At 39.4% G+C, this 65,633-nt stretch overlaps 2 protein-coding genes across 2 annotated transcripts; both read right to left on the minus strand.

The window, feature by feature from the left end:
• Nucleotides 1-8,743: 8,743 nt before the first annotated feature.
• Nucleotides 8,744-58,962, minus strand: LOC139710956 (epidermal growth factor receptor-like). The gene is made up of 29 exons (XM_071622877.1): nucleotides 58,830-58,962; nucleotides 56,996-57,133; nucleotides 56,447-56,512; nucleotides 54,834-54,952; nucleotides 54,144-54,285; nucleotides 52,588-52,689; nucleotides 51,823-51,934; nucleotides 50,694-50,858; nucleotides 47,924-48,132; nucleotides 36,453-36,585; nucleotides 35,807-35,894; nucleotides 34,646-34,809; nucleotides 33,150-33,231; nucleotides 32,332-32,427; nucleotides 31,379-31,516; nucleotides 30,055-30,156; nucleotides 28,536-28,822; nucleotides 25,137-25,272; nucleotides 24,624-24,662; nucleotides 23,438-23,647; nucleotides 22,516-22,701; nucleotides 20,457-20,612; nucleotides 19,057-19,132; nucleotides 17,286-17,432; nucleotides 16,538-16,635; nucleotides 16,048-16,227; nucleotides 14,628-14,754; nucleotides 12,082-12,147; nucleotides 8,744-11,621 (listed from the first exon to the last, which is right to left on the minus strand). Exons 2-29 carry the CDS (start codon nucleotides 57,057-57,059, stop codon nucleotides 11,092-11,094), a joined length of 4,020 nt encoding a protein of 1,339 aa, XP_071478978.1. The 5' UTR covers nucleotides 57,060-57,133; nucleotides 58,830-58,962; the 3' UTR covers nucleotides 8,744-11,091.
• On the minus strand, nucleotides 58,771-59,192 carry LOC139710962 (receptor tyrosine-protein kinase erbB-4-like; the record flags this gene model as incomplete). The annotated part of the gene is made up of 1 exon (XM_071622881.1): nucleotides 58,771-59,192. A coding segment is annotated over one exon (422 nt), but the record flags the coding sequence as incomplete, so codon positions are not given.
• Between the last annotated feature and the right edge of the window lie 6,441 nt (nucleotides 59,193-65,633).

The following is a 65,633-nucleotide window of genomic DNA, read 5'->3' on the forward strand; positions in this document are numbered from 1 at the left end:
AAGTTTTTTTAGCTTTAAAGAACATCTTATTGGTTTATTTCTTGATTCAAGTAATCGAAGTTTTGATACGTTAGATCGTTCAATTTTGTTCAGTCGGCCTAAATGATATGATTATGGAATACGCGGGAATATCATGGTATCTGTTTGAGAATAATTTGTATGTATTGTAATTGGCACTACAGGCGGTCACTGTTCTTGATACAAACATTGGTTGCGAAATTCCTCAAGGTTCAATATTGTTGGACCTTTATACGGTATCGATTTATATCGACAGCATTTGTAATTCATCTCAGTTCTTAAGTTTTATACTTTTTATTTGATGACACCAGTGTGTTTACGTCAAATAGTGATATAGCAATCTTAATTCATTCCTGTAATTAGGAATTGAGAAACTTAAAAAAAAAAAATGGATAGTCAATGACAGACTAGTTTTGAATAGTAAACAAAGATTGAAAAATAAAAACACCAACAACACCGAAATATATAATATTCACAGAATGAATGTAATATATTGATTGTATCAAATACCCGTCAGTTTCAATAATCATGATTTATCATAATTATGTTGCTTATAGTTTTTAGGTGAATACCATACTGTACAGTATATGTCCCCAAAAAATTACAATCAGATTTTCGCATTGATAACACCCAATATGATTAAACTGACTAAATGCTACTTCAAGGTCTAAAAATATAACATCTTAGCTCTATTTTGCAGAAAACCCCATTCAATTTGGTTAAGCGGTCACAAAGCAAAGAAATGTGGATTGTTGTAAAGCATGTCATGAGTCTGATTCTTCCAACTTTAGCACTTCGATGCTCTTGTGTGTGAATACAATCGACGAAACTTGGAGGGAAGAGATTCTTGACATCCTCTACAAAATTCCTCATTTCTCTTTGACCACTGAAGCAAATCGAATGGGGTTTTCTGTAAGATGTGGGCAATGAGCTATAGTTTCATACTCTGAATTTGTACTTAGATTGATTCCCTATTTTTAAAGATATCATTGCGGAGCTCCCGTTGTATTTTTTTTAATTTTTTTAATTTTTTTTTTTTTTTTTTGGGGGGGGGGGGGGGACATACGGTATATATTGGTCATACATGGCGTGAACACAGTGGGGCCGTTTGCAACCGTGTAGCCAAAATGTGTTGGTATGCTGTAAACTCCCCAATAAACATTATTTTTCAAAATGAGAAATATTTTGATTATGATATATTATGCTTTGATATTTTCTCATATCAATAACGGCGACGTTGCTTGGTCTAATCGTTCCGATTGTTTATGAAAAGGTTATAAACTACTTATATTACAGAAAAAAAATGCAGTTCGATTATAATTTTGAATGCCCTTTTTAATGCCCATCATCACATTGCCAATTTTTCGTGAATTACAGTTATCAAATGTAGGCCGACACGAAAACAATCTGTTGGTCACAACCATTTTTATGTATTGTGTTCCACATGTTTACTGCTGTGGATACACTAAAGAAACTTTGAGTTAGATAATGGTATTCATGATTATCAAGTATCATACACAAAATTCTTGTCATTTTCACCTTCATTTGGTCTAAACAAATGCTATAATTATAGAAACTCTAGGCCTATAAACTATTTGAAAGGTCCTATCCATTGGAATAATTTACCACTCGGTCTTCAAAATATCCCATTCCCTAATAATTCAAAACGTGAATATAAAGTTCATCTTATGAGTTTGTTTTCTTCCTGTTTCTGACTTTGATAAAGTATATGAATAATACTTTTGTTAATCTACTTTTTTATGATTGTAGGGCTGTGCTTGTTTTTTTTTTTGTCCTTAATATATTTTTATACTTTAAAGTTGTTTGTTGGTCCCCATTCACATGTTCTTCATGTTTGTCATAGTTGCATGTGTCTGTGCATTTTGATGTATTTTCATGATGAACGAAGTAAGCTGAACTGAACTAATCAGAGCTGAACTGAACTGAACACCCATCTTCAGAAGTTTCCATCACTGACAATGTTACAATCTCCTGTATATTTTGCTCTACACTTAAAATCTACTTCTGACATGTCTACCTCTGCCATTTTACGCCCCTACGTTTGCTCTAGATGCTATTAATTACCTCTGACATTTTTTGCCTTTCACATTTTTCACACCTACACTTTCACTCTTGACATTTATCACGTGACATTTCTACCCCGGACATATTTCTTCCGACCTTTGTCCCCCTGACATAGTTTATTCACTGCTGACATTTTTACATCGGACATTTTGACATCAATGCGATAATAAACACACAAATGTAAGCACACACACACATACACACACACGCAAACAGACAAGTACTAGTAATAAAAAAAAATCAATATGCATGGTGTCCAATTTTGTATACTTCTATCCTACCGTCAAGTTAAATCTGTAGTTTGTGGAGAATTTGACCATGCATTTTCAAAAAGAACAAAATGTGACAATTTGGCCCCTGATTCAGCCCCAGCCCCAATGGGGTAAACCCCTGGATTTGCCATGAACAACATTGGAGATATATACTCACAAATTCATGTATTTTTTGTTTCATGGAAGCTTGTTTGCTAGTATGTTTGTTTTTGGGGTTGTTGTTTTTTTATGTTGTTAGATTCTGAATTTGGGGCTTTTACTTCCCCTGGGAGTCCCTATCAGGGGGGTTGGAGCATGGTGCCCATTTCTACAAATGTATTATATTCTGTCACCTTATACGGTACTGGTATAATGCCTGTCAAGTTGGTGAAAATCTGATTATGTGTTTTCAAGAAGATGAAAGTGTGAAAATTGGGCCCCAGTTTGTTTCCCTCAGGAACATCCCCCGTCAGATCTGCCATGAATAAACTTGAAACTACAGTCACCAATCTACTGACTCACAGCACTATTTAACTGAGCTTATCACCTCTGGTTCTACTAGAGAAGAAAAATTTGTGAAGATTCCTTAATTTGGGCTCTTAAAAGAGAGATACATAATATGATTGATTGGTTACACAACGATACAAACACATACACCACACATTATGATGCCACTCTCTACTAGTTTTCCATCTCCAAATGACAACACTATTACCAAATGTCTGCAAATGATCAAGAACTGTATATTTATTCATCAGTCCCTGCATCGAATGATGTACATGATATAATAACACAGTTGTAAGATATTATAGATATATACACGCTATCATAGCATAAAAAGTTAAACATTTCTTGTTATTCTTATCTCTGAATTTCTTTTTTCTGTATGTATTGTTTTATACATGCAGTCATGTCACACCATCACGTATCATTCGTTCATAATCACATGTTGATAATTTAGAGTAGTACCGTTAATGATCTAGTACAAGTAATATCTATGAAGTTCAACCTTCTTTGTAGCTTGAAATGAGCCAACGAGAGCTCGAAGTACAACATGCACATTTGGGCTTGCCCGTGCAATACATGTTTATCAGAAGCAAAGGCTATGAAAGCTCAGAAGACCTCAACTCGTAATCATAGAACTGACCACCAAAACCATGAAGATGATAACACACTTTTTTTTTAGTACTAAAACATTAGTCTCTTCTACACAATATCTATCAGATTTCTGCAAAGAAACGTTGCAATGATCAGCATTACTGTAGACACAACATATTGCATGAGAAAATCAAATTCCTGAAGTCACATCCTTCATTAATCAAGAGACAACAGTACCATTTCCAGTCAAATTTACACGGAATGCCTTCATTCCGCTTGTGACTCCTGCGACCGAAATCACATGCAATGAACACGGGACAACTTTTATTTCTAGCTAACTGAATACCAATTTCCTTTTAGAGTCGTCTGTTTTGATTTCCTAAGGCAGAAATAGAAACTTCTTGAAACTATTATAGAGAACCTGGTAAAATGGCCTTTTGTGTTTTGATGTTCTATTGTTGACTTTATTTGGCATTGATAGGTTTGACTTTATGGTAGAAAACTTCCTTCCTCTTAAAAACAACAACAACACACTTTTCATATAACCAAATGAATATGCACATAAAACATCCGCTGAACAGAGCTAACACTTACAACTTTGCAACAACTTTAATACAGATACATCATACACATTGTCATTTTTCTTTTCCCTACTTCTAGCACTACGACTTAATAAAAGGAAAGAGGTTTTCATTTTCACAAGAGCAAGAGTATCAAAATATAATTTACACTTTTAGATTGCACCAACCATAACCTTTAAGTTATTCTTAAAAAAAGATACATGAACTCCTCCTCCATATACTTTTTTTTTTTTGGCCACTTCGTCTATAGAAGATATCGATAGATATCTCTCAAAAAACAGTACTTTCTAATTGCATTCCACAACTGAAAAGATTAAAATTCCTTTCTTTCTGTGACACATTTTTGTGTACAATTAATCTGCAGCAGGCAGTTATCTGTATATAGTAACTCTGGTAGTGACTTTGTGTCTAAAAATTTTTTGAAAAAGTTTCCCCTCATAAGACTGTGGAAATATTTGCAGATAAAAAAAAAAATCAACATCAAACTTGTATGTACTTACAGATTTTGTACTGTAAACTTCAGATTGACTGCTTCCACTGACTCGCTACTGAATGACTTTATCCAACTGAGTTTGAGATCCGAGAAGCGACCGACTCTAGTACTGGCTGGTGCAAACGTATGAGACTCTGCTCTTGAAGGCAGCAAAGATGTTACTGCTTGCGATAAAAATTTCGAGTACAATGAGAACGGATCACTGCTCCCGAGCTTGCAGGTTTCGATTCCTCCACGTGGACAGGTGAACAATGCTAACTGCATGCATGCAGTGATCATTATCTCTCAACATCTATTAACCCGTTGAGGACGAGCTGATTTCGCTATAACATATATTTCCAATAGACACCTGCCCGAATATACATGGGACTAGTATTCAACAGGTTAATAGGCTTCGCTGATCTGGTGTGCAGCTCCATTATATGAATAGAGTTATCGTCTGGTAATCATGAAAAAAAAAATGAAATTGGTCATAATTTGTGTATCATTCCTTCTAAATATGAGCCTGATTTGGTACAGTGTCTTTTTTGTGTATGTTGTTATGCACTTATCATCAAAGAAACCCTTCATTTATATAGAAAGAATCCCTTTGTCAAAGCCTGGCAAACGACCTCTCTTTGAACAATGCGCAAAGTTTTCGCAGAAGGATCGTTTGTGCGCAGCTTCAAGTTTTTGCAAGATCAAAGCAAACCCCCTTCACCATTCCTACAAATGCCATCCTTACAGCACCATAATACTATTTGAATGAAATAACGCTAACCAGTTACACCAACCGCATCACATGTTCAAATTACTTGGAAGCGACATTGTGGGATAAAAGAAAAACAGATAATATTACCATACACATAGTACCATATTGTCACCTTACACCGTAATACAGTTTAACATTTGTTCGAGAGAGAATGAGATGAAGAAAGAGAGAACCCTAAATATACACAAATTATATCAAAAGATATAGATATAATACACTGACATTGTTCAGTACGGAACACAATCATCTGAAACTCCACAGCTCACAGCACATTTAAACCTCAAAACAAAACTATTTCAACACAAGATACAAAAAGTACTACAAACAAAAATGAGGCTAATACATCTGGAAAACAAAGACAGGGAAATAAAAACACCAAACTCTGAGAGAGAGAGATACTTAAAAGATTACTTCCACAATTAGAAGATGAGCCATGAAAGACAGTGATAGGTCATGAATTGTGAAGATGTCGCTTTCGTTGCATAATTGGCAGGAACTTTCTAGCACCACTTAACCCGTTCCATACTGAATTCTAAAACCCCCATAGACTTAATACACAGGCCACCAGGTTCCCATATGGAACGGGTTAAAAAAAACACCAAGAGACAGGAACTGCCCAATTGAACCCCAACTGAAAAAGATTCAACTCTGAATCATACTATGAAGATGAAAAGTGTCAAAGTCACAAATTCCCTCAAAAATCTTCCTATTCTTTTTTATTTTGGGTGTGTGTGTATGTCTTTTTGCCAGTTGCTTTTAATTAATGGTATAGAAAGGGGTGAATTTGTCTGAGAGATATAGCCCTGTAAATATCTTTGCAGAGTTTACACACAGGTTGTGAAGTGTCGGACACCCTTGACTGCAGAAAGTTCATAAACTGATGACATAGTTGCTTACTATAGTACTGTGGCATAAATGATAGTTGTACCCCTTAAGAATGAGGGTTTTGGGATTCAAATCTTAACAATTCATGCTAGGTTGAATAAAGTGGTGGACGCACAAAAATTGAGAGGCACACAGTCAGGATCATACAGTACAGTACATGGCTCTGTAAGAAAATGAAAGGGAAATGGTGAGAGAGAGATGATGAGAGAGAGGGAGGGAGAGATAGATAGATGGAGAGATTTAGAAATACATGGATGAATAGAAAGATATTACAGAGGCACATTGATAGATGTGGAGAGATAGATGAGTAGATGGACAGAAAGAGAGAGATATATACGAAAGAGAGAGACAAAGACACAGAGAGATATACAGAGGTATATGGATAGTGGGGAGAGATAGATGAGTAGATAGACAGAAAGAGAGAGGAATGAAAGAGAGATAGAGACACATAGAGATATACAGAAGTATATGGATGGTGGAGAGATGAGTAGATGGACAGAAAGAGAGACAGAGACAGAGACACAGGGAGATAAACAGAGGTATATATATATATATATATATATATATATATATATATATATATATATGGATAGATGATGTGGAGAGATAGATGAGTAGATGGACAGAAAGAGAGAGAAGCAGACAGAGAGAACGAGACATATAGAGTTATATGGATAGATGAATAGATGGATAGAGAGAGAGAGAGGGAGAGATACAGAGGCATATAAACAGATGTAGAGAGATGGATGAGTAGATGAACACAGAGAAGGAGAGAGAGAGATAGAGAAGGGGAGTCTGCAAGAGAGAGAGAGAGAAGGAGATTACAATGTACTTCTCTTCATATGTACAGTATCATTTAACAGTTTCAATATTACGTTACTGCAGCATGCTTGACTTGCAGTTGGCAGTGATGTTAAGGTTATATACATACAGTAACATTTGTAGGTAGTGAGTCATCCTTTTCCCACACATAAAAACATCACGGTACCTAGAGACCTAAAAATAATTGCATATAACGTATATATCTAAACCTTGGTATAATAGGTCTATTTTCGTCCACTGGACAATGTCCACAACACAAACACATGGACTCATCATTATAAACGAGGGAGAATCGCCAAGCTAAATGCATATTCCAGATGCCTCAAACGTATACAGTGTTAGTAAGATGAGTACATGAACTGTCCATTAGAATAAAAATTCTTTGCAGGTCTGAGGAAATGATTTCTACAGATACACATAGTTTAACAATGCAAAAGGTACAGTATAAAAACTTTTTAACACATCTTTAAAAAAAGAATTAATCTAGGAAGATTGTGAGCCTGACAAACTTTGCTGTCAAAAAGGTCGTAAACTCTGCACCTGAAGTTAATTACCTTCTGCTGCTCCTCTTGAAACTTGGGTTCTTTTTTTTTTCTTTCTTTCTCTTTGTTTCCCATGGGGGGGGGGGGGGGGGGGGGGGGGGGGGGGTCTCTACCACCTTAAAACACATACATGTACCACACCAGCATAGATTGCTGACACACTAGTTTGTCAAATTTCTTGCTCAATCTCCATGCACAGCTTCACGCATTAAAAAAAAAATGCTCTGTTGGCCATTTAAAGGAGCGTACTGCTGGAAAAAGTACCACATAGACAAAAAGGAAGTCGCATTGAACACAGCAGTCAGCAACAGGCAGAAGATCATAATATGATCTCTGAAGGGTGAACACTGTTCTCTGTCTAATTGATTAAAGTATTGTATGAGGACAGCCTTCTCCAATTTCTCTCTCATTTCCTTTTTGTTATTGGGGGGGGGGGGGGGGACCCAGGGAGAAATATATCTGGAACCAGAGAATTACAAACATCTCTGAAGATACCACCCTTCACTTGCATGACAACTACGTTGTTGTACGAGGGCATTTAATCCCGATGATAGAAACGCGGGGAAGGTAATAAATAGAGAACTGGGGCATATGATGAGAAGATTGGTCGTAGATTATTACAAAATGATATAATACAGAGTCATTGCATCATATGTATTCAGTGAGCAGGATCTCTTTTAAACCTCCAATTCGGGGAATTGACGGATCATGCGCTATGAGGGAAATGATGCATCATGTATTACGAGGAAAAAAATGAACACACAACAGGATATTAAGTAATCGCAGCAAGTTCAGTCAACTACATACCAAGGTTACATATGAGCCCAAATTTCGATGACATTTTGTCTTTGATACTTTGACACCTCAAAAAGAAATTGAGTTTTATAAATGTGAAGCAACTACATTGGAAGGCTGAAAATCTTCATTAGGGGTTAGAACAACAAATCAAAATATCTCTAGAAAGCTCGACAAGAAAGTATTCCTGTCTTTACTCGTCTTACCCCTCCCCCTCTCTCTACTCTGATCACTCCAACCTTGTAACACATGACCCCTTACATGTACCTATATAGGGCTTGATTGTCAGTATCAACCCTTGAATTCTTGACCTTTGACCTGTTCAACAGAACACTCACATAAGTGTACATGGCCTCTGATACCCCGTTGTGTGCTCTCAATGATATATATCTCACCACCTATTTAAAAAAAACAACAACACTACATTTTCATTTGTGATACACTTTTCAGAAGTCAATACTTTTTGATGAACACCAACACATTTCATATCCATCATTTCACAGAAAGAAAGAAGGAAAAAAGGTAGATATAAAGTATACCCAGGAACTTAATACAACTTGCTACACTTATAAACAAGTACTTGAGACTGTTAAGTACTCCGTATCCTGATTCCTGTGGTTGAAGACATATGTGCCACACCATACTCCATGTTTCTGACTGCTTCCTACTCAAATGTGATGCACAAAATGGCAAAGAAATTAGACATACTTGGCTGCCTCTTTTTTTTTTCTGGTAACCCACAAGGTTCAGTATGTACAATGACCTGGCCATAACTAAGCTATGCTTTTTTATTGGTGTCACTGGAGTTGTTGCTCTTGTAGACATCCTAAAAACTGGCAACAATATGCCTCTCCTAAAACAAATTCATTAAAAAAAAATAGATTCCTATAAAGTGTGTGATCACTCCTAGGTTTGCCCAATCACAGTTTTACTACCCCAACTGAGCTGTGGTCCAATCTCTTTGTAGAGAAGACATATTACATAGTGTGATATGTCGAGTGATATTACAAACAATGGCAACATACCCATTGATTACACAAGTAAATCAAAACAGAAAAGAAGTTACATTACATCATCTACTATTACACAACCAAACCAATTTCCTGACCAAAATCTTGGTGCAAAAGAATTCTTATTATGTCTAGTGGGTCAACTGCTGAATATCATCTGATTCATTAAAGTATTGACTCCAGACTCTATGACAGCTTCAGATATAAAAAGAATATCAAAATGACTGTTGTCCAGGTTTAGATCATTAGAGTTAAATCAATGTGGAGGAAATATTAACAATTTGCCAAACAGTGGTCTGATGATCTCATCACTTTTACATTCAGATGCAGCTATATTTCAGACCATTCTTGTAGTACAGTTTGACGACTCTTTCCAACCTTTGATTTGAGAGCTCAAAGTATTCCCTGTATTATTGCCAACTCAAATATCCATGACAGAATAAAAGCAACTTGAATGTCATTAGTTAAAATGCGCATAGGAGAATCACTTTCCTTTTCTACAATACCAGCCTGATTATATGAAAAAAAAAGAAGAATTAGACGAGACATACGGAACAGCAGACACATATGAAAATATTTCCCGCGACACATCGCATGTGCCGGGATAGTACCATGAAAGACATTCATACAGTCATACGCATGCACGCTTGTGGCCAAACGCGGCCGCGGTCAAATCTATTTTAAGTACTGTGCGACATTGAGAGGTGATAGGAGTCCGCATGATGTTCTTGTCGTGCGATGGCCGCACAAAGCTTTCGTCCACAGGCTTGTACGAATCTCTAGGAGTTGGGCATCACATATTTTGGGAGGAATTCGGAATAAAGGGGGGAAGAAATCACAAAACCACACTGGATTACAGAGTCGTACGTCAAAAGAAGACTGGATTTTTGTTTTCCTTCTTATTCTTGATAATGATGAAACACGTGTGTCAATCGACGGTGCTGCTAGCCCAGGAGGACAACTTGATTTACAGCTTTGGATGGAATAGTATCATCATGTCTTGAATGGGGGGACGAGGATGCGTTTCCTAGGCAACGAGGAGACTGGATGCGGAGAACTGGATCGCCATGCACATCCACAAACATGCCCATTTCTGGAAGATGATCTTACGGTGGAACAATTATCAACATATTCACATACGTGTACGTAGATTTGGCTTATTACGATAGGAATGACATCTCTAAATGATAAAAGGCCAAACATTTTCATAACCAAACATTTAAAAACATCATGCAAACAAAGTCCACTGAAGGTGTTCATCGAGGAGATTGATGGGAACCCCTAAATTTTAATTTCTTCTTGTCACATGTCATCTGCGCTATCAACAGACTCTATCCTGCTTTGCTCCTGAGGATTCCTGTGAGGTGTCAAAAAGTCGCTAGTTCTCTTCTCACCTCCAAATGAACCCTCTTTTTGATTTACCCCCTTATTGATACAGAGTTACACGCAACAGCGTCTTCTCCGGAAGAATGTCGGGCAATTAGTGTGTCAAATTTCTTTGCAGACGAACAATCTCTCCAAGAATGCTGCAACATGCCTCTTTTGCCCATTTCCAGCTGCACTGGGCAGAAGATGAATATGTGGGATGGGTTTTTGCGTATGCATCCACGTAAGTACTATGCCATAAGATTTTTCCTGCTCTTTGCTGTATTGATTATTCATCCCAATAAAAGGTCCCATCTTTAAAAAAAGAGAAGGAAAAAAGATACAGAAGTCAGTCATTGCTTTCAGAGTTGCATGGAGTTTCTTTTTCGCGAGCGTCACACTGTCGACTCGCCGCGGTCAGTGACCACATCAGAGTTCACATAGTCATTCTCCGGAGTGTCTCCGTTTGACCGCCTCCCAAGACTTCCTGAGCTGGAGGAAGGGAGCTGGGATCGGTAAGCCCCCTGCTTGGCCCCACTCTGTCCATTGGCCACCCCTGGCGGGGACATGGCCCGCGGCACCGGCCCCTCGAACGAGACGTCGCTCAGCAGCGGGGTGCTGTAGCTGACGTTGGGGCTGGGGTAGTTGGGCGTGGTCGGGGTGCGGGGCTGGGAGGAGTTGCTGTGCTGGCGGGTCATGAGGTGCGGGTGCTGCGCCACCATGGGGGTCCAGGGGTCGCCCGTGTGGATCGTCGGCGACTTGGCCGTCGGCGCCGCTTTGCTCATGATGGCGTGGTACTCCATGTTGTCCATCATCCCGCCAGCAGAGGGCGTGCTCGGCTGGGAGCCGGTTCCGTCATTGAGGGGGAGGTATACGTCACCCAGGTTGGCTGGTCTTCTGGGATCGTTCTGGTAGTCGTGCTCTTCTGCAATGAGACAAAAGCAAAGGGATGGGAGATTAAAAGATAAGAAAAAATTCTGATGTACAGTTACTGGACTCTATTATCACACCTCTACAAAATCTTTTGCTCATACTAAACTTGAAGGTGATGGCATGCATTTTCAAAATCTTAGACTGACCAATAAACCACAACAGATGACCACCTCTGTCATCAGGAACACACGAAATGTTCAGACCTCAAGAGTTTGATTTGCAGTTTAGGGGAGAGGTTATAATATCCTGAGACAAAATTAAGGGACTAAGAACCTTCCTTTACAGCATTTCAAAACCTCTGGTCAGAAAATTGAGCTACATCCCACCCCCATCCACCAATGAATGCCAGTCATCATGATCTAATAAAGATGCAGGCCAAAGTGAAACTGCCACCTCCATCGAAACCTCCTAAGCAACCACCAAAAAACAAGTGTGACAAGACGTGAGCTCACCCTCCAGAAGGGGCTGTGCATTCTCCAATTTGTCGTTGGGTATCAAGTAGTCATCATTCATTTGTTCTGAAAACAGACAGACAAACAAACAGAAATGATTAATAGATATGGTGCAAGCTCCAATTTGTCATTGGGTATCAGGTAGTCGCCATTCATTTGTTCTGAAAACAGACAGACAGACAAATGGAACTGATTAACAGACATGGTGCGAAAACACGTCACATCCGTCAAAGACTATAATATCCGATACAACTGACAATTACTTTTTAAAATCAGGTTGTTAACTCAACTCATTTTTTTTTTTGCTGTTGCTGTTAAGAGAGAGCACCAGGTTTCCAGTCATAGCAGATCTCTGTGTCATTAACATTGAGTTATTTTTTCTCCTCCACCCTCATCAGTTTCAATCACTTTCATTTTGAGCAGGGAGGACCACTTACTAGTAGTTTAAAGCTAAGGGGAGGGAGGGTAGAAAAACGGGAAGGGAGAAGGGGGAAGGGGCAGAGGGGGAGAGGGGGTGGGGAGAGGGGGTGGGGAGAGAGGGTGGGGAGAGGGGGTGGGGAGAGGGGGTGGGGAGAGAGGGTGGGGAGAGAGGGTGGGGAGAGGGGGTGGGGAGAGGGGGTGGGGAGAGGGGGTGGGGAGAGGGGGTGGAGAGAGGGGGTGGGGAGAGGGCTAGGGTGTTAATTAACACATAGGGGTGGGCACACTCTGTGTGTGGATCACTCTTGTATTCGCTCTTCCCCCTTCCCCTAGGAAAAATTTCAGAGATAGAGATAAGGGTCCTATGGAGGTTGAACAATTATGTGATTGTGAACAAGGCTAAGCAATGAAAACATACAGTTTGTTCAAAGAAAATGAATGAAAGACTTGATTCTCTCTCTCTGTTGCCACCCATTGTAAATGTACTAATTTGAAGGTGATTTTTTTTCCCTTTTATCTTTGCTTCATTTGTTTGTTTGTTTTCCCTTTGGCCGTATTTTTAATCATTTATGCATTTTGGGGGTGGGTGGGAGGGAGGATCCTTCATGTACATGGCAAAATCTACCTTCAGTTATTACTGAAGTTTTTCAGTCTTTGTACGCAAAACACCATTTCACAGCATAAAACTGGTTGCTAACTGTGAACTCTCATGAACATAATACTGTGTGCATGCTTTCAAAAGCCCTGCAAGACACTCATGGTGGTTCTTGCAATTCTTCTATTCAGAAATGCAAAAAAAAAAAAAAAGGAAAAAAAAAAGACTACTGATTAATGATGTACAATGTAACATTAAATGCTACTGGCAACCATGGTTTGACAATGTGATGTTCCAATGAATGATGTTGCATTACTTTCAATTTCTTTCGAACAAAGGTTTTCAAAATGACCTCCTACTGACTGAGGCCGAAACACTTACACAAACACCACTGGAAATTCCCCACGACAACAAAAAAATAAGAAAGCGTTTCCTCGAAAGTGACATTCACTTTTGATCTTTGGATGCGGTCTTTTTTTTTTTTTTGAGTAGATTCAATGAGAAATTAAAACCTGGCTCACGATACCGACTAAAAAGACAAACAAAATGATAGAGAGTTTGTCACACTTTTCAGTTTTGTATGCTCCGATGGCAATCAAAACCACGAGGGCTCTGTGAGACACTTGAGACATTTTTACCTCAAATGGAAGTAATTGCTGTGACTCACGCTTGCGAAACATAAACCCCTAATGTGCTTTGTTTGCTAATTCTCACGTCCACAAGAGTACTTTCATTGCCGATTGGGACATATGTCTGGGTACTTACTGCCAGTGAATAGAGATTACCCAATCCCCTGAATCACTATTGCTTTTAGTATGACCTTCCAGCTGAACTGAGGCATATTGCTACACCCAAGTTTGCAGGCTAACCTATAATTTGGTCAAATTTGGATGATTTAACCAAGTGCTGGTGGAAAAGGACAGCAATTAACATTTAAGTGCTTGGACACACACACAGGGTAATAGGGAAAGTTTATCATCATTTTGTTGTTTTATATGAAAACAGAAAAATGAGAGAAGTAGATCGGCAAAAAATTTTCGACTTCAATTATGAACAAAATGCAACTTTAATGTACAAATTACTTAGGCCCTGTGCATAACAAGCTAAATTCTTATGAAGAAATTTGTGGCTAGAAAAAAGGTGTGGCATTTTTGTGTTCTTATGCATTTCTTCATTTCTAATATCTTTTAATATGTATTTAATAGTTTTGAAGAGTAGTTCTGCATTCATAACATAAATGCTAATAATATTATGATAGTAATAAAAAAAATGTATTGATTATTTGGAGTAAGTTTCTTTTTCTTACATGCTAATACAGCTAATACACAGGGGAATAGAAAATTTTGATCATTTTGCTTGACTTGTATTACCAGTAATTGAAGTTATGAAATTTGAATGCAAAAAAATTTAGCCATCGTGAGGCAGCGTACAGACTTGGGGGGGGGGGGGGGCTCCCAGCACCCCCTCCCCCAAACTTTCTAGAGCTCTTGGAAGACATTAATCTCCAGGGACTGGGGCCTCTACAACAACTCACCCTGAGCGCTGCTCTGTCTGTCAAAGTTTGCCCGGACGGTTGGGTCCTGGCAGTACCGGAGGAGGCTGCTGTCTTTCCTCGACGGCATCCCCGCCTTCTCAGTGGGAGACTTCGGTGTGGAACCGTTCTGCTTGGGGAACAAGCAAAAATATTAATGTAATGTGTCAAGGACATTGTTACTTTATCCAATCTTCATCAAACCATCATACACTGTCATGGCATAACATATGTCTGTAGTGTGAAGTGGGTTAAGAGTAGACGATAGTCATCAACTTCTCTGTTACTCTATCGTCGCTGGGGTGACAAGACCTTGTATCTCAAATTTTGGTGAAAATGGCTTTCTTTGATTAATGGCAAGATAATCAGTTCAGTGATGTCCTGTCCAAATCCTAGCTGTCCAACCCCCAAAATGAAGCCACTTCAGCATGTCAAATAAAAAGGCTATCCCATTTGATATAGTGCTTTGGCTGCCATGTTTTTTTGCTCTCCTGAACATTTTATATTTTGTAGATACAAGGTCTTGTCGCCCCAGCAATGCTATGTCATATGAAAATAATGCCTCCGGCACCACTTTGTGTCGGAGGCATAAAAAGGGGTGCACAAGAGTAGCACAGGAGTATTCTAAATCAAGGAATTAAATGTAATGTAATGTAATTGAATTGAATTGAGAGATACCAGTCCTTCTTATGCATCTTTGTTTCACATTAAAAACACAAGTTCACTAACAGCATGTTTGACAGAACTGTGGTGGTGAATTAAAGGTGGAGGAAATTTCTTGTGTGATCACGCCCATGAACGAACTTGAACTCTTACCCACTCCATTGTTTATGGCAGAGATAAAAGGTCACAAGGTCACAAGCTTTAGTTCTCCCCCTTAGGCTAGATTTTGTGGTAGTCATATGAAAAAGATTTTCAGTGTCACCACACTCACAAGTTGACCTGACCTCTGAGCTACACATTTTGTGGCGGTAGAGGTCAGGAGGTCAAGAGATCCCAAGGTCAACTCAAGGTCAAAAGCTCAGTTTCTACCCTATGGCCATATTTGTGTAGCAGTGACACCAGGAAGATATTTATGGTGTCACCATGCACACAAAATTGACCTGAACTCAGAGTTACACATTTTGTGGTAGAGGTCAGGATATCAAAAGGTCAAGAAGTCAAGAGGTCAGCTCAAGGTCACAAGCTCATTTCTACCCCAAGGCCATATTTGTGGTATTGACACCAAGAAGATATTTGTGGTGTCACCACACACACAACTTGACCTGACCTCTGACTTACACATTTTGTGATGGCAGAGGTCAGGAGATCAAAAGGTCAGGAGGTCAGATCTCTTCCTGCCCCCCCTTTCTTACTAAAGGTCACAAATGTAGAGGTGGCTTGGCAGAGAGTTCTAGTCTGACCACACACACTTGATACTCACAGGTGGGAAGAAGCCCTGTTGACTCTCGTAGGTCAGGTTGTGGGCGGTGAGGCTCATCGGCTGCAGGTAGTCCTCGGCGTCCATCAGAAGGTCTGGGTCAGCCCCGAGGTCAGTGTCCGCCATGAGGGACTTGTAGAAGTCTGACGGGGTGGGACTGGGGAGGGCGTTGATGCCATCATTCTGAATACAAAGAGAGAGAAAGATGTCATTTTTTACCATTACCTATCACAGGCTCGATACTAACATTTTTCCTCGGGTGGCCCATTCTGGTCACTAAAATCTGTAAATCTAAAATCTTTTGGCCCAAAAAAGAAATGTAGTGGCCCAAAATAAAGTACAAGATGAACACAAAAGACAGACAAGAAAGATGAAAGTTAGAAATGTGAGAGACTCTGTCAGAGCGAGAAACACAGAGAGGCAGGTGTAGAAAGAGAGAGATAAAGATATAATTCTATCAAAAGTAAAAGGTATCACTGAATTATGGAGTTACCTGAATGACAAGATATCTCTGGGGGTCTTTGGTCATCCTTTCTAACTCATCCTGCATCTGCTTGAAGGTCGGTCTGCTGTCTTCATCAATCAACCAGCCTGAGGGGGGAGAGAGAGGGATAGGAGACAGAGATATTGACAGTGACCCTTTCTGACCTTTGACCCTCCAGCTTGTTCTTCCACTGGGACAAACCAGGGAAGGGGGAGAGGGAGGCATATATGACACATGTGATGTATTTCAAGATGGCTAAGAGCCATCAATAGGTTGTTCTCTGGGATGCAGAGTGTGAGAACATGCAATAGATGGAGGAATTGATAGCTATAAACAAGATATACAGCCTGTAACATCTGTTGTGCACTATTCGTTCAGCCTAATGCAGTATATTACGTGAATTTATGTCCACGATTGAACACATTACTTGTACATGACAGAAATAGCATATACAGTTCTATTTCTTTTTTCCTCCAAGAAACAAACACACATTCATATGAATACTTTCATTGTGAAATTAACATGATTTTATTATATATAGATGAATTAAAAAAAGACCAACAAATTATTAAATGAAGGAATAAATGAATGAATCAATGAATGATTACCAGTATACCAATAATTCAATGTTTAAATAGATGAATACTTATCAAATCAATAAGTTTATTCACAGGCTCATTGTTTAATTCATACCTATAAAAACAACGATATGACTGCCATACTATTTGACAAGACTACGAAAGAGACTTGGACTTACACTTGACCATCAACATGTATATATCGATGGTGCAAATTGGCGGCTGCGGTAATCTCTCGCCTCTTTCCAGGAGGTCGGGAACCTCCCGGGCCTTGACCCCCTCGTACGGCTTCCCACCAAAGGTCATCAGCTCCCACAGGGTCACACCTGAAGGGGTTAAGGTCAGAAAAAGACATGTCATGCAAAAGTTGATGACATTCTCCCCATCACAAAGATGGAAATAATTTGAAGAGTTTAGTCGCAAAATGGGTTATACTGTAAAACAAGGAGTATTTGCTTACATTTCAATTTTTCAAAATTTGTGAGAGCCAAGATTCACAAAATTAAAATGCACACAAAAGTTCTTGTCTACACTACATGTGAATGCAAGTGACACTTCGTGAAAATTTCATGCCGTGAAAAAAAGGGTGTTGTCTCCACTTTGCGAAAATTTCATGCCATCATTAATAATGCCAAAAATATCTTGCCTTACAGAATGCATCATTTTCAAACATTTTAGAGTAAGTCATCGTCAGAAAGCAAAATAAAACCTTTTGCAATGACACCTCACTTTTACATAGCAAGGAATATTCTTGAAGTAATTATGACACAATATATCGAATATGATTATTATATTATTTTCTTTGTTTCTTAGCAAGTTTAATTTAAAAAATCTCATATCAACACAAATGGAGTTAATCTGGCTTCCATGCAAACCCTTCATTTTGTATCTTTTTTAATCGACATGAATGCATTCATGAGAAAAATCTTGTGAGGGCTTGTGATGCATCACAAAAAAAAAAAAAAATCAAATTAACGCTGAATTAAAAATTCATTCCAAGGAGAAATCGACAACAGAACAGAGCAAAACTGTCACTGCATAAGAGCGTGCTTTCAATTACACATTCTTCTATTTAATAAGAATCTATCTATGGTCTATGTGTCTTACGTGAAGACCGAACGTTTCAACAATGGACTAAATATAGATTTCCTTCACCATGTTTTCTGTATCAATATTTCAATTCAATCGATGAATCATGTATAAAACAAGATATGGATACGACCACAAGCGTTTCAGGGACTTTGCATGAAATCATTCCAACAATATTGAACCACTTTGTGAATCTGCACCACTTGCAGAGGGGAATTTTATGTGATCATTGGAAGTAATCTGTCTTAAAATCTGTAGGGATGACTTCAAATAAAAAAAGAAGAAGAAGAAGTAAATAATGAATTAAGAATTTGTAAACCAGGTACAGACATCTTCTAACCTCCTTGGAGATAATACACTATTAAAGTTTTAAATAAGATACCATGATATCCATAACCAAATATACTGATGAGCACTGCTTCACTAATGATTGTCAGAGCCTGCTCATGAACATAACAGACAAACTATGATGACGATATATGATATCACGCAAGTGAAAACGATCACATGTGATCCGCTCACTATAATAACCTTCCCGAAAAGAAAATCTTCCTTGTATAACCTGCCTTTACAAATGTGTTTATTTACATTTGCAATCTATATCTATAAATGTGTGCACAAAACATATTTTTGTCTGAAATATAAAACCAAGGTTTTAGGTAATCTCTGAATATATACACGTATGTATATATATAGCAACATACTGCAGTCTTCTCACATTTCTATATCCTTGACAGCTGTGAATGTCAGATATCACATATCAAAATAATTACGTTTTTTTTGTTGTTGACCACAATGCAATTGAAACTGGCGTATCAAGAGTTGCGAGAGTGAAAGTATGAAAATGGTAGGGCTACTTACCGAAGCTCCAGACGTCGCTTTTGTGCGAGAATCTCCTGAACTGGATGCACTCAAGTGCCAGCCACTTAATGGGCATCTGTGTCGCAGAATGAGAACATACGAGATAGAAATACCAATTGGGGGGAGACAAAAAAGAATGCAACCAAAAAAACACTGACACACTGACCCGAGAACATGGAAGAATCATTTTGCAGGCAGTTTCAGTGTATGTCAAATTTCATCTACTACTGGACTATGGTACCTTTTTTTTTTTTTAATATTATGGTACTCGCTGTTTTGGCTGAAAATCATTTGCATGCAGTTTCAGCGTGCATCATATTTTGTCCATGGTTGATACAGTATGTGGTGTCTCATATAGGGGAAGAGCAATGTAGCTCATCTTACACATGGATTATATCTGCAAAGTTAGCCATAAATGGACAATGCATCCCATTCCCCTTTACTTCAGTCTTTACTGCACCTCCAGTATCCTGCTAAATTCTGTATGAGAGCATGTCACTCAAGAGGTCAACGTCCTCCAAGGAATGTGTGCGCTGCACTCGATATAGACTCAAGAAGTACGGCTGAGAAAACAGGGTAGAATTTCATTTGAACGTTGAGAAAAAAAGAACAGGAAGGATTCCAGGTAAAAATAACTTCCACGCTTTCGGCTGGAGTGGCGCGAGTTCTATTTCCAGCAAACTCTCTCCAACGTCACTCGTGGTGCGAGAGCGGGCATAAACAATGAGCAAGCAGGTTTCGAAATTGTCATTGTATAGATCTGAGTGAGGCGCGGAAAAGGATTACGTACATCAAGAAGGTCGTCATCTCTTTACATAATTGATGATTATAAAAACATTTGTGTTTCCTTTTCTCTGTAGTTTTTGATAGCACCCTTTCACTATGTATAAGTACTTGTAAGCATGCCTGAAACACTTGTAAATTAACACAAAGGCACTCTCTCTCACACACACATAAATACATATTATCGGTATGCAAATAAATTTGCACCAATCATGGGGAAGCCAACATTGTAAACAACATTGCAGCATTCTGAGGGGTGAAAAGGCTTATCTTTGGAGGATAAAAAAGTTACTTTTACCTTTTTTGCTATAAACATGTATAGTAATACCATTTTGGGAAAAACAGCATTTTCCATAAAACTTGTAGAATTTTTGGCAAAAAAACAACAACAAAATACTATCCAAAAATAAAAGGAACGGCTGGTATCTTTGCAATCATCCTTTACTATCCCTGCCATATATGACTCAACTTCCTTCTAAGGAGTTATGCACTCCTAATAGTCAATGTCAGCGACAATCAATTCTACCAGTCCCTTTTGCTTTCTTCATCACCCCATCCCTAACCAAATACCCCCACCACCATCACGACCCTCCCACCTCCCTTCCTCTGGCACTCACTTTTCCTCCCTGCGCTTTGTATTCGTTCTCGTCGATGTCCAAGAACTTGGCCAGGCCGAAGTCGGTGATCTTGACCTGGGCGGGGCTCTGGACCAGAACGTTCCTGGCGGCCAGATCCCGATGGATCAGGTGCTTCTCTTCCAGGTACACCATACCCTGATGGAGGGAAGGCATAGAAGAGAAACATTCATAGATAAAGAGATAGAGATTGTTGCAAAGATGGATTCAGAGTGGTCAAGAGGGATGGATGAAACAAAATAAAGATATAATAGGGACACCTTCCTAATAATAAAGCTGTGCTAATATGAAGATGGTTTCCTGCATTCCAATTATTCTTTTACAAACTTTACTCCACAAAGCATTCTCACTTTTAGTGAAAATTAAAAACATGACATTGCTTTATACCGTCTCTTTACTTTCAACATTTTTTCATGTATGTGTACTACACATACATAATATTTTTTGTTAATTTTTCATATGGCAATGCCTACACTTTGTAAGCTTTGACATCACTGTATTGACGATGGAATGCAGAATAGAACTGAATTGAAACTGAACCTTAATTCCACAAAAAAGGGAGGTATTATTAACACAATTATATAAATTGAGAATACACTGAATGCAAAAACAAATAAATAGACATGATGTCTACATCAAATAGAGAGATAGGTAAAAGATACAGATAGACTAACATACAGCAAGAGAGATACATTTGTAGGTACACATGCACATACACACACACACACACACACACACACACACACACACACACACACACACATTCTTACACACATACATTTGTATGCATAATTTATGTGTGAATGCGTATGTACATTCATATACAGATAGACAGAGACAAATAGATCAATACAAAGATTGACAAGTACACATATGTAAATCTACATGTCATAATACTGTACATATGGCAATTTAGAGGCTACTGTAAAAGTGGTTTCTTTCGCGTACAGATACTTTCGCGGTTTCCATTGATGCCGACTTTTTCGCGTGTTTAAATTTGCAGTCGGCAAAATCTGTGAATTCACAGTTGGCAAAAAACTGTTTTATTTTGCACATGAAAACCCAAACTATAATCCAATTATTCTTTTATTTATCAAATAGAAATTAAAATTAAATGCAGGCTTACCTGAAATCCTGTTTCTCGAGTACTTTATAATATGCTTGTATAACTATTGTTGCGTAGATGACCTACATTGCGAGGTATCGCTGTAGCTGTGTGTGTGTGTTGACCATCAATACACTCTATGCACGGAATCTTCGCATGTGCATGTGCGCAATAGCGCACATGCGGCGAGTTCAAAACATTTAATTGCGTGGTTAATTTCGCGTGACTTTTCAAAACATTTTCGCGTGATGTTAAATTCGCGGTTCAACCTCAAAAGGCGAAAAGCATGAAAATAAAACCACTGCGAAAGAAACCACTTTTACAGTAATAGTTTAATATTCACAGTATTCTTGTCACACTGCATCAAATGGCATTTGATGAGGCTCAAGTTAATGCTACAATTACTTATAGGGGTCTCTTTTAAATATTCTAAAAGGAAGACAACAATTCACTTCATATCATTTCATTTTTAGTCTCTCATTTCACTTCACTTCCATTCATTCATTCCTTCATCCATCCATTCATTCATTCATTCATTCATTCATTCATTCATTCATTCATTCATTCATTCATTCATTCATTCATTCATTCATTCATTCATTCATTCATTCATTCATTCATTCATTCATTCATTCATTCATTCATTCATTCATTCATTCATTCATTCATTCATTCATTCATTCATTCATTCATTCATTTCACTATTCATTTCATGTCATTCATTCATTCTCTAACAATGAGTTGATAGCTAACTGCCCCAGGCACTCATTTTTACACAGTGAACCGTCTGAAAGTTGTACTACACATTTACCTGAGACAGGTTACTGGATCAGTTTAATGAACAATACAAGCAAAGCAAACAGACTGACAGACAGACAGACAGACAGACAGACAGACAGACAGACAGACAGACAAACTGACAAACCCCCCACTGACCTTGGCAATCTGGTGGCTCCAGTTGAGGAGGTGGTGGGAGCCGATCTGCTCCTTGTGCTGGCGGACGTAGTCCAGCAGCGCCCCCAGCGGCATGAGCTGCGTGATGAGGGTCATGTTCTGGGCGATGCAGACGCAGAGCAGACGCAGCAGGCACGGGTGGTCCACCGATGCCATTACCTTTGCCTCCTGCGGAAATGGGCATACGGACAGGCAGGAAATAATTAAAGATACCCTAAAACCAGAAACTTTTGCGTGCATGAAACTTTCACAAATTTCGGGGGGATCCAAGATTCGCAAAAGCAAAATGCATGCAAATGATTTGTCTACACAATGTAATGAAAGCCGGCGGCAATTCGTGAAAGTTTCATGCCACAAAAAGGCCCGCGGCTCTGATTCGCAAATATTTAATGCCACAAATGCTTCTGTTTTCCACAAGGCGCACAGACAATTAGTGATGAGGAATCTGAGGTGGAAGAAGTACCCATAAGATTAATTCAGAAGAGACAACTAAAATCCTTGTCTTCCTAGATTCTCAAAATCCCATGAAAACAGAACAAGGCCTGCAGGATTAATGCTGTACAAGTTTTTATAGTTTCTCTGTTTGCTGTTGTTTTTTTTTTTTTGTGGGTGGGTATATACTACAACTACTGTTTGACACTATCCATATACAGAATGTATGTCACAATTTGTAGAATTCATAGAGTACACATACACAAAGTGTACATGAAGAAACTGACACATATTTGATGTTGAAAGCATTTTGTGCTTTCTTTGGTGGATTCCCTTTATTATCAGTTTGGGAGCATGCGGGGTTATTATGGACTGTACAAGTTCTGTGCAATGCTTACACCAATCTGGTTATCAAACCGTGGATTTCTACGTCCCCCACCCCTCCCTCCTCTTACTATAAATCATCACTTACTTCCAGGAGCTCTTCCGCAGCACTCGAGGACACCTCACGCAGGGCCTTGATGGCTACTGGTATCCTGATCTTCTCGCCCTCAGGGATCCAGAGCCCCTTGTACACGGTCCCGAAGGCCCCCGAGCCCAGCACGGGCCCCAGCTTCAGCTCCGTGTCCTTGATGATCTTCAGCTGTGCCTGGTTCGGCGTCACGTTGCTCGGGGTGAGGGGCTGCGCGGAGGTTCAGGAAATGAAGACGAAGAAGAAGAAAAAGAAGAAAACAAAAAAGAGATTTAGCCCATTTCTGGTGACACTCTGAAATTTCCTTGGAAATTGTTATAGGATTCAGCGAGGGTTCCTATAATTGACAATGACCAACAAAAAAGAGCTCAGCTTGCAATTCAAAAATGTTGGGACTCTCTGTTTGTGTAGTATTAGGTACCTCATGTGAACACCTCAATAAATCCTACAGAATTTTGTGATATGGATATGAAAATTAGTTTTCTTTAACGAGTGAAGTGGAATAACTTTTGCCGGGACACAGCAGTATGCTACCAGTTACATATATGGGGTATCATCTCTATTAACATTGCAAACAATTTTGAGATTGAGACTGAAATGAATATTACTGATTAAATTTCCTCTTTTGGTAGCTTTACACACTGGCAGACAACATAATATGAACAAACACAGCTAAACTTTGCAGTATCTTAACCCACTAAGGACGAGTCCCGAGTATACTCGGGCAAGTGACTATGGGAAATATGTGTTGTAGCAAAATCAGCCCATTCTCAACGGGTTAAAAGGGACAAGAGCAAAGAGATTGAAGGTTTGACCAATCACATATCCATCTTCATTTACTGCTCACTGAGGTACTGTACAATGTACGTTCAAAAACCAAGACTAGTGCAGGCCAGCCAGAATAGGTAGAATTGCCCATCAGCGAATATGAGAACCACAGTGTACGCTCATCTGTAGCATTCCACTCTTTTCGAGATTTCGAGATTCTTCGGCTGTGTGCGTAGGGCCTACAGCTGTGCACAGTTTACAACGAGGATTTTGATGGTAGCCTAGATGGGCAGACCTTTGAACTACGTCATCTCCCCTACGTTCCAGTCTCTTTTAAATTATGGCAATTGCCAGAAGATGCAGATTACCTATTGAAATTTGGTATCAAACTGTGGTCAAATAAGGTTACTCTACTCACCCCTCCACCATAGTCGCTGCTTTTGATGTCGTGCAAATCCTGTGGAAGATGAAAAGGGGAGAAATAAGAATGCATTATGAAATGTTTCAATAATAGATTATTATCATTGGTTATACCCACTTGTAGGAATACATTTGTACTTCAAACTGTGGCCTTACTATGTGGGGTCGAGGCACATACACTTGTATGTATGCTAAAAACCCTCATCCATACATATACATATATGGAAATGATATGCAGGTATATTTACTTATGTACTTATGTAAGTATGTATGTATGTATGTATGTGTTTATGTAGACTGTGAGTACTCACTAGGTCCTGTACGTATGTAAGTACATGTACATTGTATACACAACTTTTTGTTTAATACTAGATATACACAGCAATATCAAGATAGATAGATATCCAGTATTCTGTTTATCTTTACATTCATTTCTATTAATCATTATTTGTGCAGGAAGTGTATTATGTCGTCGAAGTAGAAATGTAGTGAAAAACTTCCTAATACTCACAATGTTTGGTGGGATGTCGATGTACATGTTGTTCTTTGTATGCCGCCGGTACCAGCAGGCCAACAGGAAGATGATGAAGAGAAGGAGGCCTCCAGCCACGCCTATTGCTACCATGACGCCGACCGGCAATGGGGAGCTGTGGAGTTGTTGCGTTTCGCTGCATTAGTCATTGGTTTATTTATTCATTCATAGAGGTCGCCATTTTGTACGGCAAAAATGTATTTGCAGTGACATGTACATGAATAACATGATAAACATATTTATTCATATTAAAGACAATGCACGTTACCATTATATTTCAGTGGAGGCATTTGAAGAGAGCCATTTGCAAAATATGTGCCGACATGACACAAATTAAAGATCCCATTAAAGACAACAAACAAATTGCCAGCAAATTGATAATCAAATCGACAGAAAGAGTAAGCAGGCAAAAGCGATAGAGAAAGAGACAAAAATAGATGAATAGCATTTCAAAAAAGCATGATTGAATTTGCATTAAACATCCGGCAGTCCCAGTATTAAAGCAATGCATTTGGAATGTGATGTGCATTGATTGAAAATTTGGACCACAGTGAATAATTAAAATATCAGATATCCAATCACCAAAATATTGGGGGAAGCAAAATTTGTTGGCAAAATACCATGAGAGAAAGGAGAATATTTAAAAAAAGAAATACCCAAGGAAAAAAAATACATAAAACCCCAAAGAGAGAGATTATAAGACCAAACCAGAGGACCATTATTATGGTGTCAGGAGGTGCCAAATTGGCAATGCGAGGAAGGAGAGTGCAGGTGCAGGGGGTAACGATGAGAGGTCGTGGTGGCATACACAGATGGTCAATAGAGCACGCAGGTGTCATTTATGTGCGTGTTTGTCGTAGAGGTCGATTGGACGGGGTCACACAGCAGAAGGGCGAACAGACAGACGCACAGGAGGACATTATCGTGACATACAAAAAGACAAGACAGACAGACGGACAGACAAAAGGTGAGAGACAACATCAGAGATGCTTCTTCAGAGTCGATTTCGCATAATTGAAGGTATGGATAAAGATGAAAACATAATGCCATGATGTGTTAAACGTCCTAGATGCTCCACTGACTCAATATATTTGATAAATTTCAAACTAAATGCATTGATTGGAATCAAACTTTTACTTGGTAAGGATTTTTCTAATTGTACATTATTGGTAGTGGCATTTAAAAAAAATGTTTTAACCCATTGACGATGAGTCCCGAGTATACTTGAGCAAGGGTCTATAGGAAATGCGTGCTGTAGCAAAATCAGCCTGTCTTCAACGGGTTAAGATGGAAAAGTAATGGGATGAAGAAGAAATGAATAAATAGATAAATAGATAGTTAGATAGACAGATAGATAGATAGATAGATAGATAGATAGATATATAGATAGATAGATAGACAGATAGATAGATAGATAGATAGATAGATAGATAGATACTTGTAGATAGATAGATAGATAGATAGATAGATAGACAGATAGATAGATAGATATATTAGATAGATACTTGTAGATAGATAGATAGATAGACAGACAGATAGATAGATAGATAGATAGATAGATAGATAGATAGATAGATAGAGAAATAAAGAAGTAAATGAATAGATTAATGAATAAACAAACGAGAGAGCATGGTACGAAAGGAAAGGAAAGGGAAAGGGATGGAATGGGGACGGTAAAGGAGTGAGGGGAAAAAGGGGAGGGGTGAAATAGGGAGAGAAAAAGAAGGGAGAGGGAAGGGGTCTGGAAGGATAGTGAAGAGAGATGGAGAAGGAAATGGAATGGAGAGGCGAAAGGAGGAGGAGGGGAGGGGGAGAGAGGGAGGAAGGGAAGCTGGCAGGGAAGGGGATGTAAGGGATGGGATGGGAGGGAAGGGGAAAGGGGGAAGGGGTGGGGAGGGTGGGATGCGAAGGGTGAAGGAGAAAGGGGTGGGAAAGGGTTGGATGGGGAGGAGAAATGGGAGGGGAAGGGAGGGGAAGGGAGAAAGGGGAGGGAAGGGAAGGGAGAGGGAAGGGAGGGAGGGAGAGGAAAGGGGAGAGAAGGGCAGGGAAGGGCAGGGAAGGGGATGGGGAGAATAGGATGGGGAGGGGAAGGAAGAGAAGAAAAGGGAAAGGAGAAGAAAGGAGGGGAGGGGAGAGGAGAGATGAGGAAAGGGATGGGGAAAGGGAAGAAAATGAAGGGGAGGAAGAAACAAAGGGATGGAGAAAGGATATGGAAAGAGGATGGTATGGGGCATGGGTGAAATGGGAAGGAGAAAGGGGAGGGGAGGGAGGGAGGGGGAAAGGGGAGGGGAAGGAGTGGGGAAAGGGAGGGAAAGAGAATAGGAAAGGGAATAGGAAAGGGAATAGGAAAGGTAAGGAAGAGTGAGGAAGGATAGGCAAAGAAGGGTGGAGTAAGGGGATGAGAAAAGGGGTAGAGGGAGGGTAAGAAAAGGAAGGGGAGGTGGGGTAGGGGTGGGAAAATGTGAGGAAATTGAGGGGAGGGGAAGGGGTGGGGAAAGGGAAGGAGGGGGAAAAATTTTGTGATGACATGGAAAAGAAATGATGAGGGGAGGTGCCACAGATAGCTGCAGAGCAGGGTGTGGAAGAGCAATATCTACATTGTGTGTGCTTTAGGATTATTTAAATGACATTCTAGTGCAGTAGGTATGTGGCAATAGCAACAGTGGTTAAGACAAGGTTTTGCAAAGTATCAAACATCGCTCGTCACTGCTTGTCACTGTCAGAAATAAATGGGCTGTCCCCTTGGATTGGAATAATTGTTTTTCTATTCAACTTCAGCAAACAACAAAGAAGCCCTTCTGAACAATGATTACATTTCAGTCTTGTGTAAGTAAAGTACCACATCTCAACTACATTTCACCGAAAATTGTCCCATTATTATTATCATTTTTTTCATCATATTTCCAAACATTGGTTAGCAAGGATGGCTGTTGACTCATAGAGACCTTTATCACACATGATTGATTTAAAAAAAAAATTGTATATGAGTCATAACAGAGAATCTTCTTCTAAATCATCAATTTTACCTGCCCAATTGGTTCCATGAGAAATATTGGGCAGTACTCAGTCAGAAAAAAGAAGGGTGTATATATACCTTTGGGACTCACATGAAAGAAATCCAACTGCTTATCATCAATAATTTCAAGCATCCTAGAAAACCCTCTGGAGTTGTTGTTGTTTTTTTCAGGCTGCAGACATTAGTTCACCAGTTATTGCCCGTAATGTCAACACAATGAAGATGAATCAACCTGATAAAAGACATACGTCTGAGGAGAATAAGCACCTAGATGCTGAGTTTATCTTGAGCAAGGCTTAACAGTACACCAGAGGTAAAACATGAAGAAAAAGAGGAGCAGAAAAAAAAACACATGTACTTACCCGGAGGGGTTAGTGCTGCGGGAGGGGTCGACATACAAAACGCAGGTGCCGTTCACCTCCTGCTCGCCGGCGTGGCACCGCTGGTAGCAGCCGCCCTGCCACTTGACGTTGCGGCAGCTGAAGCAGCCCTCGTGGGATCCGTTGTAGCAGCCCTCCAGGCACTCGGCGTGGCACGGGGTGCACACCCGGTTCCGGTTCGGGTAGAACAGGGGCTTGCACGACGCGCCGCAGATGTACGGGGACAGCTGATAGGGGTAGTCCTTGGGGCATTCTGGGGCGCAGAAGAACTGAGATGCACCAAAGACAAACAGGAAACTCATGAGATATCTAAATTGCTATAATATGGAAAAGTAAGGAAAATGTATTTCACCCAGCTGGTTGGACTTTCCAGCATTTTCTATGCTCATGTTTGTTTGTTTGTTTGTTTGTTTTTTCTTTTTTTTTTGGGGGGGGGGTTCAAAGAAGTAACTAATATATTAGCAATTACTTATGACATTTTAATTTCTTTAGTGAGTACTTGAATTATAGCTGTGCGAAAGACCCACGATATTTCTGTTCATCTTCTTTTATCATAGCTAATCAATCTTTGCCACACTGCATCTGGTGGCAGACATAGGGACTTCATTAATGAGTTATTCCTAGAGGTAGAACTGCATCTTTGCGAGAAAAAAAAATTTGCATAGATGACTGAAGATAAAGCATAAGGAGTCCACCACCTAGTTCAACTTTTGCCGCATCACCGAATCGATGTCCCCTTCGACTAAATGCAGCATGGAGACACTATTTGGTTTCAAGTGAAGATAGAGAACAAACTGTAACACTAGATGTCGTCACCACCACTATCAGTCAAGTACAAACATCCATCAAGAGCATCCCATGAACAACAATATCACCACTGAGCTCCATCCCCCAACCTTCCCCCTCCCCCCCCCCCAAAAAAAAAAAAAAAAAAAATCTTTATTCCCATGATGATAGACATCTTTCAAAGATATGAAAAAAACTGTGTCTAATGATAAGTTAAAACTTCATATCAATTTTTGGAATGACAAAATGTGATTGGCCAGTACCTCACTGTAGCTCTGGTATACTGCAAACACAAACATATTCACAGTACACAAATATTCACATATTTTGCAGTACTTTTGGCTGGCGCAAATTCTTGTATAACCTCGAGTATATCGTCACAATTCACTGATATCAGTGCATCAGGGCATACGATTGAACAGCAATGCAGTAAGACAGTGCCAACAAATGTGATTTTGTTTTTTATCAGATGGGGCTTTCTGCATCCTGCATCACGCATCTTCTGGATGCGAAGGCTGGATTTAGCTTTCAATTCCTTACCTGGTCGAAATTCACTGATATCAGTGCATCAGGGCATACGATTTGACAGCAATGCAGTGAGAAAGTGCCAATGAATGTGTGTTTGTTTCTTTGTTTTATATCAGATGGGGCTTTCTGTATCCTGTATCACACTTCTTCTGGATGGGGAGGCTGAATATAGCCTTAATTTCCTTACCTGGTCCTCGTCAATTTTGACCTTGTGGGTGTTGCACGATTCGCAGTCGTACTCTGTGCCATTGTAGCAGGTTCGGCACTCACTGTGACACGGCATGCATACCTGGAAGGATATTCAAACAATGGGTTTGTTTTAATGTTCAGTTGTCTGCTCAAATAACATTATGACCTCTCATCATCATACAGTCACAGATATTGACCCTTATGGTGCTCTTTCTCTTCTACGAATTGGCATAGAGTGCTTTCTTCGCTGACTGACATATATGTCTGAAGACTAATTGTCTAAGAATAAAGATCACCTAATCCCCACAACCCCTAATCTACAACTAGGTTGAGTTTCAAGTGTTGTTTGAAGGTTTGCATGATTTTATTTGGACAGGTCAAATTCGTATGGATTATAGAATGCTGATGGTAAAAGCCAAACGAGCTAATGTGGTAAGCTGAATGCCTGGGTACGCAAAGGGTTAAATGTAAACGACAAAACAAGGTGATTTTGCTGAATTGTGCAAAAACTGATAATTTCAGTCAAACATCTGAGGTTTTGATATCTTTACTACCGTCTGTCCGAAATTCAAAAGGCTAAGAATGTAATGTAAAACCAGAAATGTTCGCTTGCATTTCAATTTTGCAGATTTCACGAAAGCCAAGATTCAGGATATTCAGACGTACACAAAAGTTCTTGTCTACACAATATGCATTGAATGCCACTGACAATTCGCAAAAAAATTTCATGCCACGAAAAAAGGCCGTCAGCTCCAATTCGAGAAAATTTCATATCACGAAAAATTTCTCGCTTTACAGTTTTGAAACATGAAATTTCTCATTCAGTTTTGTGAGACATTAACTCAGGTAGTTTAATTTGATTGCCCATTGAATCTAAATGTCAGATATTGTGTATGTTAGGCCACACCTAAGATAACTCCAGGGTTGCTTTTCTCACAGCTTTATTTTGCTAGTGACCAGTTTTGCTCACCTTCTTCAGGCAGTTAGTTCTTTGTAAAAGAGAGGATATTTCATACTTCATTCATAATTTGGACAAAAAAAAATTGACTATTTTGACTATCAAAATCAGGACACTGACATTTAGTGATTTCATCAACCATTACATGATGATGTGTCAAAAATGAATACACATCCTGACCTTCAAAGTGATGCTAATTCTTGTGGGACAACATGAAATTAGTTTAATAATGACCTTTGTGTATAATCCCCTCCCAGAGGTATACTCCTTCTTTCTTCTGTTTCTATCCCTCCCCCCATCCCACCCCCTGTCTATTTGTGGCTCTCTTTTACTGTTTCCTTGCTCTCTTGCGGCAGGGGCTTACGTTGTTTTCGTCGGGGTAGGTCCCGCTGCTGCATTCCCGGACGCATTCCTGGTTCTGCTTGAAAAACTTGCACTTCGTGCAGCGCCGCGGTCCCGCGCCGTCACATCCGATGCACATGGGATCGCACTGCTGGCAGATCTGGTAGGACAGAGAGTTGGGCAGTGAGAGAAAAAAGATATGCATGATATGAACAATCTACACCTCACACTGAAAGCAAAATGGTCGAGCCTTCGCAGAATGGAGCCATAACAGAGTAAAACAAAAGAAAGAAAGGCAGGTTAAAGGGATCGTATAGTTTTGGTTGAGACCAAATTTCAGATTTCTAACATTTTTGATGAGGCAATGAGAAACCTCTTATAAAATATGAAAGAGCATGTATTCCGAGAGGAATTCAACGTTTATTTGATGAAAACTGGTCTTGAAATGGCTGAGATATCAAAAAAAGATCAATCCTAATAAAAGGTGGGACCTCGGTTTAATCAACCAAGATGAATTGATAAATGCAGTATTAATGAAAGATGGGATGAATGACGGATGAAAGTGTTGACGAGTGGATACTGAATCCTCATCTTAATCTTCACACTCAACTTTAATACTGGGACCTGTGTTTAACAAGCTTGCTTTTAAGTATGTTCCATCATATTTCTTTAGCATCTATTCTCAGATTCCAACTTTCATAGATTGACCACTATGTTCTATATGTTTGCAATATTCTATAATGCTTCCTAGCCAGATATCTTGTATTATTTCATTTTGTTATATTTGATGTAGTTTTCACCAAGAAATATGAGAATCAATTGAAACTGACATTGAAATTGAATCAAAGTAATGAAGAAATGAATCACACGGGGGAAGAGGATTCGTGAGAACATTTGGAATGCTCGAGAGAAAAAGAGAAAGAAGATTAGGTGCACACGCTCAGGAGAAATGACAAAGCAGAGAATCTTTCTCACCGTTGATCCTGCCAGTTTGTTCGAGGTCTGCGAAAGCGAGATGCGGTCGTAGAAGTAGTCCTCCCCGCACGGCTCTCCGTTTGGCATGCACTCCACCTGCAATGCGTATCACAAACATTCAAGAGGGATTGGTAGTGCCACAATCAGGTTACCATGGCAACAAAATTGCTTGAAAAATATACAAGCCTCTCCCCCTTTAAAAAAACCCCTCTAACAACTGTGACCGTTCTCTTCTCCAAAACTATTGTGCTAGTTAGATCTTATCGTTTCCTTCTCATCAAGCAGCTAGGAATGATAGTAGCGTACAGGACATAATTGCTGTTTCCATGGTAACAGCCATGCAATGTCAAATCAGCCATCATTATTTCCATTCCACTGCAAATCTTTAATGAAATGAAGCAAATCTTATAACATACTTACTCCAAAAAATCTCCTATATCTTGCTCATGAATTAAACCAAAATATCTTATCTGGCATTTTTTCTTTTTTAATGTTGGCTCTTGGATGCAGGGTAGCATTTCTTCATCTGTTTTAAAAAGGAAAAAAAAAAAGAAGGTTGCTGCTAGTAATCCAAGACTGCATTCTTACCGGGTCTAGGGTAATTACCCCCTTGGTAATTACCCCAGACCCTTCCCCTCGCCCTAATCCTAATCCTAATCCTGAACCTAATCCTAACCCTAACCCAAACTCCTAACCCTAAACCTAATCCTAACCCTAATCTTTTACTCTAACCTTACCACTAACCAGTATTTAGCTGGGGGGGGGGGGGGGGGGGGGTTAATTGCCCTCTGGGGGTAATTGCCTGGATGCGTTCTTACCACTTTCACTGTGTAGTCCAATCTGACTTGTTGACACTTGAAGCAGCCCGTGAGGCCCACAGTATTGTCCGGGCCGTTGCAGCTGAGGTGGGGAAAAGAGAGAGAGGGAGGCAAACATTTTGTTATAATTTACCAGTCTGACAAGGATGGACTCACACAGATTGCAAAACTAAAACGCGATGCGCTCTGTTATGAAGGGAAAGTGAAATGGGAACTATACTGCTCAAGGCAGATATTTCACAAGCATACCTTTTTGTTGTGAGTCAGGACTTGCACGATGCTGGCGCAAGTGGTAAATGTTGCAATTCAGAAAACAAGAGTATTACTAAAAGGCATGACAACCTCTTTGTGAGATGTATCCTTGGCTATTTCCCACCTTGAAGACTATATTTTCTACATGAATACATTTACATTGTATCATATTGCACATGCATTGTATGGCAGGTAATATTTTTGCACACTCCTATTTTGTGAACGTCAGCTGACTCATGAAATACTTAAAAATATATCACAGCAACATCATACGGTGCGTACAGTATATTTCATTGAGAGAGATGTGGGCAGATCATGGACACATATCAGTGAAGGATTATACGAAGAGTTTGTTCGCAAAAACCGATAAGTCCATTTTTGAAGATTTTGAAGTACGGTGTCTGTCACAAAGTACATGTACAAAATGATACCTTTTAAATGATATATTGATCACTACATATAAAGGTACATTTTTGAAGTTATGGTCAAAAGAAGCAAAAATTTTCTTATTATTCTCTTTATTTTTCTTGACCTTTAATCGCAAATATCTCCATTTGGCAAATTTGGACCTATCGGTTTTTGCGAACAAACTCTTCATATGCTTTAACCACGTTCTGATGCTCAAGTTCCACATTCATTGATGGAAGAGGAAACTATCTACATGCCTGATATCATTCAATAAGTTTAATACTTCTATGCCAGGCAGACAAGGTTTGGGTATGGTCAAAATTATATTTATCTGTCAACACATGTCAGTGTTTATTTGGCCCCATGGCTATTATTGACGGGTTAGTATCATGTTCTTTTATCCTCTCTCTTTCTAATTTCACTTCCTTCTATAGCTTTACTGATCAGATCGATTATTTATTCATTTATTCATTGATAATCCTTATATCTATCAATCTATCTCATTGTTCGGGTGTCTGTCTGTCTGTTTGTAGTGTCATATATCTAATAATTGAAAAACTTGATCGCAAAATGGGCCAAGCACCATCTTTAAACATTCTTAAGTACATCATCAAATAGGGCAAAATAAATCTTGGCCATTGATAACTCACTGGTAGAATAACAAGGAATATTCTTGAAGTTACGATGTAAAAAACACCCCAAATTTTCTTCATCTTTTTTTTTCTTTGTTTTTTTTTTTAAAGCACTTTTCATTGCAAATATCTCAACTAAAACAAGCATGGAGTTAAGTCCTTTTGCCATCAAACTCTTCATTTCTTGGTGCTACATGTACGTACCCCTCAAGACAATTGGGATGGCAGTCAGTGCAGTTCTTCTGGGTGTTGGCAAACTTGAGCTCGGGGCAAGACTGTCGGCAGTATGGGCCGTCCTGGACGTTGCGACACTTCCTCCGGCAGTTGGGACCCTCGTAGCCCGCCATGCAGGTGCAGTTGTCAGGACCCTGGAGGTGAGTGTATGTGGATGGAATGTCTTAAGGCGCCAAAGACAAAAGCACTTTGATTTAACTTTTTTATGAGACACACTGTAAACCACGGTGTAAACCCTGTGCTGCCACGAGACTACGACACATGAGCGCTTTTGGAAAACATTCTGTTTTTACAGTCGTGTACGTTAAACTTTTTACAGATGTATTCATGCTAGAAATGCAGTACAGCAAAATTTGTGGGTCTGGAAGATTCGCAAGCTTTGCTGTGTTCAGCAGATATGTGTAAGGAATGGAGTTGCAAGTGATGCTTTCAGTGTATGGTGTGGCACATTGTGATTTATCAGTCAGTTTGTGCACAGCTGTGCATTTGAGCAAAATACGCCAAGCTGGCACACCTATCGACTGAGTCTTGTGTCCGAATGTGGCGCACAACAAGTATAAAGGATGAATTAATAAATTCATCATTTTGCATCAGGACACTCACCTAGAAAGAAGTCCATTTGACATTACTCTGTAGTCCAGCTGTTAAACTTTACTCTATAATACTGTTGACAAGGATCATCTACCAGCTATGTTTGCACTGATTTTTTCCTAAACACACTCTTATGATCGCATTGAAAAAATACACATTGGAATTCTTCTCATATTTGTTACGCCCTCAGCTTGCACAGCGATTAAATCTCTGAAGGGTTTTGAAATATGTATTTCACTCACAAAAGTAGCAACTCTTATCACTGATGACATGACGACCAATTCATTATTAAAGTCATGTTTCAGATGCACCATCTTCCCAATAAAACTCACATGGATGAATGTTCTTCTCTTTTAACAATAAACTTTCACAAACTGACTTGCCCTCATTACCTTACTTTACTTCAGCTTTTGTTCCACGTTTTATTCAAATGTGATTGCTGTAGTTTTTGTGGCATTATGGTTATGTTTTCACAGGGTTGCTTTTTTTTTGCCCCTCCCCTCCCAGGGCTGAAGGGTGAAAGGAGTCGAAGAAACTCACCGGTCCATAACATCCAGCACTGCACTCAACGTCGCACATCTCGCAAACTGCGGGGTTGTCATCGGTGGCAGGTGTTTCGACATATTGCCTGGCAAAGACAAGAATCACAATCCGTCATTAATGGTATGCATTCCATCTGACACACATGACGCGATTAAAGCCTATTCTATGCACATCTATACTGAATAAATGGACAAAGAATAGTGATACAATGTTATCTGTCTTACTAATAGCAACCCCTGGACTTTATCTACAGTGTAATATACAGTGGAACTTGCTTATACTGCACCTGTATGTCCATGGGATGCGAGTGTAGTCGGTAACAATAACATACTTTAGACAGACAGGGGGTCATTTATATTGATTTTGGTTTCTTCTCTTGTGTAAGTCATATTTGCGTTAGTTCAGAGCTATTCAATGACAGGACTATCTGATAATCTCAAAGAGAATTTAGGGTCGAATGATTTAATCTTCTGAAGATAAATCCTCAAATCTTAAATTTGAAGATCACTGCATGCGCAAAATATTCTCAAAAAAGGCCACAGCTATTAAGATGCACCCAATGCATGTACCCTAACAAAGTTACGATTTCTTATATAGAGACAGCTAGACAGAAACAACCAAGAAATAAATAGATGCAACTCACCCATTTTCCAAGTCACACTCGGCCACACACTTGTTCCCGATAATGGCGTTCTTGCACTTGGCACACTGCATAGGGCCCGGACCCCAGCAGCCGATATCGGCGCATTGTGGGTCGCAGACCTTTCCCTCCGAAACTGATGGGGGTGTTGGCCACATTTTTGATTAACATTTTTTTTGTTGTTGCAATCACCAAATTGGCAACACACACCACATCAAAGGGGGGGGGGGTGGGAGAGAAGTGGAGAAGCCTTGTTTAAGAAACTGACCCAGTGATGTTTAGCTTGCTCAATCTTATCTTGTGAATTTGAAGCTAGCAAAGTTTTATTAAACCTGAATGATGTTCTAGACTGACAATTTCTACACATGTCTGAAACCCTAAATTTGTGCAAATTACTTCATTGGACTAGAAAGTTATTTTGGATTTAAAAAAAAAATCTGTATCTGTTTATTATTTTTTATTAAGAATCTGTTTTTTACTGTTCTATTCAATTACAATGTACTAGCATGTGAACATTTGACATTTCTACTAAATCATATTATGAATATCATGCTAAAGAAACCACATAGTTCAACTATCATTTTTCTGATCAAATTAACATACTCTTTCAAGCACTTATATTTTCAATCTAAAACGTAGGACGTATCACATGAAAGCAACGTAAAGAAAGTGGCATAAATTTCACGGCTGATATTTAGACATTAAAAGAAATAAACAATCAAAGAAACATTTCTATTGGATCTCATTTCATACCGTCTCTTTGACATTATCATTCTGAGGTATCTGATACCATAATCATTATCATGCTGAAGGGAGGAGATTTTTTTATTTTTTTTTTAAATAAGGCAGTGAGACAGATCAATATTCATTGATTTTTTTTTTTCAAATTTCATTTTCCATTCTTAATTCTTAATTCAAATTAGGAATTCAAAAATAAGATGACATAGAAATTTAGACAAAATGAACAAACGATGGGTAAATCAAGAGCAGTCCACAAACTTAGGATATTATGTGACACTTAGACCAGAAAACTTTCAAACTTTCAAACAATCTTCAAACTGATTGAAAAATACAAGAAAGATTGAAATTTAGACTGCAGCTATCAAAGGAAAGCTGACAGAACAAAGTGAGAAAAAAAATCAAAGAATATGTGCATCAGACTCACTGGCAAAAGCATCAAATTTGATGTGGTGTACAGTATAATATAAACTATACAAAGAAGCTACATATAAAAGCAACTATGAGCAAATATAACTGACAAAAAAAAAGAAAGGATGGATGCAACTACAATTAGCCTGCTTCTACTCTAAAGCTTCTTTTAAATAGATGGCTACTGTACATGACAGAACAAATACACTGATAGACAGACAAAAGACAGAGCATTTTTTGTTTTTTGTTTTTCTTGGTATCACTTCAGAATGGTCCTTTCCTCTAAAAATATATGGCAAGTGGAATAAGCTGGAAAAATAGAGAATCAGTGAGAAAGGACCAAACTGTGAAATAGAAAGTGCGTATGGCAAGGGTGATTTTTTTTTTCACTGCTGTCTTCTTTTTTGTTTTTCTTCATCTCTAGCAGAGAATTGAAAATGAAAAAAAATAATCTAAAAAAACCCAACAAAGTTTCTCTTCTCTCGTGAAATTTTATTTTTATTCAAAGTTCATCGGTCCTTTGTGGACATCATGAAAAACTTTCTCTTCTTGTAATGAAAGCGGCACTAAAACAATTGGAGGCAATTTCTTAAAGATTTGCTTTATGGACTTTACCATCTTTCAAGTCAGGGATTCCTCTTCATTTCTTTATTTTTTTTTCTCATAATGACACAAGCCAAAGCATTCTCTATGCAGTGATACTAAGATGAACAAAACACAAATAGCATTCTACAAGGTGCTGATATAACATCATCATATATAGTGATCATCAGAAAGAAATCTGTGCTTGTGCACTCCCGTCTGAGGGCAAAAGTTGCTTTTTTGTTTTAAATCTGATGGAGAATGTGAAAAGCAACATTTGTGGAAAAATGGCATGTTTAATTCATTCCAAAACATGTGTTCCAAACATATATACACATTGTATATCATGAACATATGTCAAACATGTATGCCAAAATATATATTCACGGAAACATATAAAGAATGTAATTACAAAATACATTCAACTCTGTGAAATAAACACCTGTGTTTATTGAGAGTTTTTTATTTGTTTTTTGTTTTTATTTTTGTTTTGGTTTATTTTTTCTTTTGTCAACAGTCATTCAATGGTTTGGGGGTTCTTTTTGTTTTTCTTTGGTCATGTGACTGAGGACATAATGCTGCTACAGCATAAAAGTTTTTTGCTTGCCTGTGACTAGAAACTTTTATACCTGATAGAACATCAGCTTTTTGCAGAAAAGCAACATTTACCCATTAAATCACAGTGTGAAAAAAAATAAGGTGCAGAAAATATTCTTGCCATTTGTGATCAAACAGACATCCAAATTCTATGAATGACGATCAACCACGGTGATCACCATTGCGTGATCAAGGCGATTGGAAGTCTTTGGAACAATGAGTGACTGAATGACTCACAATATTTATGAGAACAGGTGGTTTTAGCATCATCGAATGAAATTCACGTAATTTGCATGTCTGTTTATTCAAATGGATAGTAAACACATATGAATGTGCCAGTAAGTACTATAAACAAGGAAGAAATGTACAAAGAAAGAAAAAAAGAAAAAAAAATTGCATAAGAATCAACTTGAAATAAAGGTGAAGAGATGAAATCAAAATGTGCGTTAGAGTGAAAAGTTGGTGAGAATCGAGTGCACCGAGTAAATAAGAATTCAGACCAACCACCAAGCAATCGTCTCCTTGTTCACATCAATGAGAAAACCCACATTTTTGCAATCCCCACACAAGGTGTACACTGCCCTAAACCACCTTTTTTTTTTGTTTGCTAGAAAATTTTGACAAGATTTTGGGCTGTAATGAAACTAAAATATTTTCCCTTGTCATATATAGCAGACATATCTGCAAAAATGAATTAGACATTCGCACAGAAAGACGGAATGGAGAGAAACGCATTTGGTTTCCTCCAAATTAAGGGTGATAAAATTCTTTGCAGACTTTCTTTTTGCAGTACACCTTGTGTGGATCAATGCCAATTGCAGGTTTACAGGTAGGAAACGATGCATTCTACCAAGAGCTGCAATGTGCGGACCCCCACACACGGAGCCTTTGCGGGGGGAAAACGTTCGCGGTGCCCGGCGGCCATGCCAACGTCATGAGCAGTGGCAGGCCCCGAGCATTCGCGACGTTTTATCCCCCAAACGCAATGGCAGCCCTCGGTCAGAATGCATCGCTGCCCCTGCTCAGAATACCATGATGATATACCAGTGCTGTGAGTGATGGTGGGGGACAAACATTATTAATCAAACTGTGATGCATTCTCGTCATCCGCCACCAATGGAGTGAAAAAAAAAATAAATGCAAGTGTGGAATTAAAAAAAAGAAAACACAAATATACAAGTATCTATGTATGAAATAGAAAATAAAAATCATATATAAGTAAGAGAATCAATGGTGAATAGAAATATTTGCAGTGTGAAATAGAAAGTTGCATATAGTGTGAAATGAATAAGAACAGAATTAATACAACATTTTGAAGGGGACAAATCACATATTTCTTTGCACTTAACTCAAAACCGCTGCATCTGCAATTTACACAAATTACTTCATTTGATTTCTGAAGAGAACATTTCCATAAAATGCTTCTTTGGCCAGTAATTCCACACTGCAAAAAAGACAGCAATGAATAGTAACCTCATGTATCCCAAATCATGCTGTACTTTTCACTTTTTTTTTCATTTTGCCCATGCGCTTTTATAATGTGACTTGTCCCCTTTCATAACAAAAATTGAAACGGTGCTTGCCAAAATAAACCAACACAAGCAGTAAACTGTAGCTTTTTCTTTCAAGAAAGTTCAGGACTAATTCCTGAATACGAAGCCACAGATTACTGAGGGATGTAGCATTTCTTTCTTCGTTTTCTTCTTTTTTTCTTAGCTTAAAAAAGCCAGAAAACTTCTGTCAAATCAAGTTTCAACCTGTCTGTTTTAAATTCATTTATGTTTTCTCTTGGTATCACTGCAAGACTCTGGGTAGTTGCGACTGACAATAATTACCTGGCAATTTGCTTTCTATCTGACTGGACGATACCTGCATTTTTTAGAAAGAGCTTAGACATGGGACTATGCTGGAAATGTTATGCTTTCACTGATAATCTCTATCTTGAGTCAATACTTACTATTCTAATACTCTGTCACCTCCAGAACATGCTAATCAGTAATTTGAGACAACATTTGCTATTCTAACACTCTGTATCACCTCCAGAGCAAAATTTGTTTAGATTTTTCGATTCATCTACCGACGATAGACACTGCATTTGAAATATGCGATCGACAGATTTGGGAGTACTTGGTCAGAAGGTTCGAAAATCACACTTGCATCATTTGCGACCAAAAAAATTGGACATGAAAATGTCAGAGAAAGAAATGCTACATCATATGCAATAGAAGAACTTAAAAATAAGAATAAGAAACACAGAATCACAGAATTTCTTTTTTTTTAGCTTTTTACAGAATCCCAGTCACCAGAAATGGTCCAGCCGAAATATCTATTTGAGAATGGAAAGGAACAAATGACCTTGAAAACAACAAAAGTTGTCTACTTTTCAGCACAGAGGGCTGAGCGAATTCAGCTGGAGTCGAAAATCGCGACAGACAGAAGATGCGTTACAAAAACAGCCACCACTCAGAAATAGCTTTTACAGAGCCCTTGGAGAGCAGTTACGAGTCCATACAACAAAACGCAGAAGTACGTATTTCTGTTCGTTTATTCTTTTAATTGAAGGAAAAATCTGCAAAGCCAACTGGTAATTACAGCAAGGATGTATGTGTGTTTCATGTTTGACTTTATACTCATTTGTTCATTTGTCTTGAATTATCCTCTTTCAAGGAATATGTCGCATCTTTCAAATTTGACTATATGAGTACTGACTGGACCCACACTTGTGACTTAACCAAGTATCATGCAAGATATATTTCTTTCCTGTTATGTTTGTCATGCTGTATTCTATAACGACAATATTTAAAAAGCACGGCGTATGAATTTACGGATATGAAAACTATGTGAGAGCAGCCCGCACGAGTTTGACCAAATACATTGTATATTATACACCACCAGTGTTTACAACCCATGGATGGATTAGATTTCACTCAATGCAATGTCAAATGTTTCCGCGCGCAATCAGGACGTTCTGCATCTCGACAGTCCGTGATCGCGCATACAGAAAGACGAATGCGTTACGACGTCATCATACTTTGTTAGGATGGACCCTCGTCCCACAATGCAATGCATTCTACATGGTTGGGCAAAGGCTTATGGGTAGGGTTGGAGCAGGGATGTGGGGTGGGGAGAGGCTGGGGTTGAAATTGGGAATAGTTTATTGATAGGGGATACACAGATCATAACATCAAATTAACATGATGAAACCAAAAACTTGTTGGAAAACTGTTGGGAACTGGTGGGGGCATGGTTAGACCAGTTTTCTAATCACACAACAGGATCAGCATTTTTTTTTTTTTTTTTTTTTTTTTTTTTTGGGGGGGGGGGGGAGGAGGAGGGGAGGGGTAGTTCTCCCTCAATCATAAGTAATAATGTTTTCGCAACATGCATCTTTGTCTGTAGTATAGAGCATGTGGGGGCAAATAGCACAATCTTTCATGTATTAATTCCCTACTGTACTCAATTCGAGGCCAATTGATGATGAGAGTATCATCAGCTGCTTTGGGAGCATGTGGTTGCTTGCGATTGCTAACGAGAGGGGTGGTAACTATTATGGCTTTGAAAGTTTTTGTGTTACACATGTTAAACATAGATGGGTGGGCCGATCAAACACAAATACATTGTATCGGTGATTCAAATCTGAAAAGTAGTATAGATAGATGGATATGTTCAATTTCCCCCTTCATGGCTTGTTGCCACAGGCAAAAGCCTACCTGAAAATTCATGATATTTTAGATACAAGGTCTTAATACTCCACAGAAGATATACATGTACACATGTATATATATTTCTCCTATTGGCCAAAAGAACATTTGGGCAAAGGGGTTCTTCCCTATAACTTGCCCAACAGTGAGCTGTAGTTGCCCTTGGCAAGTATGCAAGTGGGTTTGTAGCCCTATGGCATTACTATTAATTGGCAAGGTGGTCTGTATTGTTAATGTTAAAAGACTTTCAGTACACTGTAGTTGCAATGTGGTTGCGGAGTACAATTCAAAGGGACTTGGTAGGAGAACTGGAGAATGAAATTGGGTAAAGAGGGAGAGAGGGTGGTGTGTGGAAGGTTACATTTGTTTGAGGAACTGACCTTTACAAGTAAAGATTAAGTAAATGGGGTCTTTAGACATCACTTCTACACAATTGTTACTCCATTTCCCCAGAAAGACCTGAAGGTGTATGATATGCATACTTGTTTTTAATAGTAATAATAGAAATAGTTCTTTACATCTTTATTTGGCATGAAGAACTCAACCTTTCAAAAGCTGTCTGAAAAGATATAAAGCTGAGTCCTTGATTTTACGATATGCAAAATTGTACAACTGCTGTGACACAATCGTACACCTGTGCCATTTTATTGCCCACTACATCCTTTAAAGAAAGAACAGCCCACAATCAAGTGGAATTGTACCTTTGTCACTATACACAGCTAGTAGTTGTATAAAGTCATACAATTTGGATCCCATATTGGACGCCATTTTTTTCTTCTGGTTGGACACACACATCCTTCATAGTCGAGAAGAGGTAAGTAGAATGTGGGGACACTGGGCATGAACGGGTTAAACACATGGTGGGGGAAGGGAGGGGGGTATCGGAGGAGGGTAAAACTCTATCTGAAGAGGTAAGTGGGGGGGGGGGGGAGGAATTGTTTGAGGTACATGTAGGGGATGATATTGCACAAGTTTTGTGGAGGGGGAGGGAGATTGGCAGGAAATCCAAACTCCCATTTGAGAAAAATACTGAGAAGAGCAATAATTAACTAGGGTTGAGGTTTTTTTTTTCTTCAAAATTTTGTGATCAATTTTCATAAAATGACAGATACCGACTTTCCCTATGGAGGATCAATCTTTAACTCTTGAAGTACCACACTACTTTAAAGTACCACAGACTCCCCAGATAGGATGCTTTGTTGCAGGAATTAAAAGGATTAACTTGAGGAGCATCAATGGGCGGGGCTACTCAATGATAACTGCAGTATATTTCTCAATAGCAAAATGAAAAATAAATGTTACTTTCTTTAAGAGGGAAGGGGGAGGAGAGGAGGACTCTTTCATACAAGATGTTGGGGGGGGGGGACGATATATCATATGATAAATATTTTTAGTTCACAAAGTTTGCTGCATGGTCATCCCACATGATACAAATTGTAAGCCCTGGGTTTCAAGTTAGTTAGACTACAGATGCCGACTACATATCGCCTCGGCCACTAGCATATCGTACGTTTGTTAGGGATGCCTTCAGAATGGAGAATCGTGTCGAAAATCTATGCGGAACGTCCGGTGTGTTGTAGAGAATGCAAGTTAAGGTAAAAGACTGGATGCAATATACTATCATGTTCTCATGCACAGATGGCATTACAGGTTAGATTGTTGCCGTTTCCATTAGTGGTGTTTCTGTGATAGTTCATTTCTATCAGCTCTATTTTTTTTCCAGGTGGTTTAATTAAGGTGTTAAAAGTTGTGGCACTACATGTTACACGAGCGGATGTCTTATTAGTGGCTGTGCAGATGTTGGTGTTGGTGATGCAGGTGTTTCAATATCCTTGTCCTGGTTTATACTACACATTGAATCAATACAAGTAAATCTTATTTGCTGAAACTTTATAATATAGAATTTATTTGACAATTTTTTCCCAGTTTTTTCTTCCACATTTATTTGTTCTTTTTTATTTGTTACCATCAGGGAATTTATGGCCAAATCTCTAATTATTCAATACCACACATTTTATTTACTCATTAATCTATTTCTAATCTAATCTTATATCAAGGAAGATTCTCATATTGTAATTCAAGGCTCCTTCAATTCATTTAGGTCTTAGAGGGAACTGAATACAGAAAATAAAATCACATTTAGTGAGCTGTATATTAAGGAGAGGTTTCTGCCATGAAAACTTGCTAGAAATTTGCCATCTATATTAAAAAATTTTGATATCCATCTGAGGTCAATTTCCCTTTCAGCTGATACTAAATTTTTAAAACATATTCCTGCAAATTGCAGAATTTATAGGCTGTTAAGGTCTTTCTTTTTTTCCAGAACCTCATATATTTAGAAAAATATTTCTTCTCATTCTTTTGAATCACATTATGAAGATTTTTTTTTTTTTAAATTTGAATATCTTCCTGGTGCAATGGCTTTAATTAATGAGTGTTGTCTCATAATTTTGGCCCAGAGAGATAAAGAAAAATAGTATTTCTGTGACTGAAGAAATAAAATAACGAAAAGTGCTGCAAATCAAACACTCCTAATCAATCAAACTGAAACCTGTGCATAGTGAATTTTAACGGATAATCATGTGCAGAAAAAACTGAAATAATATTTATACTGGCTGTAAACTGTGCCTATAACCAAAATGTGCCTGTAACCAGAATGAACAAAAATAAAACTAGGTGCTGTGCAGTGAAACTTGTATCTATATATCCAGACAATGACTATTTGGTCATATGCTTGAAGAGGGATACAAGGGTATTATTTTCTACTACTTTCTTGGACCTAGATATTCACTTCTGGTTTCCAAAAATACTTTTTGATTCTGCTTCCTACATTTTATGTTAAATTCTTCATTGAAAACTATTTATTCAAAAGATAAATTTTTTTGTTTGTTTTTCATCTAATATGCTGTTTATGTATCCCTCTTCAGATCATAACAGTCTGTGTGTGGTTGGTGCAAAAGTGTGTATGTGTGTGACAATTAAGGTAGCTCATTAGCATATATATATTCAAAGTGGGTGAGTCCATTCTACCTGTGTGCGAGGGGTGCAAACATGCACTCATGCTCGATGCAGTGGTCAAAGCTCTTAATTGCATGCAGGGGGGAAGGGCCAACCGAGAACCATGCGATTCCAAGCAACTTGCCAGAGAACTTGCCAGAAAATTTCATTAACAGAGCAAGATGATAATAAAAACCCGCATCAAATGGGGGCTAGCAATGAGTGAATTTGATTGATGTCAGAAAAATATGTAGATGCATGATGCATTTCTCTTGGCGAATTGCTTTATCTGATGGTAATACATGCTAAACTGTCAAGTTTTATTGATAAGTGGTGAAAAAAAAGAACATGCAAAGGATACAATGTAGTTGGTGCAAGATAAGTTTGTTAAATTAAAGAGATATGCATGCAATCATACACTGTCAATATCACAAACAAAAAATAACATGCTGGTATTGCAAGCATTAAGGACAAGACTTAAAGGGAATGGGGGGGAAAAAGTCAAGCAAAAAATGTTAAACATTCCCACAGCATGCAGTGACATATGAACTTTGCTTCCCCAAAGTGCATTGGGCTTGAATGAACTGTCTGGATAAAACACACTTTACACATTGCTTGATGAATCAAATCTATGTAGATCTGCCTACAAACCAACATAATAATTCTGGCTTTCCCATTTGTGTTTTTTCCGATCTGGCAAGCTGATGGTATTAGTAAACATCAGCGAAAGTGCAAAGAATTATGAAACAATTTTGTGAGGAAGATTTAAAAGTACTTTCTTAATAGATACTCTATTCTTAACTGCTTTTGTTCTTGAAATGCAACACAATACCAAAGATTTGTGAAAGTTTGCGCATGACTGTTCATTTTAGGGTGCCAGAAATTGTCATGTTCGAAATCAAGACCAGTTCATTCTAGCTCATAGTTAAAGAGTTCAGCTACATGACTCTGATTAGACAAGCGAAAACAGTTTGGAGCTAAGCGTGGGAAGCTGAATCAATTAAGATGATGAATCAAGCAACATTCAGATGTTATTAGTTCACTGTAAATGTTGGCAGATTAGACAAGCATGATCATTAGATTAAAGGAGGAATACGTGCAGTGCATGCAAGTTGTGCAAACATACGAAAGTAGAACATGAACGTTAGTACTACATCTATCCATGCATTGATAGACAGGGGACCATGAAACCCATTTTTTAAGTAACATAATAATGCAACCCACTGATATAAAAGTTTTACATTTCAGAATAGCACAGTAACAAATGTACACACTTTTGCCTTGTTTTCATACAGCAAATATGTTGATTGGTATTCAGGTGAGAACTCAATTGATTAAGGGTCTAGGTGGGGTAGTGAATTTTTCACGTATGTTTCTGAGGAGAAGAGGGAAATGTCGGTGGAGTTATTAACGATATGGTCGGGGGGGGGGGGGGGAGGTGGAACTGTGCAGAATACTCACTACAAAGAGATTTGTCTCGGTTGTTCTCGAAGGACACCGAGAAGTCGTCCTTGACGAGGGGCAAAAACGCGCCCTCGTCAAGGTAGCAGAGGTTCCCGTTATTTTGGACGTAGACGCCTCCGTTGGTAATGCTCTTGAGAGAGACGAAGTTGGCAGTCTCCACGAAAGTGTTATCAAGTATGGCCAAGGCGGCGAACTCTCTATAGGAACACGACAGAATCGCGAATGTGAAGGACAAATCATTTGTTAGGCATCCCAGAGCATCGGAGAGAACAAAAAAAAAATAATAATGATTGAGGAGAGAGATTAGCACATTACACTTGTGTTAGACATGCTCTCCATCAAAAATGATTGTTCAGTGACTAGATTCACTGACGAGAATGATGATAAAAACAAAGAAATAAAATTGATAATCTACCACGTGAATAAATGAGGAATGTATGAAATCATACAAAAATAAAAAAGTGGAGTGAAAACTGGGTTCACTTCCTATGTGCTCTTTGGGATTGATATAACGTGCAAGATATAAAGACGATCCTGTCCTGTGCTGTCCGTCAACGAAGTCTTCTTGCTGTACTGACTGGGTTCCTGAGACCATCCGCTAAAAGAGTTGGTTGTAGCCTTTTCTTTTCTGCACCTGTAAAAACGCTTTCCCTGTTGGAATTCAAACTTTTGCTGGTTAGTTGGTGAATGGGGTTAGAACTACGTACATCCATGTAAGTTCTACTTCATGCAAGGGTGAACATGCAATCCTGTGCCTCACAAAATCTTGTTTTTGTTTTTGTTTTGTTTTTTCATGCAGTCACTAGTTTGGGATTCTCCCAGGCCAGCGACAAGCAAAGGGATGGTGCAAGTGATGTCGAGGATGCCAACGAAACAAAAAAAGGGGGAAAAATATAAATAATCGAAGAATGTGGAGGTGGGGGATCGACAGGCATGGGACTTCGTGGCGGGAAGGGGGGGTGGGACTGTGAGGGGATTACTTACGACACTCTTGCGGGTCACGGTTCTCCTCGACCGTGATGTCCTGCACGTTTGATTGCCTTATCGACTCAAACATGCTACTCTTGGCGTAGCAGAGTTTGGCGTTTCCCTGCAGGGTGATGTCCCCCGTGGAGACCTGGCGGAGGCTGGTCATCCCGAGGAACTCGAGAAATGACATCGTGACATGGAGAGCCTCCGTCAGCCGGTCCAATCTATGTCATTTTGTGTTTGTTTGTTTGTTCATTCGTTTGTTTCACATTCAGCGTGCCGATGGAGCATCCATGTTTGGAGATGTTTGTTTGTTTGTGTCGTTGGGAAAGAGACAATGTGCAATGTACATTGAGACACCTGATGCTTCTGAAACCAACTTGAGTTGGGGGGGGGGGGAATGTAAGTATAAAACTCTTCCCAGTCTATAATCTTGACAAACTTAGATTCAAACCGATCACCAAAACTATGGCTGATAATGTTAACTCTCTTCAAACTTGTAACGACAGCACAACATACTCGAATTATGCTCTTCCCCTAGCTGTTTCTGTTCAACAAGTGATCTCTTTATCTGCTCCATCTCTGCTCAACTTCCTTCCACTAAAAAAATCAGTTTGAAGTTTGACACTCCCTCCTCAACTTTTTTTTTTTAACCTCTGACATGGTTTATGGTCCGATGTACAATGTAATTAGCAGATAAATTGTCACAACATACCAAAAACATTGAACTTTCTTCAACATTTATGAGATTACCTCAGTAGATGCAGCCAAAAAGCGAATCTGGCCTTGAACTTGAAACCCGATTCTCAGCACAATAAAGCTAAAGAATATCTCAACAGATTGCGCTGACTTTGGTGAAGCTCATACTCATTTGGATGAGAGTTCATACAATCCGTTTTCAGTTTAATATGACCAACATGCAAATACGTCTTTGGGCTGCTGTCAAATCTGACCTTGACATGTCACATTTTCTCAGTTTTTCCCATATGTCTAGTAGTCCTATCCAGCGTCATTTAATTTTGCCACACATCTGCTGCATGACAAATGATGGATGTATCATTCAGACTTTTCACCATTTACCAAAAGAACATCTTTCAACATAAGATAACAAAAATTTAAACCTAATCGAACATGTAGTAGAAAACTGTTTGAAGACACTTTCAAGATATTAAAGTAAAATGAATGGGGGTTTCTTGGGGTCACAATATAATTATGTGCAACAAGATATTGGACTTGGATGGAAGTTACTCACCATGTACATTTTGATTCACAAATGTGAATTAATGCATTTCAGAAGGTCTACATGAAACAAGACATATGTACTGATTTTAATACTTGTTTTCATACAAATATATATATCTTGCAGTCAAGAACTCCACAGCACACATGTGGTTCAGCAGTTATACCATGAATTAAAGTAATATGCAATGATAGGACTTTTGGAGCAATACACGTGGTAAATTGTTGGTAATGTTCTAATTGTTACCACCACAAAATAGCTGCAGAAGCCATCCTGGTTATGAGACATGAAACCGAAATATTTTTCTCATATCACATTCCTGACTTCTCTCTTTAAACTGCAGCCAGAAAGCATGGTTTTGCATGCATTTGCTTCTATCATCTTTTGGAGGGGAAATATATACATATATATAATATATGATAATATATATATGTAGTGTTAGTTGGCTGAAATGCCAAAGACCACACACTTTAACTGTTTTTGATCGAACATGTAACATAGTAGCAGATACATTTCACATCATCTCATAAAGTTGCTGAAAATTTAAACAAAGTGTCTTTGAATTTTGTTCTCAATACATCAACTAAGTCATTGACAACAATTTCAAAGCAGGTATGGAATGTGGGAAGAAAACACCAAACTTGAGTTACAAAAGCCAAATTCAGTATCTCCACCAGACATGAAAAAAAAAGACACCAGCTCAGCATAGTGACAATGACTTTCTGGATCACAACCGTAAATACAACAAGATCTTATTTTTTTTTAATTTCTTGTGGAGATTCCATGATTTGAAGGAAAGCTCGGGACACAGATTCTTTGAAGTAAAAGCATGTTCGTATTTCATCAAATGTTTTATACAAATTCATACTCACACTAAATATCCCAATCGTTAAACAAAACTATGTACAAATCACTTGTACATACAAATGTGTGTGTATATACTGTATGTTTATATATATATATATATATATATATATATATATATATATATATATATATATACATGTATAGAATATAAAATCACATGTAAATAAATGTACAAATGTGTGTGTGTGTGTGTATGTGTAAGAGAGAGAGAGACAGACAGACAGAAAGAGAATACTGTAAAAGTGGATATTTTCGCGCGACTGTTTTTTCGCGCTTGGCAGGGAAAGAAGAGATTCACATGTTTTTAATTCCGTGGAATCAAGATACCAAGTACAGGAACATATAGCAAGCAAAACTATTCGAGTGCTTTTATTTTCGTGGTAGTTTCTGGTTGCGCGAAATTCATGAAAATTTCAACACCACGAAAATTTCCACTTTTACAGTACCAAAAGAAAAGAAATACCATGCTACCAAGATGGAAGCAGCATGTGTAAAAGAAAAAAAAAATGAAAAAGAAAAAAAAAAGGTATTAAGAAACAGAAAGAAATGAAAAGAAAAGAAACAAAGAATAACAAGACAAAAGAGAGTGGGGGGGGGGGGGACAATTCAAGTAAGTCCCGAGAAAAATCACAGCAGTGAAAAGTGAAATCAGACAGGGTCTATGTCTGGATTCCTTACCCGTAAAGTGCACGGCCGTCGATCCGCTCCAGGTTGCGGAAACTCGACAAGTTGGTCAGCTCGGTGTGGTCAGCCTGGACGGACAGGTAGCCGGTGATGTGCTTGACCGTGCTGAACACCTCCAGCTCCCGCGGATGAAAGCCGATGCGACCTTCAAAGATATCCCTACGAGCGCAGTGCAGACACCCAAGAATGAATGAATACCAGCAGTTTGTTCTCTATACATGACTGCTGAAATGCAGTTTAAATGCTAACAAAAGCGAAATGAAACTTCCACCACTTGTTTCTGTTTGATTGTTTTCTTTTAACCCATTGAGGACAGGCAGATTTTGCAACAACTTGCATTACACTTGCCCGAATGTACTCGGAACTCGTCCTCAACAGGTTAAAGCCCACTCGAATACACTGAGAGGCAATCCGCTTTTGAAGCTTCAAATGTGAACATGCAGTCCTCCCTCGGTATGTATCCCATCCTTCCAGCTATCTATCAAGATATCTATCAAGATATTAATTTATCCATCTACTTTGATATATATACATCTATCCAGTTATCTATCTATCTATCTATCTATCTGTCTATCCAGATATCTCCCAATCTATCCAGATATCTATCCATCTGTTCATATATCTAGCATCTAGACAGATATCTATGACACTGTATCCATCTATCCAGATACCTATCCACCTATCCTAATAAAATTTTACCAAGATATATATTCATCTATCCTAATATCTATCATCTATCAATATATCTATCCAGATATCTGGCCATTTGCCCATATATCTATCCATCTGTCTACATATCTATCTATCTATCAAAACAAAATCCATCTATCTATCCATATTTCTATCCATAAATTCAGATACCCTTCTATCTAGATATCTACCTATCAAGATATCTATCTATCTATCCATCTATCCAGATATATCTACAGATCAAGATATATGTCTATCCATCTATCCAGATAACTATCCACTTATCCATCCATCTATCCAGATATCTATCTATCCTGACATCTATCCACATATCCAATATCTCTTATCTATCCAGATATGTATCCATCTAGTTTTCTATCTATTTAGATATCAATCTATCTATTTGGATCATCTCTCTCTCCCTCATACACACCCATGGAGTGACCTGGATGTAATGATGAGGTTTCCGTTGATCTTGGTGCAATTCCTGAACCGATCGAGGTGAGTCTCATCCAAGATTTCTTTGGCTTCCAGCCCGCTGCATGCTGGGAGAATGAAAAGAATGAGGTAAGTGTAACTAACCGCATATGGAATGCACAACAAAAATCTATACTCTTTAAAAAAAAAAGAAAAAAAGATAGCAATGGATAACTGGGAATGCAGATTACTATCTCCATGGTGTAATCTTTAAAAGGCTCATGACAACTTCTAGGAAAAACGATCCCTCTTTGTTGCTTTTTTCATCTCAATGAAAATGTCTATTCCGGCACCTTTTTGAACTATACATAAAAGAAACCTGTACAATGTGAGCCCTCATTGATGAAATTTCTTCTTAAAATGAACTTATCAGAGTGTGACTTATTTAGGATCATGCAATCAACTCTGGTGTCATTTCTGAGCGGCACAGCTACGGAGCACGCAAACAAAACTTAAGCTGATGGGTGCAATTCGCTCCTCATCGTAATCCATACTTGGTGTAAGATGATAATAAACTAGATTTGGCGTAAGGCAATGACCGCAGCTGACCAATACCGATTGAGTTCTGAAAGCCAGTGAAGTAGAATTCTTTGCCGCTCTCCCCACTCCTATTAGCTTTTGTCCATTTGCGTAACCACCGCAGGAGGATTTGAAATCCCGACACGACGGGATCATCCAGTGATCCCAAATCTGATGAGATTTGGAGCCTCCGAATACTCACTGCTTGGACAGACACCGTCGCACGGGATGCATTCGTTGTCCTGTTCCCGCTTGCCCGGTCCGCAGACTTTGACGCAGTTGTCCCCATCAATCAAAACATTTTCTGAAATGGAGGGAGAGAAAGAGAATGAGAGAAGCAGACAGACAGACAGACAGACACACACACACAGAGACAGAGACAGAAAGAGTCGATCAGGCATGATGTCTTGAAAGACAAACACATCAAGCATTTGTTTTTTCAGGATTGCAGTTGTGAACTGACAGAAAATCTGCAGGTTACATGCAAGAGCTAGGGGTAATGATTATCACACAATGCACTCCTCTGACATACCTTTACAAAAAGTAAAGAGGTTTTCATTTTTTTGTGGCTGCTTACTGACAGTTTCTAACTAGGCAGACAAATAAATAGATGAATAAAGATATGGATGACTGAACTGTTGATAAACAAATAGAGACTGAGGAATGAATAATCGATGTAGCAGTGCAGCATGTCTTGGGAGGAAGTGGATCTTGCCGATGCTCCCATGGGTAGCAACGGAGAACATCATATGCTCTCTCCTCCACCACCCATCTCGTAGGCCAACCTCTCTTCCGCCCTCGCGTCAGCAATTCATTGTCCCATCTGCTATCGCATGACCTATCTAAAGCTGAATCTGAGATCCCTTCGTAGACAGGGACGTCTCATCACCCCAGCACCTGTCTGTCACAATCCGGAGTGGGGGTGGGTGTCGAGGGTAGAGGGGGGTGGACGGGATGGCATGCGGGGAGGGGCTGGGGGTCACATGAGCAGTTTTGCATCTGGTGTACGTGAACATGAGATGCTAAAGTGAATGTGCTGGCTTTTGTTACTTCCCCACATCTCCCATCAAGCCCTCCCCCATCCTATTCCTCCTCCCCCTCCCAGGGCAAGGGGTTTCAACCACTTCTGTCATCCCATACCATCATTCAATACTCTTCTCTGGTTACAGGAGGCAGTGCATCTTCATCTAAACCCTTTATGTGCTCGCATACTTAACTGGAACTTTCCAAGCTATCTGATGAGCACTAGGCTCATTCTCTCTAAAAACTAGACTGCAGGTTCTCTCCACAGCTAAAATCTGCTTGATTCCCAGTACAATCTTTTTCTATTCTTTCCTACTGTTGTATCATGCAAGAGTTATCTTTCTTTTTTTGGCAGGAGGACCAAATCACCAAAAATGTTGTCTTTTAAGTGAGTTTTCCCATATTTCCATACTTTACGGTTTACTTTGACTTCATGGAAAGAAACACATTCTTCATCTACATCTGATTAAATGTCTGTACTCTGTTCTGAAGTCAACTTGTCCTATACTTTGTGCTTTAATAAATGAGTTTAGAAGAACTTCATTAAAAACTTTGGCAGTCCACTCAGCTGTGACGTGATGCTGACACAGTTCAGCATCAAGTTCACTGTGATCAGGCATTTTGAAGACTGTTCCTAATTCTATACTCAAGCAAGCACTTCAAATGGTGCCACAATTTCTCATAATATTTTGTATGTTTCTCTGGTGTTTGCATGCATGTTTCTGTATAAGTTACCTGGGCAGTTCTTCAAGCACCTCGAGCCATAGGAGTATCGGAAGTTAGGGTTGAGGACGTTGGTGAACGTGGTCCTGTCGTACTCCTCCCTACGAGGGCAGCTTTCCACACACGTGTTGTCGAGCGAAAATTGACGGCAGGCCTGGAGGCATTGGCGAAGCAAATATGACGCATTACGTTATGTTCATATAATGGCATTAAGATTCACCATAGACAGTAAAGAGTGTATTGGGGCAATAGTCAGCTTTGGGAAAAATTTTCCCACCTCTTTCAGTGTTAACACAGCAAAATCTGGGAGGATTCCAAGAATAAGCTATCATGGAGATTCTTTACATTACACACATCTCAACAGGTCACAATAATCTCTTAGGAGAACTCTTATATTTTTTTTAGATGTATTTTATACTTTCCTGGGAACCACCTGCAGAATCGGCAAGACTGGCGGGTACAATCTGGCCGGTATTTGAACCCTGGCTCCCCTGTCTATGAGAGCCCAGTGCCTTAATCGCTCCCTCCACAGATCTCCTCAAAAGCAGTTACTCTTCACAGAAAACCACACATAACAGCTTTTCGAAGTGGTGGAGCGGTGAAATGGCATGGCGTAGTAGCACGGCATAAGGTGGAATGATTAATATGATAGAAGATGGGAGGGCACAGGGCCAGATAGAGAAGGGTAGAGAGGTGGCTTACCAAGCAGCCGGCATTGGTGGAGTTGGTGCAGCCCGCTGCACAGCTCCTATGGCAACAGTCGGCCTGGGTGCGGCCCCGACACCGGTAGTCACAGGTGGAACTGCAAATCTTGAGGGTCACTGAGATGGAAGGATGATCCGCAAAAAGAGAGAAAGAGAAAGAGGATTTGTAGACAACTGCAAAGTATTGCTGACAATCTTTTTTTTCCCTCTATACAAGCAGACCTCAGTTTGTCATGTGAATTTCCTCTAACATTATGACGTAATAAGGGGAAAAAATCTGTTAGATATTGTGGCTATGCATAGAAATAAAAAATAGTTAAAGGAAATCTAAAGATTTTGTCTTTTCTTTGTCAGCAAGAGATGTACAAAATTCATGAAAATTTTGACATGTACACATCACGAAGAACCTTCACATAGCTTTTGACATTGATGTATACACTAACAGTTCTGAAAACAAAAGGAAGAAAGCAAAACATGATAATGACACATTTGAGATTATAAAAGCTCTTCATGTCATGTGCAGCCAGTGGGATGTACTGGGAGTCCCCCTATGTTCGTATCCTCCGCAATGCAATGCAGCGAGAGGTTTTTTTTTCTTTCAGGAGTACGCCTTTGGGCATCTCACCATCGATCAGGTCTAATTGCCTCTCAAAGGTGACTAATTAACTAAATGGATGCAGTCGTGACCTCCGTGCGCTCGACCTAATTGGGCCAAAAAAGGGGTGAATCATTTACTGCAATCTGGAGCTGCTACCGGGAACTGCTCACTGAGGAACATAGGGGCCCCCATGCATTCTTCGACGGGAGATGGATTAGAAACAAGAAAGGAATTCCACTTCACTTCTTTCTGATGCAAGCGAGATACCCCAAATATATTTCTCTCCTTGTTCTCCCTCTCAAATCAAAACACTTTGACCCCCCTGGACTTGAACCTTCACCTCTTGACCTTTCCTAAGCTGACTGTTTTTGGTATGCCGGTAATGTAACCAGCCAAAGTGTGGATCCTGAAGCGATCTTTTCATCCAAACAACTTTACGTGTAGTTACCTATCACTCACGTGACATCGATCTTGTTACGAAAATAAAAACAGAAGCTCTCTCGATGATGATTTTTTATGTTTGTTCTTCTGTTGGTTTTTCACACTGTGTTCATATTCTAAGGGGTATGGCATAAGAATGTCAATATTCCTTTGTCGACCCACCTGAAAAGCAATGCAAATATTACTCATCTTTCAATATCAATTGATCATATTTGCACTTTCATCCTATACTGAATACTACTGATTCCACAAAGGAAAGTCACTCCATTACATCCCCACATATATGAATATGAGGGACCAAAGAGTGTACACCTCTTTCGTACTTTGGGGATGAGCATTAGACATACAGTACTTACATTGGCTTTCAATCCATCACCAAAATCAGATAATAATGATAATTTCCCAAACTGTTTTGTTTACTTTGAGCACTGATTGGCACAGAAAACCCCATAGCATTGTACGCATTGGCCAAAGACCCTGGCATAGAAAGGGTTACAGAAAGAAAATAGTCTTCCTGTGCTAAAAACTGGACTGAGTCAAAACTACGAAGATGGAACTGAGGCAATACTTACACGTTTGGCAGTGTTCGGGACCAGGGCCCCAGCAGTTTCCATCGCAAGACTCATGGCACTGAATTTCTGGAGAACAATTAAGGCAGATAAATCGATCACTAGGAATGGTAAAAGCCAGCATTACCGCAATGATGCGGAAAACTTTTTCTGTATGAGTTTATTACACTGCTTGTTGAAATGGTTTACGTTGAAAGTTATCTAACATGTGCAGCTACAAACCTGGAGTGCAAATGACAATTTCAAGGTGACTAAAAACTCCTTTAAGTTGAGGCAGCCACAGCCAGAAAAGAGTTGAAAACACTATATGACTTCACATTATCAAGAAAGCAAATGTAAACCTTGATCTGTCGCTTTCACAAAGGCACACTCATTAAGAGAGAAGTAAATATATAGTAGACTTTCAAATGCAAAAACAGGAAGATACTCAAAATACCTAAAAACTCTACACATACAGAACTGAGACAGAGATAGACAGGCAGACAGACAGACAGACAGATAGATGGGGGGGGGGGGGGGAAGAAAGTGTGCATGTGTAAATTTGGGACTTACCCGAACAATCTCTCTTTGGGTGGCCGTCCCACATGGAGATGTTGGCCACGAGACCCGGCTGCATGTCATCCCAGGCGATGGTCTCCACGTAGCATAGCTGGTTGTTCTGATGGAAGTAGACCTCGCCTCGTAGAATTTCTGTTAGGAGGGGAAAGGGGGTGGGAAGGGGGAGGGGAAGGGAGAAGGGCGTGGTAGGAGGGGAGGAAGAAGAGATTGATATCCATAAATACCATACCAAGCAAACCATGATGAATGCATATACCGTGTAGATATATACTGCATATGTACATATGTAAATATACAATATATTTCAGGAAATATATGATATATTATATCATATATTTCCTGAAGATACATTTGAAGCAAAAAGGCACTACTTCTACATATATAATACAGTCAACCTTTTTATCATGCCCACCCACGGGAGGTGAAAAAGGTGGCTGCTATTGATAGGTAGCTGCTATAGTCAGGGTATTTAATACAGCTTTTCCCTTATAGGAAATTTTTGTAAGTATGCAGTATACGGCAGGTGGCCGCTATAAACAAGTGCTCACTATGGCAGGTTTGACTGTACATATCGTCGCTGGGGCGACAAGACCTTGTATCTGCAATTTTGGTAAAAATGACTTTTTTGGATTAATGTTCACATAATGGGTTAAGTGATGTCCTGTCCAAATTCCAACTGTCGTACTCCAAAAATGAAGCCACCATGGCGTGTCAAAGGAAAGGCCATCCCATTCGCCACAGTGCTTTGCCGCTGTGTTTTTTGGCTCTCCTGAACATTTGACATTTTGTAGATACGAGGTCTTGTCGCCTCAGCGACGATATGTATTTTCATAGTTTGAATGACATTCTGGGTCTCAACCATCAAGATAAACAAGAATACGAGACGATGATCAATGAACCAGGAGATATCCGTTTTATATTTTTGTGACCTTTTTCCACCGCTGAATATTTTCTTTATGAATAGCTGTAAAGCACAATTCCTGACGTCAACCAAGGTTTATGTGCTGAGCCAATCCATGACCATTGTTGGTGATGGAGGTGTTTGACTTTAGAGAAATGAAACATTAAAAGTCTAAGCAGTTAGTTGCAAACATTGTTTCCAAAACATGAATGACATATGACCAGCATTGGAGCCATAATGCTGTAACCACAGCCCCATGCTGATTTCTGACTTCCGATACATCTGATACTGTTTGAAATAATCTACAAAGATAAGGGCTTATACTGGAGTAAGATGCTAATGCACTACATGGGTTGTACATACAGGTTTCTGGGCTGTGTTAAATCAACAATGGTCAACATTGCACATTAATTACAATACCCATTGTTCTTCCTTTGTGCCCTTGCTTGCGTGAATGCAACAACAGAAATGATTCTATGAGTTTCATTCTTTGCCAAGTTGCAAGAAAATTGATAATGTGGAACATGAAACTGAGAATGCAGTGTACCGATGTAGAAAATCATTAATTTGAGAACACTTTGCAAAATATTTCTCTTTACAGCCTGTAGTTCCTACGACATGCTATGGGCTTTTCTTTATGGGATTAGTCATTGAAATGGCAACGTGGCTACCGCCCTGTAAGTTCTTTTCCATACTGATGAACATATTGCTGGGATATGAATGTGATGCCAACTAAGCATGGCCAAGTACAAGTTAGTCTACACATAAATGTAGCTATAAACTTGGCACAGATTAGAGATAGGACTATAACTATTCCATCTGCACATTCATGAAGACCAACCTACAGAATCTACAATAGATGGAATGGTCAATGGACGGCTACTGTCCATGCGGATGACCGCGGGGCGGGGCAGGGCAGGGACTCACCGTGGAGTGACGTCAGCCAGATCTCCTCGGTGGCTATGCTGGAGTCCTCCGTATGGAAGGTCAGGGCCACGTAGAGGGCGTACTTGTCCTCGTACAGCCGCGTGCCTCGGATCACGCGCAGGTCGGTGAGCGGGATGACCCGGGCATAGGTCAGGAGGATGAGCACGTAGCCAGTGACCTCACGGATTGAGGACAGGAAGCTGAGGTCATACTCCTGGCCGTGGAGGAAGGAGATCTCCAGGTTGCCGTCCACATAGGTGCAGTTGGTGTACCGCTCCTTGAGGTCGGCGTAGTACCGCGCCTTGGCGTCGGCGTTATCGCTGTTGTAGGGACGGGCGGTGCCTTGGTCGGTGCCGGTGCATACTGGAGATGGTAAGAGAAGAACGTTGAGACCTCATTATCATTGATACAAAGAAAAGACTTGCACGCACGTAAAGTAAGCTTGCAAGGAACATTTTCACAAAAAGTTTATTTTTCATTCAAGGTTGGTCGGCATAATCAGCAGTACCTGTCACTTCTTCAGCAGGCTTTAATAGACTGCAATGTCACATTTCTTATGATTTCTCATCCCCTTGATCTGTATGTACCAGGTAATAAACACACCAACGAAAGCACACACACTCAATTCACTGCTGTACATACACACACAGGCACACACAAGAATACAAAGACACATGCCAAAGTATACATACAAGTCTGAGATGCAAGTATATGCACACACTTACAACCATTGTCAAATCTGCATAAGTGGCCACCTCTGTACAGTGGCCACCTCCTGTATACAGTCACTAAAAAAAAAATCCCTGTGAGACCCTGTCTATAGCAGCCACCTGTATAATTCTAATAGTCACTTTTTTTAGTCTGCTGTAGGTGGCCACTACACACAGGTTTGACTAAATACAATACCAATATGCAGACAGCACAGGATGGACTTAATTATGTAGACTACAGTTTGTACATGAGTATTAAAGAATATATGCTGGAATAGAGCTTTGCTGATGTATACATCTACTTGCAATGTTTCATATATAAAATTAGGAGGAGGAAAAGTGGTGAAGGTTAATAATCATAACAAAGGAAAAAGCTACAGTGTATTTGATTTGGAAGGGACCCCCCCCCCAAAAAAAAAAAAAAAAACCTTTGAAGAATACGAAATCAATGAATTAAAAATAAAAGAAATAATGTAAAATCTGATCGAATCAAATCAAAACATGAGCCAGAGACATCTTCAAAGTCCAGTAAACAAAAAGAAAATCCCTTGCTTTTGATTCCCATTTCTGAATTTGGAATTAATGAGCATATTTTTTTTTTCTTTCTGCATATGATGTTGACTTTGGTGACATTGTTGAGGGGGATGAAATTGATATTTTTCATCTCCTTTTCATTATGTTTGTCCTCGACAAACATGTACAAAAGAGCAATTTTCTTGGCAAACATATTCTTTGAGACCTCTTTATTTTTTTCCATTTTTTTTTTTTTTTTTTTTTTGGGGGGGGGGAGGGGGGTCTAGCTTTGCAGGAATCAATTTGCAGTCTTTTTACGTGGAAAAGGGACCACATATCAACTTCTCAGTATAGGGTCTGCCAGAAGAAAAAACAAACAAACTGGAGGCCAGAAATGAACTTTGAATTTACACTGTTCTTTATAGAGAGAAAGAGAGGGATGGAAATTGAGATGGGGGTGGGGGTGGGGGGAGGGGAGGGGAGATAGAGAGAGAGAAAAATATCAATTTTAGTTTACTGCCACGAATCAAAGTTGGCATCTGACCAAAAGCAGTTTTAACAGGCAGTGAGATACATAGACCCAGGGAATCAGGATTGTTTCTTCATAAACAAGACAAAAACTAGAGAAGCACTCTGAGAGCGCAGACCTCCGCCAAGCATGCAGCTCACATCCACCACTGATCTTGTTCTTCCATAGAGATATCAGTGATTTCCACCCATACGTACTAAAGCCTATAGCATTGTGTGCTTATGTCATAAACCCTCAGCTGCACGGCATGCCTCGCCCCAGCAGAAACTAGAGCACGCACTTTAGTGCGCGCATGCAAACCTCAAATACGCGCAGCCTGAACTCCCAAGTTCATTGACCCTACCTGCCAAAATATCAAAAATCCTTTATAAATTCCCCAAAAAATTCTCGGATCACTACCGAAATTTAATCATCTGTTACTTGTATCATTCTAAACCTCTCCTGCAAGTTTTATCCAAATCCGTCGACTGCTTTTTGAGTTATTTTGCACACGGACAAACTAATAAACCAGCGGTAACGAAAACATAACCTCCTCCCTTGGCGGAGGTAACAATGAGAGACAAGGGGGGAGGGGATAGGGGGAGAGAGAGAGAGAGAGAGAGAGAAAAGGTGGAAGAGAGATGGAGCAAGAGGGAGAAGAGAGAGAGATAAAGATTAATTGAGAAGGTGAAAGAGTAAGTGGGAACATTCAACATGCTAATGTGGATACTTTTCTGTTCTTAACAGATAGACAGCACAGACATGCGAGCAAAATTTCTCTGTTCGGCTCAAATTGTTTTATACTCCATGAGAATCATATCTCTGTTCCCCACCCCCCCCCCCCCCCCCCCACCACCAACATTCCTAGCAGTCACACAAGGGAGTTGGGGAACCCTGGAACTGGCCTATAAAATCATATTTCAGGCCATATCTGGTTGCCCAGTCTATTATGATAGAAAGCCATGTTTGCTGTCCTGAAAAGCCCCAGAGAAATCTCAAGAGACCCACACTCTCTTCAGAGGACACTATTTTTATTTTTCACAGTACCAGTCAGGTTCTCCTCAAAGGTTGGAAAGAATGAAAAGAGTCTGGTTTGTCATAATGTGTACTTTCTATTGGCAGTAACTGGGAAGACGAATGAATGAACGTGTGCCATTTCGCCAAATCACCACAATGCATTTGTGGTCCTCACAAGAAGAGATATCCATCAAGATGTTTGTTTTTTTTTCAATTGCAAGGTTTGTATTAACTCTTTATGTGCCACGTTCGCACTCCCGACTCAGTCGACGGCGTGCCAACTTCACATATTCTGCTCAAACATACAAACCCGCCCAAACCAATCAATAAATCGCCAAATGCCACGGATCAACGAAAGCGTTTCTTGCGATTTTGTTCCTCTCACATATAGCTTGCATTTTCTGTTGTGCTTGACTAGCAAGCGGTATTCCCTACTGAATTTGTGTGAAAATTTTAAGTTTCTGTCACTATTTCATATGCAAAAGTCATGCCTATTTACAATAAAGTAGCTCCTCGTCATTTGAAAGACAAGCAATAACAGATTTGTCATACAATTTACATTAAAGCAATGCTTGCCATTTTCTCTACAAGTTTGATCACGTATGACCAGCTAGACAGAAATGCACAAACGTTATATGGATTTGAAAAACAGAATGTTTTCCCGAAGCATATGACAACGTAGGTGTCTCAGAATAATGTGGCACACGGGGGGTTTATACCATGGCACATAAAGAGTTGAGGGTACTCTTATTAAATGTTGTATTTACTCTCAAGAGTGCATGCGGACAAGGCATTTATCATGACACACTGTGAATGTTTTAATGCAGCAACCACCTGCTACATAAATTACAGCTTAGGTCCCTATAGGGCAAGTTAACTCACATATCATATACGGATTTGTAAAGCAGGAAACATAGTGAAACACATCGGCAAAAGTTATAATATCATGCAGTTTATCTGAGGGCTTTACAAAGGGCATCAAAACAGCATGTGTCTTAGCTCTGTCAAGAGGCGCAGAGAATGATATTAACCCACTGAGGACTAGTCCTGACAATCAGGCAGGTGTCTATGGGAAATATGTGTTATAGCAAAATCAGTCTGTCCTCTATGGGTTAACCTTAAACACTTCTCAGTATAATCAAATCATGTAAGACATGAACTAAGGAAACCAATTATTCAACCTTCAAGCTTGTGTAAACTGTGCATCCATGTGGGGAAAGTTGTGTGATTAAAGGGGAAGGCTAGTAACTGATCAGTGGGAATCAGTGGAAATACTGGGAGATGATTGTTCCAATCCTAATGGGATTCATTCAAGAGTTCATTGTATATCTATTGTTGTGTGAAAATGATTTGCTTCAGAATGGTCTCATATTCAAGTAACGTGCCTGATAGATATATTTTTTTTAAACTGCAAGTAAGAATGGAGCACGTACATGGTCAAAACACTGGTGAAACTGTCAGGGTTTCATAAAATCGCACAGCTTCTGTGGAGTTTTTTTTATTTGGGGTTCATTTATTTGGGTTTTTGGATGGTGCCTCGCAACTTTGGATGAAAGTCTAGTTACATGAGAGAAATGTGGATCTATTCACTGCCAATGTTCAATAACGTCCTATTAGTCTCTATGCTTGGCAAAGTATCAAACACGTTTACACACCAGCTACGCTGAAGCACGTTTCCCCCAGACTAGACTGTAGCAAGTGTGCAGAGAAAGAAATGGGGTGTTGACTCCCGGAGAAGTTCTTCTCAAAATGCAAGTCATCGGGGACCAAGCGGGAGGGTAGGGGATGCCCTCCCAAGTTCGATCAGATGAAATGGGTCATAGACACTGTCAAGGGTGTGGGGGGCTGGTTCCATAAATTTTCGGGTGGAGGGCGGCTTAAACAGGAGGTTGGGTTGGGAACCTGTTGTACGGCACCTGGTGGAAAATGCTCTCAGCCGTGACCTTTGCCAGAACTTCATCTAGAGAAAAGAGGGTAATGAAAATTCCGAGCTCAGGAATCAAGGATTTGGGCTCCCCTTTGACACACTTGAACAATGGGACAGAGCATCTCATAAACCAAACACAACAACTATTACGCCTATCATCACTTCCTTTATCACTTGTTCTGGCAGTTAACCCTAAATGTCCTAAAATGATATGAATGCAATTGATCATAATCATAGTGATCATCATACACTAATTATGTTTACCATAATTTTTGTTGATAAACATCTAATCTTTTCACCTTTTTTACCAATATTATCACATAATTAACTTGAGACTCCAAAAATTGCATTCACAATATCTGGATCAATTTAAGGAGTTCATGTATTAGCGAAATATGGACTTTATATCAAAGGGGGAGGACCAAAAGGGGAAGTCAAGGAGACATAGCCAATGAATAAGATGAGTATGTGAAAAAAAAGTGAAGAAAAGAGAGACTATTTGCTAAGATTGGCAGATGAAACAATCGATATCAAACAACAAAATACAAACAAAAAGTTTAGAAATGTGCTATCAACTGACAGAGAATGGGGATAAGGGGTTAGGAATAGACCAGAGAGAGAGAGAAAACAGAGAAAGAGAGAGACAAAAGAAAATAGAGACAAGGATTTGAGAGTGGTTTCCATGGCAACCCCTCCTCCTTGGCCCTTATCCAGACTGACACCCCAAAGCTAGAAGTAATTATTGGGGATATGACAGCAGGTGGTTTATTTCATAAGATTTGCAGCATCTAACTTGACGAGGTCACAACTGCCTCACTGGTCCTATTTTCATCTTTCCCTCTGTCTGTCTGTCTGTCTGTCTGTCTATTTATCTCTCTCATCCTCTTTTTCCTTTTTCTCTCTTTCTGTATTAGCTCTCCCATGAGGGACACCCTGTGATTCCAAGGGATGGGTTGTCATGAACATTTTTTTCCCCTGAAAGTACTCATTTGTGCATGATTTATCACTTTTTTTTTGGGGGGGGGGAGGAGGAAGGAATCATATGCAACCAGTCTGAGACACAAAACAATAGTCACAATAACTTGGTGTCACAGATTCGCAAATTTGTATACTAAAGATGAACAGAGTCTATACAGGGTTTTTTTTGTGTGTGTTTGTTTCTTTGTTTTTTTAGATGCCGTTCCAGACTCCCCTAATACTCATGAATTAGTTAAGCATATTTCATCGTTGATAACTCAAGATGAGAAGGTTGATCAAATGGAAGTCTCCCACAGAAAGAAATTCCATATGAATGAAACAATATTGAACGTTGGACAAAGGGCAAAATGGATTATAAGAGGGCAACATGCAGTCAACCCTCATAGCTTTCTCGTCTGCTGACAGTGGTTGGTAAACTGTCAATAATTTCTTTTATCACCATCTTAACAGCGCGCTCTATTCCAGATACTTTGGATATTGCTAAGCGTCAAACTGCTCAATACTCGACACCTCTTACTAGTGAGAGGAAAATATCGCGTCTAATCTTTTTGAAAAATGACAAAGTGGAAAATAACTTGAGATATGATTTGCTTTTACATGGTTGCTAAAGAAGCAATGAATGCTTGTAAACAAGCAAACGGGACAGTTAATGGGTTTCAGTGCCCTCTAAAAGACTAGGCAAAGAGGATACAGTGCCTCACCTGCGAACACCACAGCTACTGCCTGGGGATTTGAACCAGGGACCTCAAGATTACTAGTCCATGGTCTTATTCCTTCATAGCCACAACCATTCCTCACTAAAGAAGAGCATGATTATCTTCTCATTCCTTAGTGACTGATCATGTGACCTGCTAAACTAGGATTATGAGAGACTACTACATTGTACCAACAATGGCTTTTTGCAAGTCTCTGGGTATTTTATCGACGGTCACATTGGAATACCAATGTGTCCTCCATGAATTCAATTAAAAATCAGTGATATAATCTCTTGAGCCCCCCCCCCCCCCCCCCCCCCAGCACTGTCTGGTTCAGAGCAATAGTACACCTGTAGGAGAGTAGATGTTGAGGTACAATGTACTTTATCGCTCCAGTAATTTAGAAAAAGGGGTCAAGCAGAAACAAGAGAAGCTATAGCAGAGACGAAAGATGGA

This window comes from Diadema antillarum, unplaced genomic scaffold, assembly GCF_040938485.1.
Source record: "Diadema antillarum isolate AM-2024a unplaced genomic scaffold, OU_Dant_1.0 seq00001593_RagTag, whole genome shotgun sequence".
NCBI lineage: Eukaryota > Metazoa > Echinodermata > Echinoidea > Diadematoida > Diadematidae > Diadema > Diadema antillarum.

Excerpts from the sequence above, each read along its gene's own strand:
- LOC139710956 (XM_071622877.1), bottom strand. The coding sequence starts at position 57,059 with ATGCAGCCGGGTCTCGTGGCCAACATCTCCATGTGGGACGGCCACCCA. Across the intron at positions 34,810-35,806 it reads GTGCTGGATGTTATGGACCG|GGTCCTGACAACTGCACCTG; the intron begins GTGAGTTTCTTC and ends ACTCACCTCCAG. Across the intron at positions 32,428-33,149 it reads TGGACTACACAGTGAAAGTG|GTGGAGTGCATGCCAAACGG; the intron begins GTAAGAACGCAT and ends TACGCATTGCAG.